We start from the raw sequence: 72,089 nt of genomic DNA on the forward strand, positions 1-72,089 counted from the left end.
CCCAAATTATAATATTATTTTCATATATATATATATTTACTTTAAAATACATTATATATAATATTTAACCTATGATTGCCGTTTTTCTTATCAACTTCCTATATTAAATCTTAACTTATTGTATGTTAACATTTAGGAAACTTAATTTTTTAAGAATTTATTTGTAATTTATTAAAAATCTACAAAAAGTTTTTGAACTTTTTATTGTTTAAGAGTAATTTAATCTAAAACTAATTCAAATCAAATTAAATTTTCGGTGTGAAAATTAGTCATATAAGTAAATCGAATTAATTCGAAATTTTAACACAAAATTTAAGCCCGAATTTAAAAGTAGAAGGACGGGTTGAGCTCAGGTTGAGTAATTAAGGTTAAGGATAGGGTTAGGGTTGGACTTGGGTTTAACATTTCATATAGTGTTTTGGGCTCAAGTTATACCTCAAACCTGGCCAACCTGCTCGAGTTGCAGCCCTACCCATGGCCCAAACACACTATATTCATTAAAGCACATAAAGTTAAGGGAGGGCGGCCGATGACTTGAGTCCAAAAGAAGCAACCCAAAAACAAATACGAACATCAAGCATTTAGTCTAATCCAACCAAAAAACCCAAGACTGGCCCAAACTAAATAATGTAACTACCAAATACCATAGCCCAAGGCAAGAAAACTATCATAAACGTACACGTGGAGTAGGACAAAGGTGAGAACCAAGTAAGGTTGATGATAGCAAGGGTTAGGATAGGGTATAAAAAAGGTTTGTGGGAGCGAGATCATAAAAGGAGTTTGGAATATTCCACTCGTTAGCAAACATTTACACGTCTTGATTCTTGACAGAGAACAACCGAAGGCGCACCGATTCAGTGATGGTATGCAATGTTTGGAGTGGAGGGAAAGATTTATTTTTGAACATTCTGTTTGTTTCTCTCCTTCCAAATATAATACATCTAGCTTGAGAAAGTCAGCTTCCAGGTTAGTACTCTGCTCGATTTAAATTTTTGTTTCCTGCTAGAAGATGCCCAAATTAGGAATACTTTCCATGAGTTTGAATTCGTATAGAATCCACACTTATTTTGCACACCATTAGTCCACAGAAGTTTTGAGTAAGTACACTGATGGAAGATGTGTTCCTGAGATTCTACCGCATTGAGGCGTAATGCAAACATATTTGGCTGCATTGTGTACAAGGAGCTGGTTTATCTTGTGTAAGGAGCTTTTCTTATATAAGTTACCCATAAGCAGAAACAGTGTTTAGGTATGGAATTATTGTGCCACACCAACTTGTGCCAATGAATGTTGGTTAAAGGCTGTGAGATGGCTTTGAGGGTATGTTTAAGTGAGTATGATTTTGTAGGTGATGGTAATAGGGATGGCAATAAGGCGGGGATCCCATTCCCCATCTCCATCCCCGCTGAATTTTTCAATCCCCATCCCCACCCCCATCTCCGTTTAAAATTTCACCACCACCACCATACCCGCCCCCACCCCCGACCTCTTATCCCCATCCCCGCCCCCGGCCCCGATTAACATATATTATTTTTTAAAAAAAAGCATAATTTTTCTTATTTTCATATATATAATAAATCTAATTTGGTAATAAATTATTAAATGTAAGGATATATTAGTAATTTAATACTTAATCGGGCACGAGGCGGGGCGGGTTTACCCCATCCCCGCTCCCATCCCCGGCGGGTTTTCAAAATTTACCCCTATTCCCATCCCCGTTTACATAAAAGGTCCCCATCCCCGTTATAAACGGGGCGGAGATTCGGCGGGGATGGGGAATTTGCCATCCCTAGATGGTAGCCACTGGATAATTAAGGTCTTTAACAATGAGGTTAGGCAGAGGTAAAGATGTAATATGATAGTAAGGTGTGACAAGGTTAGAGATGTATCTAGGCCATGACCACTAGCCATCTGGTAAAAGGTTTGACACTCTAATGTGTTTGTTGATAGTCCATCCCTGCCTATGAGAAAGGTTAGTAGTTAATACCTGATATAGAGGACCACATGGTAGCCAATTATCATACAAAACCATTGTATCAGCACCATTGTTGATCATGTGTTGGATTAGTGGTTAAGCTAGATGCCTGTTTTGCATTAACTTTCTCCAGAACTAGGACAATCATTGGGGATCTTCAAGTCCCAAATACTCTTCTGCTTAATCAAGTTCTTTGAAGTCCATTCTTTCCACAAAATGTTGGTTTCATTTGAGTATAAGAATCATATGTGTCTTAGGATGGATGCTTTGTTTCATAGTTGGATCTCTGGTATGCCAAGTCCCCCAGCATGTTTTGGGCAACACACTTGATCCCATTGTACCTTTGTGCACTATGTACCTTGTCATTACTTGTCCAGCCCATAAAAACCTTTAAAGAATCAAACTGATCTGGTCACACACTTTAAATAGAAGAATCAGTAAATTAGTCTAAAAAGTATGCATTTTGAAAGAGTGGCCTTAATTAATTATAGCCTCCCAGTAGTGGAAAATGATATTGTAGTCCAATTAGTCACTTTAGCCATCATACAATCAGTGAGTAATTTTACAATCCCCTACAGTCAGTCTTAAAGAGATAAGTGGTATTCCAAGATATTTGATTGGGATAGTGCCACACTGGTAGTTGAACGAGTTACAAATAGCATCTTTAGTGCTACAGGAACCCCACTAAAGAGCAGTTGACTCTTGCTAAGGTTAGGGTAAAGGTCAGATAGCATACTAAAGGTGTCAATGGACTTTTTGAGAACCTATGCAGGAGGGTAAGTTCACATGGTAGAACATAAGGATATCATTAGCAAATGAGATGTGGGATTTGTTTAGAGCTCTGCATCTCTAATGGTGGTGAAAAGAGGAATTGAGATGGTGAATTAGTTGGTAATATATGAGAAGACATCCATGACAATCACAAACAGATATGGGGATATAGGATCCCGTTGCCTAAGCCCTTTAATACCCTTGAAAAAATCACACAATTCCCCATTTATTGACATGGAAAAACTAGCAGTGGAGATGAAAATTTTGATCCATGAAATGGATGTGGGAGGGAAATGCAAAAGATACAACACATCACGAAAGAACTACCAGTCAATGTTGTTATAGGCTTTGTGCTAATCAATCTTGAGAGTACACCTACGAGAGTACAAGTCTCAAAAGTTCTTGTGCCAATAAAATGTTGTCCCTAATTTTCCTCCCCTTAACAAAGGTATTTTGTGTCTTACCAATGAGCATAGGTAATATAGGTGGGTTTGATTTTGTTTGCAATTAGTTTTGATATACATTTGTAGAGTACACTACAATAGGAAATAGGCCTATATTCATTCAGGGATATTGGGTTTGGAACTTTAGGAATCAAAGCCAAATAAGTAGCATTTACTTGAAAGAGTAACTTACTAGTTTGGAAAAATTATTTTATAGCCATAATCACTTCCTCGGCAACTATACTCCAATTTTTCTTTTTTTTGAAATTGATGGAAAATAAACACTGTAATGACCCAAACCCGAGGCTCCAGATCATTATCTGGGTCCTTACCTGAACCCAAGGTCATCTAAGGGTATTATGGTCATTTTTCATATTGAAATACAATTAATACATCATACTATGCTATGCAGTGCACCATAACATCATTGAATGAGTAGGGATATAAGGGCAAGAGGACTGGGTTGCATCGGCCGGCCGAAACAAGAGGGTCGATCGGCTAACAATGTTGGTCAGTCGACCGAAACAATTATTCTGAGAACCCAACTCTCTATCTGCGCCCAAATTGCACTATCGGTCGGCTAGCTTATATCACCAATCGGCCAACAGGCCCTGGTAGCTGTAGAAATGACTGATTTTTGGTATCTAAGTTCTTGGACACAGCCAGGGCTCCCTCGTGAGCTTAAGTATGATATGAACTTGTCCCAACAATATTCACAAAACCTGTATACAACGATATTGAAATGATCACATATTATAAAAGATATCAAAATACATTTCTATGCTACAATACATTCAAATATAGTCCATGAATACATTATATTACAAAATAATATAAGTCTAGCTCAAAGCATTACAAAAATACATCTACTACAAGGGATAGCAAAAGAAGGTTCTTTCTAGTCCCGTCTACGCTTGTGGGGAAACGTCGTCCACTAAAGTAGAAGAATGAGCACAAGGCCCAGTAAAGAATGCCTAAGTGGCATCTCCTTAAGTAAGGTAGGTAATCACATGCCTTACACGCAAATAATAAATGAATGGGAACGAAAACATGCATGGGATCTCATATATTGCACTTAACTCCTCAATAACCATCAATGTCAAAATAATGCAATGCAATGCATGAATTGAATCATGCACCCGCGTATCACCTACACACTCAACCAACACATGGACTGGCCAGCTCAGCACTAGCAGCCAGATGATAAGTCCATAAAGCAAACTTATAAACAGTCGTTTGATGGCCCAGAACCTCGATCCGACCAAGTCACAAACTATTGATCGATGGACCCAGAACCTCGATACGACCAAGTCACAAACTATCGATCAATTGGCCTAGATCAAACCACGAACTGTCAATCAATGGGCCTAGAACCTCGATCCAACCAAGCCACGAACTGTCAATCGATGGGCCTAGAACTTTTATTCGACCAAGCCACGAACTGTCGATCGATGGGCCTAGAGCCTCGATCCTACCAAGCCACGAAATGTCAATCGATGGGCCCAGAATCTCGATCCGACCAAGCCACGAAATGTTGATCGATGGGCCCAGAACCTTGATCCGTCCAAGCCACGAAATGTCTATCGATGGGCCAAAACCTCGATCCAACCAAGCCACAAAATATCAATCCATGAGCCTAGAACCTCGATCCAAGTTATGGCCTGTTGATTGACGGGCCCAGACCCTCGACATAACACGCTGAGCGAAGGAACTAACGACGAAGAGTTGTGGCAAGACTCTTTGAGACCATTGGGAATGCTGAAGGGATTTTAGAATGGAGAATTGGCTTTGAGTCCTGCCAAGGCAGACCCAATTCGAGGAGAAAAAGCGAAAAATAGGCTGGAGTAAGCATAAAAACCTTATAACCACCCTCTATTTAGGGCATTCAAGGAAGGTACGTACACCTGGCAGCATGTCTGGGAAAGTTGGGATTAGGGCATCATAATCTGTAAGGGACATGGGTCTTAGCTCACTTTATCCACAGACCCAACAGATAGAACCTAGATGACCTAAGGCTATAAAGAGATGGCTAAAAAAAAGGATAAGGGTAAAGAAATCGAGTTTTGTCATACTCCACACTTCGTTCTTCTCTATCATCGTTTTCGGTTTGTCAAATTTGGCTGATTTTCCCTCCCTCAATTCACTCTTTTGTATTCCTAATATTGTTTTAGTGATATTCCCAGATAATTTCATCTTTAGTTTTGACTCAAAAATCATGTGCATACACCAAACAAACCCATAATTTTTGTTTCTCTTCTTCAAATAAAATCAAAAGCAAAACTATGCCAAAAGTGTTTTTCATCCTGGTATACTACTAGGCTATATATTTAAATTAAACTACAGCCTTTGGAGATTTAGGCTTCCTTTGGATGGAAGGGTTTGGAGGGATTTAGAGTGAAAAGAAAATGAATGATAGAGAGATTTGTGTTTGGATTGTTTTTTATGAAGAGAAAAGAAATGATTGGGAGAGATTTAAAGGAATAGTTATCCCTCCAAATTTTTTATGTGTTATCCTCTAAAAATGAGAAAATTTGGAGGAAAAAGACGGTGAGTTAAGTAATATATTCATAATTTCAAAATTACCCTTACTAATAAATAAATAAAAAATTTGTTATGCAATTCATGTCCCATCTTAAACATTTTAGGGCATTTGATTGTTGACAAGAGGCTCTCTGTTCCTCCGTTTTCTTCTCCAGCTCCAGCACTCAAAACATGGCGTCATTTTGCTTGTCTGAGAATAATATCAGTACGGTATTGTCATCTTCATCGTTTTAGATTGGAACGTTGTTCTCTGTTTGGCCACTAATCTAATTCTTGTTATTCATATATGCCCACTGCAACATACTAATTCTATATATATATATATATATATATATATATATATATATATCACAAATAGCATATCTTATGTTGGAGAAAAGTTTGTCGGATCGCATTTGGGGGACTTCTGAATACCTAAGAGCAGATGGAAGTCCACCGAGTCTTGAATGGAGAACCATCTACTCCATATATTCATTTATTAACTTTGATTTGGTTCTTCGGCAACCCAATTCGAGTTGGGATTTGAACTATTACTATTTGGGATTTGTTTGTGATTTGGGAATTTTGATTTGGGACTTCGATTTCAAAGTTTTCTTCTATGTTAATAAAACAACTGTAGTTTAATAAAATGATAGGTACAAACCAGACATGATTGTGAACCATTAAACTGTGAACTAGACTGGTAAGTGTCCTTAGGAAAGGCTGTTTGCGCAAGGCTGAGATTTTAAATTTTTTACTGGAGATACAATTTGCTCATGTATTTGCAATTACAAATAAACTGCATGATTTGTAATTATGGTTTGGTTGGAACATTCTTGGTTGAAACCATATGCTTCAATGCAATAATACAGGACATCTGCAAACTTCTAAATGCACAAATTACCATAGTTAGTAAAATACGGTACGAAAAAAATATGATATATTTTTTAAAATACGTTTGAAAAATTCGGTAAAAAAATACGAATATAGATATGTACGTGTATAATACATTATATACTCTAAAAATTTGGGATTTCTTATATATATATATATATTTGTAAGGACAATAAAAAATATGTAACAAATAATAAAATAAATATAATACAATTGACAGTATCACAATAATCATTAAAAAACATTCTTAAGTATAAAATGTGATATTCTACTAAAATATCTACGGAGTGTGGTGATCTATAAACTTCTAAAATAATAATAATGATAAAGATATTAACAAAATTTAAACGATCTCACAACAAAACAAAAAATCTATAAATATCTACAAACATTAAAAACTTTAAGATTTTTCAAGATTGTAGTATTCCACAAATATATATATATATATATATATATATATATATATATATATATAGTGACAACAATAAGAGATTGCACAACAAATAACATTATTTTGATGGCTTGAAAGATAATGACTATACCAAACAAAAGAGGGTAGAAAAGATAATAGTTTACATAACAAATAACATTATTTTGATGGTTTCAAAAATAATAGTTTGTGTTTCAGAAAAATACGCTATTAGAAATGTAAAGTTCGTAAACAAACAAAAATAATAATTAGGTTAGGAATTAAACGGAGCAACCAAAACGAATAAACGCGTTGGATACGTGGTGATGATAGTTTGTGTTTCAGAAAAATACGCTATTAGAAATGTAAAGTTCGTAAACAAACAAAAATAATAATTAGGTTAGGAATTAAACGGAGCAACCAAAACGAATAAACGAATAAACGCGTTGGATACGTGGTGATGAAAAAAAAAAGTATTTTCTGTATGTATGCATTTAATTCGCGTATCACACGTGAATTAACTAACTAGGCAAATTACAGTTCATATCCCATGTGCCTTCTAGCCGAGGTAAAATAGAAGGGGCTAGGTAGCAAGTCATGGATACAATAGTAAATTAATTAAAATAATTTCTTTTCTTTTTCCTCCTCCAAGAATACTATTAATTTTTTTCTTTTCCTTTATAATTTATCCGAACATGTCTCATAACTAATAACTAATGTTATCGTTCGTAATACTTAATTGAATAGGAAACAAGGAGGATAAATTCACAGTGAACATTGCAGTATCTTCTACATTATTTTATAAGATCTAGAAAACTGAATCCATCTCTTATTGAAAGTTATGTTGCACCTTTTCCCTACCCCTTCAAAGATCTCAGTTTTCGCAGGTAAAATAATAATAACTTCCCAAAGCTTAAACCAAAATTTCTTTATAAACCAAATTTTAAAAACCAAGTTAGATTTCTAAATATAACTGTCTTAACTAATTTCTCAAACTAAAACAGTTTTGCCCAAATTCTCATTAAGCAGATGTCAGAAAACACAAAACCAACAGGGATGCAACAATGAAAGAAAAGCAACTTCTATAATCAAAACGCGCAACTTCTATAATCATATTAAGTACCACACACATCACACATCTGTAACAAGTCAAATTACAGACTCCATTGATCTATATCTTCATACAGCAGAAAGATTCAAAGCCATCCCCACCTGCTAAGCCTTCTCACACTAAAAGACCTAATAATATACTCCGATGATCTTTCAACCACTAGACGAACAATTAACCGGACTTGAATGATACAATGAGCTAATATATATACTCGAGACCTAACATGCAATGTCACGTTGAACCTACTGTATTCATCTTTTGTTGTCCCCTAAAAGAGCTCCATCAACTGCTGCGAGACATCTGCTTGAATCAATCAGATGCTGTTATAATTTAATTGAATCACAAAGAAACTATACAGGGAAAAAGTTATTGGATGATGAACAAGCTTTCAAACGGGAAAAAAAGAGTAATGATTAGGTATTCATCACAAACTTTAAATTCCAATCACAAATTTAATTTTGAAATGCAGAATATTAAAAAACACTGCCAAATTTTATATAGGGTATTAAATACCTTGAACTATAGACGGTGGAGTCTGAAACTCCTGCCAGATACTTTTGTGGGAAGTAATGTCCATATCTAAAAACTTGGCAGCAAGGAGTGCAGCTCCAGCAGCAATCTGATGTGGCTTGAACTGAAGCCACAGCGAACTCCGAAGCCTGTAAAATAATATCCAACTGTGAGAAAAACATTAAAAGAAACGGGAAACAAACATTGATAAAAATTAATTTGTCACACAAACCATCTGGAGCAACACCATGATAAACGTGCAAGATCAGAATTACAACAGTAACAATTGACATCAGCCTAAAGAATACTCAAAAAAACTTGGCTAGTACACAAGTACAACCATATAACTTCAAGAATACTTTGAATTAAATTCTAAAGAGAAGACAAATAGTAATAAAAGCAAGCCAAAGACAATTTTACCTTACCAACTACAAAGCAGCAACGCAGGTGAAATAAAATTCCAAGAATCTTCTGCAGAATTGTTGACAGAGTACCAAAACTATAGCAAACATGTATAACCATCTACAAAACACACCAACTTGCAGGCCAAGTTCTGCTGCAGAGAAATTTTGACTCCAGAAACATACACAATTTATATGAAAAAGAAAAAGAGAGCAAAGCAACACATGTTGCAAGCAAGCAAACCTCTCGAATCAAATGCCAGTGTCTTCTGCTCAATGATTAAATGTGAAAGGCTTCCCCAATAGGAATGTTTTCTTGCTAACGGACATGAAAATACAAAATCCAACATAGAATACACAGCCCAAGACCCTCTAGGTAACATTATTTATAGTGAAGCGGTATAAAAAATAAATAAATAAATAAAACTAGGTAGAATCTTAATGCTGCCTACATTAAACAATTTATATAAAAATCAAGTCATGTTATATAAACAAATAGTAAACAACATATACATATATATATATATATATATATATATATATATACATGGGTGTATATTGTTAAAAAGATCGTGTTGATCATCAACCCTACACGTGCTCTTTTTTTTTTTTTGAAGTAACCATATTTTTAAAAAGAGTTTCAGAATTAATTATTAGAACTTCTATTGCATGATTACCCTTCAAGAAAAGTGGCTAACAAGGGCTCTTTAGAAAAAATATAAAACTCCACCTCTTTAAAAGTGGCGAGGCAGTGTTGTTTTCAAATAATAGTAAAGGTGGTAAGGTGCCCACGACGTGGAACCTTCCAGGACGCAAAGCCCAGCTGTCAAACAGTAAACCAGTAACAAGTACTCAGAATAAGTACTTGTCATTTCCTTTGGAAAGCAAATATTATAATTTGGTTATATTCAGTAATACATAATGCCATTTCATTTCATGCATGCTTTATTTTAGCTCCATATTAGTAATGAATGAGATATGAAAACAAAAAATCAGGGGCCTATAAGCTCAAAAAAATGTTAACAAATAGCATATTTTACATGGGAATTATACAATCCTGGGAGGGTACAACATGCAATGGAAGTCAGAACAGACAACGTAATTTCCCAATGTAAGGATGAGGGTTGAATAAAATTAACAATAGATAGATGCTAATTTCATCATTTGAAGAAAAGAAAAAAAAGTGTATAAATTATTAATATATCCAAAAGATGTTTCTTATTCCTCTATTAATAGAAGATCAAAATAAATATAGATACATCTAAATAAGTGTGTGCAAGTGTATATAATTTGTACATGTAAACTATAATTTATATTTACAAAAAATATTATGCCAACTAAAAGTTTTCTTCAATAAAAGAGCCCAAAATACCAATAGTGGTCCCCATCTCCACTCTCCATTACTAAGAATGTTAGGAAGGGTGAACTGGATAAACTTTTGAAATATAGTACCAACACCACTTCCTCACCACAAAAAACTGCCAACTCTAAATTTAATGGCTCCAAAAATAATTTTACAAAATCTAATTGATACCACCACCCACCTCCACGCCAAGACAAACACTATCACACCAATTATAGAGAATTTAAAAGTACTCACACTTTTTGTTTTGGGTGTAATATGGCCTGGGGTTTAGGGGTATAGGTAAGATATGTACCAAGTTTTTCTTCTTTAACATCTACTAGATTTCAGAGATTATCAATGAGGCACAACACAGATTCAAGTAAACAAACTGAACTAGATTTGAAATTCCCTTTCCTCTCAGTCAAGGTCTAACCTCACGTTGCCAATGAAAGGGAAATGGGCGAGCACGGACGCCAAAGCACCATACCGTATTGAGATGCAAGATCTGGCAAGGGAAGCACGCTTATACTCAACTCGCCTCCCCTCTTATCTAGTCTACACTAGACCAGATCTGAAGAGAAGAGATGGTGGAAGTTGACACAGTACAAAAAATAGTAAATCATCTTACTCATTAGAAGGAGGAAGTCAAAGCTTAGAACTTGGGGACAACAAAAGAAAAGGAACAAATGAAGGCTTGATTGCATTTGTGTTTTCGGTTGTAGCGGATAAGCTCCCATGCTTGGGAAACTATCGCATTGCAACTGTATTCTCCATTGCCTTGGCACATGATTATCCCAACAAAACCTTCCCGTATTACATGGACTCTCCTATTTTCATCATAACATGCAAATGAGATATGTGTCCAACACATAAACCAAGATTGGCTGATCCTCTACATGTGATGATGGAAGAAGAAGAAGAAGAAAAAGCTTAAATTTTATACAGATAAGTATTTCCTACTTCCGAGCTAGATGAAAATAAACCCTAGATGAAAAAAAAACTTTTTTACCACGGCCCACTTAATACAAATTCTAGTTGTGTATATCCTCAAATGACAATATAATAAAATGAACTATTATATAGCATAATGTATTTAGATATGAAAAATGTGCAAACATACCTGATCTAACTTTTAGACACATTTCAAATCAAGTCCACAAATCCGAAGATTTGGAATTCATAGAGATCTGAAACTTTACAAGCACACACCTGATACATGTACCAATGAATTTAACATAGAAACCCACATCCAAGCAAAAAAACACAGACGTGAACAAAGCCGCACAAATGCACAGCAACGGCAACAAAAACTACAACCTTCTATTCTGACAGATTCTTAGCTCATCTCCTTAAAATTCTTGACCTTAACAAGTGCTGCTGCTTCTCAGGAGATCACACACTTCGACTATGCCGGAGTACATCCCAGAAATATTAGCGAAACTTGGATACTTAACAAGAACTCAAACAACAGAAAAGACAACCAAAGTTGAGTATACCTATCTAAGAACTTGATGTATACATTGATATATATTATTTTATACATAGCAAAATACCAAAACAAGTGCTGCTGCTCAGGAGATCACTTACTTCAAGTAAACCAGAGTTACGTCCCAGAAATATTGGCAAAACTTGGACACTGAACGTGAACGAGAACTCAAACAATAATAAGGACAACCAAAGCTGAGTATACCTATATAAGAACTTGATGTATATATGGATATATGTTATTTTATATATAACAAAATGCCAAAATATAATGACCAACAAAATTTAAAAGGATATATTGAGAAAAACAATGGCATCTATTCTGGTGTGGAGGCGTGGGAGAGAGGGAATTAGCAAATGAAAGAAAACTGAAATGAAAAGAGAAACATGAAAATGATTATTAGAAATAATTCAAGGGAATAGCTAAATAGTGGAAACTGGAAACTTTTAATACATTAAGGACCCATTTACTAACAGGAAGTAATTCCTACTTTTACTTTTCCCAAAAGCAAAATCATAATTTTGATTTCTTGGGTTGAAACAGAAAGTAAAATCAGGTTAATGCTGACTACTTTCATAAATTTAAAAGCAAAAAAGAGTGTGTTTAATAAAAAATGTGTTTTTGCTTTTATTTCTTGAATTGGGGGCATGGTCAAAATTTCTTAAGTTGTATTTAAAGACTTGAAATACTTAAATTTTATTTGTTAAATAATTAAAATTTCACGTATCAAACCTTATAATAAGAAGTTAAAAGTGCTATCAAAGTAGTGTTTGGATAATTTGAACTCTAATCAATTGGAGAAACCCTTATACCACAACCAAGTATTGGTATGATCATGTCAACACTAAGCCTAAAATTTTTGTAGACACAACTCCATTAATGAAAGAAGGGGATTGTAAGAACATATAAGGGGAAGACTAATTGAACAAATTGCAAGCTACCTAACAATCTTTTTATCAAAATGCTGATGTGCATCGTCCATTTGTCCAACCTTCCTATTCATACCCATCAGTTCATTCATCACATGAAGATTGTGTTCAAATCCCTAATGCAAAACATGAGTATTAACATTCCTGCAGATTTCAGATTCTCCCATCATTGCGCAAGCCTTTACAATGAAAGGAAAAGTAAACCCATCAGCCCCAACCCCAATTTCGCATCCGATGGTAAACACAGAGACTCTCTTCATACTCTCCATATGTGACATTAGCTCTCCAGATTGAATTCCACCAAATCAAATTCAAATTGCATTCAATTGGGGTGGTTTCAAATTCTTCCCACTTATCCTCAATTTGGGTGGTTTCAAATACTTCCCAAGTATCCACAATTTGGGTGGTCACAAATGGTAGTGCATTACCAAAGAACGTGATCAAAGATTTTGAAGATTCCACTATGGGTGTTACAGAAGTGGCTTGCCTTGATCTGGGTTCGATTATGGTGATTAGTAATAGAGACGCAAAGGCTTAAATTTGATGGGTAGAAGAGTTTGGGCAGATGGAGATATGGTGGGTTCGAAATGAGAAGCCTTGAAGAACAACCATAAGCCTTCGGTGGTGTCATCCATGGTGGATTCAGGGATGAGATATGGTTCGAAGAGAGTGTAGATAAGATAAGAGTGGCGAGCATAGAGAGAAGAGAGATGTTATAAACAAGACAGCAACTCACGCACAACTTATTTGGGATGAACAGTGGCCTGTGTGGTAACAGTGTAGGAATCAATTTCCCGCTACAGTGCAGAAAGTATAGAAAGCATCAAAAAGTCACTTTTCACGTTCTTCATTAAAACTGATTTCACTTTCTCTTTTTAGAAATCAGAATCAATTTTATTTACTTTTATTTCTGCTTTTTTAGAGTTGATAGTAGAAAACAGAAATTACTTCTTGTTAGTAAACAGGCCCTAAAAGGATGATATCATTTATGATCCCAACTACTACACTGACTTTAAAACATTCAAACTAATTAGGGGTCAAAACGAGAACCCACTAATAAGTTCTTATTCACCACCAATAGATGTAACCAACGGTCCACTACCTCACAACGTGGAGGTTGAGCATTCAATTCCCTTAGGGTCAAAGCGGGGTGTGTGAGTTATCAGCCATGAAATAAAATAATAATAATTTCAAATTCATAGTCTTAAGTATAGATAATTGGGCACTATAAAGGTCAACTGAAGTAGGGGGAATACACGGGTAAAACCAAATTTGCGCCCACCACGCAGGGACCATCACATGTTCGTTTGTCTGGGTGCAAAACTGTGATATTATATTATATATATATATATTGTGTGTGTGTGTGTGTGTGTAAGAGTTACACTTCAAGGTTCATTCTGAGCAATAATCGTGGGAAAACAAAAGGGATATCAAGACGTAAAAACTGATAAATTTTCCTTTTCATAACCAGTGAAAAGGATGAATATCAACATAAATATATATAAATATGTATATATATATATATATATAATGTACAAGGATTGACAGTGCTATTGTAGATGTGACTGGCCAAAACAAGAATGATGAAAAGGACTTGTGCAGTTTTTTTTTTCCCTCGCTTTTCCTCGCTTTTCTTCTTCTGAGGGGTCTTTTAAAATTTTGCATCCTATTTCTGCTAAAGCTAAACACAATATGACAATAATAAACCTTTTAGGTTTGCTTGTTCCATTTGCAGGTGCAAAAGGAATGCCTTTCTAAATATTAATCTCATTTGATAATGTTTTGGTGCTAATCAATATCAGCTGAAACATTTTCAAAATATTGACCCAAACCTGAAATTTTAAATTATACAAGGCATTAGTTTGGAAACATTCTGACAATACAATTTGAAAAACAAAAATTCAAAGACAACCTGAAAACCAATCCCTCTTCACAAAATTTTGGTGAAGGGAAAAAAAAAAAAAAAGATCAACGCCTTTTTTTTTCTAGATTCATTTGCCTACTCATTAGTATCTAGATCTATGTTACATGGACTCTTCAAAAGTAGGTGAAGTATCAGTGTCAGACACAAAAGACTCAACATGAGTATGGGATGTGTCTTGACTCTTTTGTGGGTGGATATGCAACTAAAAATCATATCTAATAAGTTAATTATTATATTATTACTTCAAAATGAGTGAAATGCCTATATTAAACACTAAGTTAAATAAAGATATTATTTTACTTTTCAAAATAAATTAAAAATATTGAATAATATAAATATTTAGCAGTGTCCCTGAGATAGCAACACTGGCTGGTCCTGGAGCGTCTGTGCCCATCTTCTATAACCAATGACCAAGTTAATAATGTATATTCATGGAAAGGCATCCACAACACGTTGCTAGTTCAACTTCAGAAGTAAAACAAAACTTTCCATGAACACCATATCAATCCGCCAGCTAAGAATATCATACAGGCGCATGCTAATCTTGTACACACCCTGCAATTATATGCCAATCCAAAACAATCAATATCCCATGCCAAAACGACGTGCAATTACTCAAGAGAAAGAAGGAAAACATTCACAGAAGTAACGAACATTCCAAACTCAAAAAGGCACAAAAAGGGAGCGTAGAAAGCTTCTCCACTTAATTAACAGCCTCCAAACCTCAACAAGTCCGCAAATTGATTGAAATTGAAACACCCGCCAGTCAAAATCCACCAAAATAGATTGAAGTTGATAGCCACTAGAGCATTTCCTAGTTTCTAATTCCTACACAATGTTGCCAGCAAGCCTTTGTATGGATATAATATATTAGTAAAAGCAGAGTAGATGATTATATATAACGTTTGATATTCTGTCAAACTAAATTAAACAGATTCTTAGTGTACACAATCAGAAGAACTCTGGAATGCACTAGATTTTGCTATTTAGTACTGTCTGTAAATACAACTAAAGTAACCAACAAAACCCATACTGCACCTGCAACTCATGGAATCCACTAAAATACTATAAACATCTTCTTCTTTTTTATAAGTTCAAATACTATAACATCTTGAAATCAATTGAAGAAACTTACCCTTCACTGATCAAGCTCAGTGCCAGATTCACCAAAACTGATTGTGAGAGGCCAAACTTGTTAAGAATGGATGTAAGGGGCACATATGGATGTTGCACATTAAGGTCAAAATTTAGAGTTGTCAATATCATTTGCTCAGCCTCGATCACCCGTTCTCGATACTGTTCAAACCAGTCCTGTTCAACATGCAAGCCATGTTAGGAAAGAATATAATAGACATAAATTAACTGTAATCTTTAAAATAAATCTCCCAATTAGGAAGTGTGGCCACACTCAACCATTACAAATGGATATCCTCAAGTAGTTGTGCCTAACAAAAATACAATTTCAACCTGAATAATATAATGAAAATATCAGTACTGTTATTTTATATTGTAAACTTGGCTTTTTTCGATTCCAGAAGATGACCCAGAATTGGTTCAATCATGTTTATTAGAAGTGGACAATAGAGTGGTTTTACCAGTCAAAACTCATCTACGTATTATTGTAACATCTGAAGATGTACCTCATAGTTGGGCTCAGGAAGTAGTCCGTATTGGTATCAGATCTATTCTCATGTTCCGATCTTTCCATTTTTGTTTTACCCATTTCTTGGGTAAAGTCCCACAACTATATTTGAAAATGGATTGGCTATCCATAAAGATAAAGAAAGCTTCTGTAGTTCCGCTTCTTGCTCTAAACGCTTGACAGTAAGGAATAGGAGTAGTTTGCACTATAGAGCCAAAGAAGGATATAAAGCCTAAGCATAATTGGTAGCATTATCAGATGTAAAGTTTAAGGTAGCATCTACAGAATATGGATCAAAGCTCAGACAGCATAAGATCAGCAGAAGTGGGAGAAGGGGGCTTTTTTTTTTTTTTTTTTTTTTTTGAAGAAATGATACAAACAATACATTTCTCTCCTCCATCTCATATTCTCCGAGATTTGACAAAGTTTCTTGGTGGTTCTAACTTTACCAAATGGAGCTGAATAGGCAGCAGGAGGAAGTCAACAACAACAAACATCTATTTTCTGCTTCCACTTGTCAAATCTACAATCCTCGGCCATCTTTCCCTTCCCACTATGTGAATTAAACTCAGTGCTTCCAATTGTTTTATTTCATTTTTCCCTATGTCAGGAATGGCTGGATGAATTAAAGCAAGAAATTACAGAGGACAAGGACATTAGCAAGCATGTCCAAACAATCCCACATCTTTTTGTTACCATAAAACCAGCACAAACCCTTTAACAATAAACTTAATGGGTTCACGGATAATCCTCTGTACGAGTGGACTTTGCTTTCTTCTTGATTTGCAATGTGCCTGGGAAGTCACATTTGATTTCATTGTATTTAGTTTTACTCGTTTCGTAGATGAACTTAGGATTTTACCATTTTAAGCTGAATAATTAAAAGTTGACTTCTACAATGTGGTTTGGCCAAGTCAGAGATCTGCATTAAGGCAGGAAACAAAGCTTTAGGAATGAATGAAAATAACATTTCCTCAAAAAACTAAAGCTTTAGGATTATGAATTCATCTTGGTCCATTGCATCATTACTTGGGAGTGCGTGTGGATGGGTGAGTAGGGTTGTTGGAGGTGTAACTTCCAAAATTACTTACAACAGGGAGCGGATAGGAGAGAAAAGTAAGATCCCGTTTGTGGAAAGTTTCACATGATGCTCTCAATACATTGTTCAGAGGGCGGGGTGTCTCTTCATACTTTGCAGCAAGGAAAAGCGCAGCAGTAGCAATCAACTGCAACAGAATTGAATTAGCAATGATTAACTTTTTCCACTCTAAGCGAGTAAAACATACAAAAGCAGATAAGCACGGTCCAACAAGTAATATACCAAAGTTAGCATCAAAATAACTGTCATCCGAAATTTATGGGTAATAAATGCGCACTCTCGTGGCATCAAATTGTTAGTCACAACAAATACATAGATAATAAAGATCTATTTAATATCATAAATGTGTTACATTAATGCTGTGTTTGGTGTACAGGAATGGAATGGAATGGAATAGAATGACCATTCTCATTCTATTGTGTGGTTGTAAATATGAAATGTGTAGGAATGGAATTGATAATAATCATTCTAGTGTTTGGTTAGACCAATTTAAAATTTAGAATGGAATAAAATTCAAATTGAGTTCTCCAAAATATCCCTCTTAGTAACAAATAAATTAAATTAACAAAAAGACATTCGTCTACAATTTTTTTTAAATAAATGGTGGCAGTGGCGGTGGTGGATGGTGGTGACGATGGTGGTGAAGGTAGAAAGCGATAGTTGTTAAGGTGGTGGTGGAAGGCGATGGCGGCGGTGGTGGTGGTGGAAGGTGGTGGCAGTGGTGGAAGACGATGGCGGTGGTGGTAGTGGATGGTAGTGGCAGCGGTGTTGGAAGGCAATGGCAGTGGTGGGGGTGGTGGAAGGTGGTGGCAGTGGTGGAAGACGGTGGCGGTGGTGGTAGTGGATGGTAGTGGCAGCGGTGGTGGAAGGCAATGGCGGTGGTGGTGGTTGTAGTGGTGGTGGAAGGCGGTAGTGGCGGAAGACGGTGGCGGCGGTGGTGAAAGGCGGTGGTGGTGATGGAAGGTGGTGGCGGTGGAAGGCAGTAGTGGTGGTGAAAGGCGGTGGTGGTGGAAGGTAGTGGTGGTGAAAAGTTGTGGCGGCAGTGGTGGTGGAAAGTGGTTGCGGTGGTGGTGGTGGTGGTGGTTGCGGCAAAGGATGGCAGTGTCGGTGGTGGTGGTGGTGGGAAGCGGTGGGCGGTGGTGAAAGTCGGTGGCGGTGGTGGTGACTGGTGGTGGAAGACGGTGGTAGTGGTGGAAGTTGGTGGTGGTGAAAGGCGGAGGTGGTGGAAGGTAGTGATGGTTTTTGGACTTGGAACATGAGGGTTTTTTGGGAAGTTAATTTTTTTTTAAATTTACTTGGGAATTGTGGAATGGATTTTCATTTCAATGGAATGGTCATTCCCACTTTAAATTGCATACCAAACAAATGAATCGTTAGAATGGGCATTCCATTCCATTCCATTCCATTCTACAAAACCAAGAAAGAGCATGTAGCCTTTGCAAGATTGGTCACATCCTCCAGCTCAAAATAAAAAATAATTAACAGAAAGAAAGTATTTTAGTCTCAGAAAAAACTCATGGCTTTAAGAACAAAGCAATCTGATGCAAATCAACAACTTGAACATGTCTGACTACAAACATAATATTATTTTGTAAAAAAAAATCTCACGAGTATGCTGGGTGGGAATTTCACAAAGATTATGAAAATTTGAAGTATGACAGATAGGGAACTCACAAATCTATCATGACAAGCATGAGACCTTCGAACAAAAAAGCGGTGGCAAAGAACCATGGCAGTGCCTATAGTGGTTTGTGGCCTGCAAGTAAGTCCAAAAAACGGGGAAAATCAGATAATTTTTTATTTTATTTTTTAACATTTTTTTATCTTTAGTCAAGTTATAACAAAGCTCCTAATCTCATGCTTTATTATTATAAATTAATGTTACTAGTTATTGTTATATAACATATATAGGTCTAAATATGTATTTTTCTATTGTAATAATTGAGACTGTAAAAGGATTTTTAAAAGATTACTAGTTAAGAAATAATATAATTATTAAATATTCACCACACAACAAAGTTGCTTCCTCAAAAGATTATAGATATTATTGAATTTTAAAAAAATTAAATATTAGAGGTCAACTATTTATAAAGCCAGGCTTGAGAATGTAGACAACAGAAATATATAAACACAATATAATGAGCTTACAACTCCAGCTGTGATCCCAAATTCTGAAGGAAAGAGCAATAGGAGTATCGCAAATGTGTTTCACGCAGAGCGTCAATACCATCTTTCCTCGATGGGGAGCATCTTTCAATTTCATCCCTTGACATAAAAACAACAACATCATCCTCAAATGTTGAGCGGTCACGTTTACAAGTTGTACGTGTGTAGACATCAGCGTTGGATCTTGTAGGAGCAGGAACAACTAAACTGTTGTAGCAGTTTGAAAGGTCACTTTCATAAGTTTTGGGTTGTTTATATTGTCTCCTACCATCTTCCCATGAAGAAGCCGTAAACTTTCTCCGTTTCAAAGAAGGCGCCACATCAAGCTTAACATAATTAATGTTATAGTTATTCTCCCTAAAACTCCAAGAGAAGTCATTGAAATTGGCAAGGTTCCTTAACCAATGGTTGCTATTGTTGGTGGTTGTGATGGAGGAGGAAGAATGAGTCCTACTGAAAGAAGACCTGTAGTCACGACCGGATGTGCCACCCTGTGAACGATAATTCCGTGCAGAAGACATGGTTCCTCCTAAATTGCCGAAGTAAAAAAATAAAAAATAAAAAATAGTTTAAAAATACAAAGCAACAACGATGTATTTGCTTTAGCAAGTTAATATTGGTATCGACTAGAGAGAACCACACAATGATCTTGTTATAATAATAATAACAACAACAACAACAACAAGTATAATTTTCAGTAACAACATTATTCTAGAAGTATGGATAATTTTGCAGAATACATGTACAGGAAGGCTCCATCATGTGGTGATTGGAAGCGGGATCATAATAAACCAGATTATGAGGGCAGAATAACAGTAAAGACAAATGTTTGTCGGGCAGATTCCTAAAATGTAAACAAAGATATCAAATTCCAATACAGTGCAAACCTAAAAGAGCATTCTACCCTGCATTTCTATCCCAATACCAGTACTAGGTCTACTAATTTTCATGTTGCCTAATCATTGTTGACTACCTGCAAATAGTCACACATTAAACCTAATACAGAAAAATTTTCCAATTCAGCAGCTAGAATTAGGAATTCAACATGATGGCCAAATATGTCAAGATACAAAGCAGCAACAAAAGCACAAAAACACTAGTTCAGAGAAATTCTACACACCCATTTTGGGGGGAATTTCTACAGACCCATTTAAATAAAACAGACTACAGACAAATACAATCTTTGGATCTGCATCCTGAAAACCCATTGTACTCTTAATGAAAAACCCTAATAAGAAAACAAACACTGAAGACCAAAAAGAGGGGTCAATTGAGCAAATCCAAGAGATCAAAAAATCGATAATTGTAACAATAATTACCTGATTAGCAAAGGTAATAGATCTGGTGACTCCGTATTCGATTGTCAAAGAAACTGTGTCGGTATATTCAAGGAGATTATACGTCGATGTGTGATTGAGATGTGGGATTTTAATCTTGACGAACCGTTTCCGCAAAAGGGCGTCGATGAAGAAAAATAGTAAGAGAGAATCGGACCTCAACTCAGAAAAGGGTTGAATAATCTGGAGAGATTAAAATCGAAGGCGTATATGGACATCTATCACTTTCTGTCTCTAGCTATTATCAAAAATAAATAAATAAATATAAACAAAAATAAATTAACCCGTTTAATAATTATTTATATAGACATATTTGGAAGAAAAACATGTTAATATCATTTATGATTATGAATTATATAAATTCACTTATATAATTATTGTTTTACAGCTAATTTTATAAGCGTCAAAACCACGTGTATGATTATGTGTGAGATTATGATTTTTTTTTTTTTTCTTTTTTATTGGCATGAAGAAAACAGAGTATTAAGAAGCAAAACAAATATCAGCCTTGTCTGGATTGTATTTATGAAAACAATTCTCAAGAACAGTTTTTAGAGTATCAGAATATAAAACAGTTTTTAGTTTTTTGCAGATTTGAAACCAACTTGGTTAAGAAAATTTACAAAACAATTTCGGAAAAACAAAAACTCATACAACTGCTTGACTGTATTTATTGAAAATAGTTTTCTAAACTAAGAAAATAAATAAAAATATTATTGTACCTCACACTTTTATTTCTTTAATTTATGATATTAACTATTAATGTATTTTTTTTTTTTTTAAATAAGTGTTGGAGGTGAATTCATTTTAGCTAATATTCTTAATTTAATAAAAATTACACAAATATAATATATCAAGTTTAATTAATACTCGACTAAATTTAAATATAATAAAAAAGTTACATGAATTACTTCAGTATCATGTGCACTTTTAGTTATACAAGTATTAAGTTTAGTGATACATAACCAAAACAACACCAAAACAAAACATTAAAAAATTATAGAATTAGCTAATCAAGACAAACCATGGAGAATTTTAAAAGTAACTTCATCTAGAATTGCCTCCAAATGATGCCCACATTTGATTCGTCAGATGAATTCTAAAGGCTCCCATTTGTGTTGCACCATCATCAGAAAAATTAAGTGCATTCAGTACACTAGCATTACTACTGCTACCATTGCCCCAATCAACGACATCAACATCTTCTTCCCCATACTCCATAAAAAAATGATCATCTAATATATTTTGACGAATGAAATTGTGAATCGTGCAACAAGCAGTTATTATAAGTCGTTGTCTAACCAACTTATAACAAGGCATAAGCTTTAAAATGGGAAAACGAGCCTTTAGTACTCCAAAACGTTCAATGACATTGCGAAGTGATCAATGCCGATAGTTAAACAATTCCTTTACACCACGCGGTTGTCGATTGTTACCCCTATAATCTTATAGATGATATCTTTGACCACGATACGGAGACAGAAATCATTTTGTGCATGAGTAATCAGAATCAACTACATAGTATTTCCTTGCAAAATATTATTTAAATTTTATTACGGTTAGTAGCATGCTATTATTAATATTAAAAAGACAAAAGTAATTTCATCAGCCGGTATCGGGAATCGTGCAACGGCTCTAGTAATAGCATCAATAAAAACTCTCGAGTCATTTGCCATACCCTCCCAACCCGCATAAATGAAAGTAAATAGCATATCAAATGAACAAGCACATATAACATTTTGTCACTATAGACTTTCTTTCTCTATAAAGAGTTTGTTTGCTGGCAGGTGCAAAAGCACTTATATGTGTTCCATCAATTACTTTAATGCAATTCTTAAACCAAGAATAGTATTTGGGATTATGAAGTATATGAGAAGGCACATCACTGCTTTGTGGTGGACGTATGAGGAATTTCCCAATGTGACATATTGCTCTCAATACGAGCTTAAAATGTCTAGAAACTGTTTCACCAGAATGTTGAAATCATTCAGCTACCACTATATGATGAATATTATGTCCTATAATGAACAAAAACATTGCCACTGACTCCTCAATTGAAATTGTATACTTGTCTTCCAACAATTTATGTTCTCTCAATATTCGACATAATTTCAGAAAGACTTCTCTATCTATTCGTGATAAATCAAAACATCGATCGGCATGGTTATTCAGCAATTCCTGAACATACTCATGACCTGTTAACCTTGAAGTTCTCTTTGGTACCTTCGATTTAAAGGATTCTTCACACTCTTGCAGCAAATTCAAACACATACAATCTACAAGGTCATCAAAATCTTCATCTGAATCACTAGACGATGAAGACAATGTGTCACTCCAATCTGTGTTTTCCATCTTGATTTTTCAAGAACCTAGACAAATTTTCAATAACCATTATAAATTAAATATAGTAAAAGGTATATCAAAACAAAGTTTTCATAACATAAAATATAATAAATTGTCCCCCAAACAAATATAACATAAAGTCACATGCATAGGGAAAAAAAAAAAAGGCATAAGGAAATTGTTCAATTAGACATAAAACCAAATATGTGTTTCAAGTCAGATGCATCCAAAAACTAAACCTTGCATTCAGTAATCACCCAAGTCAGTCCAAGCTCTTCAACCAAGCAAACTTCATGGAAATACTCATCTTAATGAACAATTCTCTATAATGCAGTTCCTTGAACTTTTCAGTTACCTTCAAATATGTGTCATCATCTATCTCATCAAGACCTTCAAGGCATTCAATACAATTACTTAGAGAGTATGGATCAAGGCTAGTTGCCTCTTGAGTATGTCTCATTTTCTTATACCTCTCCGCCTTAGCTAATGAAGCTTCAGTCCTTGCTTTGGAAACTTTAGCAATGCAAGCAAGAGTGTCACTAATGGAATCTTTTTTAGTCTCATTTTTTGCACGATGATCAGAGGATGTGGATTTACGACAACGAGGATTATTGTCTTCAAATAAAATATTATCTGATCTTAACCATTAGCAGTTGAACTAACATGGACACCTATATTCATAAATTGATTCTCATGCTCTCGTTCTTCATCTGTATTAGGTGGATCTTGAGTGGATGTATAGTGAAGTTACCCAGTAACAGTCGACGTATTGAAAAGAACTCCCAAAAGTTTGTAATTTTCACAACCTTTTTTTGCAAAAACACTTAGCATTGGGATGAGCCTGTTAAAAAAAAAAAAAAAAAAAAAAAAAACAACAACAAAAGATTGTTAGGAATAACCATGTTTAAAAAGTAAACTAACTATAGTAAAATAATTAATTAAATACATGTTTTACCAGCAAATATGGTTGCCAAGTTTCTTCATCAGCAGTCACAGTGTTTGTTTCCGCATCCCAACCAAACTCAGTTGTCTTGCTTAGAAGAGTTGAAAAATCACAATACTTTATACGTAGTCGATTAAATTTTTGCTCTAGTTGCTCCACATTATAAGCGTGGTTAGTCCTTTTTTGGAACTCCTCTCTAATCTTTTTCCAACACTTAAAAGTAAATGTCCCTAATGGCATGTTCCCCTTGTTAACCTCGTCAACCATTATATCAACAAAACATTTCTCTAAATGTGTAGACCATAGAGCTGACTCCTCAACATGAGCAATTTGAGATGCCATATTTTATTTGTGCATTAGACAAAGAATTACAAGCAATAAAGTGGATTTTCACAAACCTTAAATATATATCACACCCATAAAGTATTAAATAGCAAGCCAATATGATATGAGAAGGAAAAAAAAAAAATAGATGAACATCCTTTGCATCACAAAATTCCAAAAAAATAAAAAAATCAATCTACTATCATTTGTTTTTAACTCAATCAGATTTTAGCTGAAAAGATTATGAAGCCATGGGATCTCCCAAAGCAAAAGTACAGTGTTGTGCTTCAAGAGATATTGGAAGATGAAACTGGAGTATAATGTTGTGCTTCAATCATAAATGGAAGGAAAAGGGATCAGTTGTCCAAGGATAGCCTAATTTATCTATGAAAGTATAACCTTGAAAGATGAAACTGGAGGCTGTTGCAAAATTCATCTTTCTAATTTGCATTGCCAGCATGATAAAGCAATATTATGTTGTTTTTTGGAGATGTGACCAGCAAAAGTCTTTATTGTTGACTGTGGAAGATGCATGCTGTGAAGAACAAACAGGGGATGCTATTGACAACATGCTTTTGCAAGTCCACATGCAAGATGATGTAATCATTGGCCAAACTGTTTTTGCTAGGTGGAACCAGTTAATGCAAGCTCACTGTAGAGGGAAAAACCAAAAAATAAAAAAATCAATTTACTATCATTTGTTTTTAACTCAATCAGATTTTAGCTGAAAAAGATTTGAAGCCATAGGATTGCCCCAAAGATGAGCCCTACAATCTGATAATAGGTGTAGTTAAAGCAGCCTCCAAGCTTGGCTCAAAACAATAGAGCAACCACACTGGTCATCCTACCCAAAGGGTCCTTCATATATATATATATATATATATATATATATATATATTACATAGTTAGGGATGGAAAAGCTAAACAAGTTTGGCTACCATGCCAATACAGAGAAGGTGGAGGTGGGGTGGTCTCAAAAGGACACTACTAAAGTTTTCAAGGGTCATTACTCCAGCAAGGTTACAACATTAAGCTATGGCATGCATAGGGTACTTGAGTTAAAGGGCATCCTATCCTACCCGACTTCACTGTCGGTGGGGTTTCAATGTTTTAAATAATGTCCTTAAAGTACACAACAAAACTAAAAAATAACAACCACCTATTTAGCATAATTGGAATTTAGATCATCACAACCATATTCAATAAAATTAAGACTGGTGGAAAAATATATAACAAACAAATTGAAAATACCCATTAAATTTGTAGTATTTTTATCTAGAGAAAGCTAATCCAGATTGAAATTTTTTAGCTAATCCAAATTGAAATTTTTTGAAGCAATAAAATAAGAGAGTCAAAATAGAAGGCATGACGGATGGGTAGTGAAAGCTGTACAAACATAGATAGTATCATCAGAGAACTAACTAGATTGAAGACAAGCTTGAAGAATACGCCTGAATGGATGATGCTGAAACTGAGATTGAAGAGTTGTAGAGAGAGAATTGGAGCCTTGAATGGGCAAAATAGAATAAGGAAGATGGTGCTGGATGAACATTCAATTTCGACTCTGGATGTTCTAATGAACAAATTACCAAAACTGTGTAATTTCTTCCGTCAATATTTCCCAAAACAAATTAGAAATAAAATTAAACCACAAGCTTCTCAATAATCACAAAAGCAATTAATATAATGGATAAAAACTGAAAGAAGGTTTTAGAAATTTTAATCCACAAAATATCAAAACAAATGCAAAAAGAGATTGAGAGAGAGAGAGTGTGTGAAGGATTACCTGAATAAAAAATATTTTTGGAAGCAGCAGATCTTTAAGCCACGTATATGAGTAAAAAATCTGAAGAAAATCAACCAAATTAAACACAATCAACCCTTAACCCAAGCCAGAACTGTAAGAAACCTCATAAAACCATGTGAATCGTGAGGAAGGAAGATAGTGTGTGTTGTACTTGAATAAAGAGTGTTATTGTGTTTACCTAAAGAAAGAGAGCTTGAAGAACCAGATCCACCCTTCTCTTTGTGTAAATAATGATCTTCAAGAACCAGATCTACCTTCTCTTAGTTGCAGAGAGGTTGACAAGAGAGAAGATGCGTTGTAGAGAGGTTGAAGAGAGAGAAGATAGATGCATTGTAGAGTTTGTGTTATAAACGAGATCAGGCAGAGAGTTGAAAAGAGAGAAAATGCGTTGCAGAGAGGTTGAAGAGAGAAAAGATGAATGTTGCGCCGCTTGTGTTATAAACGATACGAGGGTTATCGTCATTTTTTAACTGGCGATAGTGTTCTCCGTGTTTTCAAAAGAGTCCCTCAACAGTTCTGGAAATTCTGAAAACAGGTTTAAGTTGTTCTTTAGAAACTCACACTATGAAAACTCAGTTTTATAAAAACTATTTCTCAAAAATAGACCCAAGCAAAAAAAAAAAAAAAAAAAAAAAAAAAAACAACACCTCTTTTCAGTTTTGTGTAACTCCCAAAACAGAAAACTGTTTTGGGAGTTGCATTCCAAGCACAACCATCATTTCTCTATAGCTTTAAATAACCAAGCTTTAAATAACCAAGAGGGCCACATTCCACTTAAGATCAATAGTTTTTACAAGCACCTCATTTGCTAAGGTTGTGAGTAACTTTGTTAGAGGAAAATTGGACACTTTTATCATTTATTTAAAACTGGTGTTAAATTTTTTAAAAACAATTTAAGGTTAACAAATACGTTTTTATGTTTATTGTTTTAAAATAAGACAATTTTTTTTACGTTATCAAACAATGTATGTGTTTATATAAAAAAAAGTCAAATTTTTTAATGTTATAAAATAAGACAAATTTTACACACAAACTCTCCATTATGTTTAAGTTTAAATGATAAACAATAAGCAAAAATGGTTACCAATCAAGAAAATTACAGCTGCTTTGATTCAATTTTCTAAAACCAAAACCCTCCTCAAAGAAACCCATAATGCTACATTTGGTGTGCAGGAATGGAATGGAATGGGATGCCCATTTCAACCATTCATTTATTTGGTATGCAATTTAAAGTAAGAATCGTCATTCTATTAGAATGAAAATCCATTCCACAACTAATAATGGTCATTCCATTCCCAAGTATTGTTTTAAAAAAAAATCAAGTTCCCAAAACACCCTTATATTCCAAGTCCAAAAACTACCACCACTACCATCTTCCACCACAACCACCGCTGACTTTCACCATCACTACCACTTCTTTTACCTTCCACCACCGTCACTGCAACCGCCACCATTGTTGCCACCTTCAACCACTACACCATCCCCACCTCCACTGCTTTTAGCCACCGCCATTGCCACCTCCACCGTGGCCACCACCACCACCGACTTCCACCAATGCCACCGTTTTCTACCGCCACCACCTTTGACCACCGCCACCACTATAGCTATTTGATGAGTGCTCAAATGTGACGCATTTTAGCACCTAAGTTAGGGTATTTTAGTCCATAGTATCTATCTTACTTTCATGTCTTAGATACTTATTTGTGTTTCTGCCTATTTCAGGTTAATAAAGTTCAAATAGGCTAACATGAGCCATTTAGCACAGTTTCGGAGCTAAGGAGCAAAGTTGGAAAGAAGCCAAGAAAAATGCACTAGGGGAACTTCGATCAATCGAAGGGGAATCCCGATCGATTGAAGAGATCTTCAATCGATCGAAATGAGGTGGTGCCAACTCAGCTAATCAGATAAGGCCAAAGAAGATATTTTCAAGCCACGTCAGCTTTGATCGATCGAAGCTAAGTGTTTAATCAATCGAAAATCTTCAATCGATCGAAATGCCTACTGGCAATGAGCTGTTTAATTCCCGAGCGCCGATTTCTACCTAACTTGTGCAGTGGCGAATTTCTTCCAATCAGAGGCTGTAATTCTGACTTGGTCCTTACTCAAAGGAGTGTGTAATTGATTTATTGAACAATTATTGTATCATAGAAGATAGATAGAGATATTACCAATTATAGAAATTTTCCTCTCTTTAGAACTAGGGTTTTGGAGAAGAAAGCAAAGATGAAGATGATGATGCCAACCTCCAAGCTAGCCCTTGAGGGTTCCATGTCCACTACAATTGTAATGACCCGGTCATTTTCCTTCCTTTCATTTTTCTCAGATTTTTATGGATATTTTTTTTCCTTTGATCTTTTCTTTCTGAGTTTGGTTTCTCGTCACTTAGTGTCGTCTCGAGTGCTCGGGAATGATTTCCGAGACTCTTTACTTTGGATTGATTACTTTCTTTAAGGACCGAGTTATTTTCACATTTTCACTTTTGTGACACTATTCACTTTTCATCTTGTCCCGTTTGTCACTTTCTTGGCACAACCTCACTTTTCGTGTTCGGATTTGATTCCGGTTTTGCATGAATCCCCAATATTTAAATTCTATGCCATATGTATTTTTACTTTTGTAGAAAAAGCATGCTAGTTGCTTACTTTTACGTAAAGGGGTATGGATGCATACTTCTTTGCTTTTTTTCTTTCTTTTAAGGATATTTGTGTAATTACTATAAGTAATTATTTTTCATCTTAAGGACCATTTTGTAATTTAATTTGGAAGATATTTTCAAAAAGGACCTTTTTATAATTTTTGAAAAGTGTGACAAGTGTCACACTCTCATGGGGCCACTTATTGGCATTGGGGTTGAGTCACTTGGAAGCATAATCTTGCGACATGTGGAGGGTGGAATTCACCCACTTGTCGACTTAGGATAGGTACACTTGTTGGCTTGGATGGTTGACAAGTGTAGGTTTAAGATTAAGCCTAAAAAGGAGCCATGGATTGGTGACAAGTGTAGGCACCAAATTTAGTCTTGCAATTATTTTGGGCTACTTTGTTAAAGAGGGGTTTTTGTGCAATTGACCATAGATATGTGTGTTGACCATGGTGTAGGATCACATAGTGAGTGGAGGATTTCTATTTCCTCCACTCACACTTCTTCACATTATGTCATTATCTTCCTCACCACAAATCTTAGCCACCATTAGAAAAGCTTGATGCTTAGGCCTTGACTTTGATTTTTGAGGGCCTTCCACTCACCTTAGACCATAAAGCTTGGAATACAAAAGCTCTGCCTTACCTTCCTCTACATAACCCTTGAAGGGTTTGCCATTTTGTGTTGATTTGCCTTGGATTCTAGAGAGACTCTTCTCTAGTGAGGTAGGGGGTGTTATAGTTTATTATTTAAGAGTTTTTACTTGCTTTTGTAATGAAATATAAGTTGTATGCATGTCTTATGTTAATTTGATAAATTAATGATTTATTGTAGTTTGCATATAACTCACTTTAGACTTGATAAATGGCATAGCCATGATTTGATCTTTGTTGTATATTAATTTGGGATGATTTAAATGATTTTTCAAATTTAGAGATTTTATGAATCTAAATTGATTTAAATTCTACTTAATTATACCTTACTTGTATTCCATTTTTGACTTGATATATGGCATGACCATGACTTAGTCCTTGTTATATATTAATTTGGGATCATTTGAACAACTTTTGAAAATTAGAGATTTAATTAATTTAAATTAATTAAATTCTACATGATGATGTCTTGCTCATTTTGCACTTTTAATGGGATATATGTAATGACCATGCTATGTTGTTTAACATATATTAATTTGAGATTATTTGGAAGTGATTTGAAAACTAGAGAATTTAATTATTTTTGTTTAATTAAATTCTATCTAATTGCTCCATGGATTTAATTGTGTTCCGGAAGTTGTTTCTATGTTTAAATCATGGACTTGGACTTGTTATACATTCACTTGGTTACATTTTGAGTATTGGATAACATTGTTGTTATATTTAGATTCATGAGTTTATGTCTTTAATATTGAGTAACATTGTTATTGTGTGTAACGAATCATACACTGAAGATTCGACATTTGTCATACCATAGTAGTTGTGGGCTTAGAGCATGTATTGTATGTGTTTCCAAATTTGGTTGTGCGTGGTAGATAGTTGATTATCTTGTATATACATGTTGATATATACGTTGTTGCACAACTTGTTGATTTTGGAAACTTGGGGATGTCGTTGTCTGATTACGGCTAGGACATGGTTCTAGTACGGGGGATTGTCCCTCTATAGTCTAGTGCGCATATAGGGAGGTTACCCATGGGCTAGTAACCCTAAAGTAACTACGTTGTCGGTCTGATCCGGCATGATGTCCAAGTATCCACCTTGATTGATTTCGCATTTTATTTCAAGTTGATGACTAGCTGATGTTGTAACTTATTGTTCCTTACTTGATTTCCCGTTATAGGTTTCAAGATGTTAACTTTGAGAAATTGTGCTCTATGCGTTGTATAGGAAGTTCCAATGTTGGTTAAATTGCATTGATATTGTGATTTGTGTTTTATTGTTCTAATGTAACCTAGGATGATTTCTTAGACTCATTTGGAACATAGACGTTAGGTGACATGAACCATTTTAGTTGATTTCGCATTTCAGATTTCAAGTTGATGACTTCGATGATCTGTATGTTGTTGCATTGTATATTATGCTTCTATATTGTTTAATTGCATAAATATTGTAATTTATGTGATGGCCCTGGTTTTTAGGCCAGCGCGTCCTGTGATGAATCGAACATAAATTCGATAACGAATCTAGAATACGGAAGCAAGAAATAAGACAACGGTCTCCCAAGGCACAACACACCTCTAAGACACTTTGATGACCTTCCATGAGGTCGTGGAACTCAATGAGAACTGACGCAGAAGCAAAAGATCAGAAAATAACAATTAAGTCCCAATGGGCAAAATAGTCATTTTACATGGAAATGACGTCCCTAGAATGTATATTATTCCCAAAACACATCCGTTACTTCTCATGAAATCACGGAACTCAAAAGAAAGTAGCGGAAACGGAAAACAAGAAAAATCGGACAAAAATGGCCCCAAGGGCAAAATAGTCATTTTTAAAACTATGAATTCGGGTGCCACCGAGCACACTGCTGGAAAGACACCGAAAAACTAATCAAGATGGACTCAAGAATCACATAAGTCAGAGTCTGGACGAAGGAGAAACGACAAGACGAAGAAAAACGAGCACTTAAGGCTAAAAGGGTAAATTAGTAATTATCCATGAATATCTGGGTGCAACCGAGCACACCGTTGGATAGAGGACAAAAAAAATAGTCAAGTTCAAAATTTTTTTTTACTCGATTTGGAGTCTGGACGAGGGAGAAAGGTCAAAAACAAAAAGAGGGTCATGACAGCTACGGTGCTACCGACCCACTGCTGCTACAACTGAGAGTAAAAACGGGCATCTAAACGGACTTTTTTTTGGAAAAACTTAAAGAAGAAACCCCCCCTAAAATCAAGGTTTCTACCCAGCAACGTGGACGGAAAAAAAAATGTATTACAAAATATCCAGAATGCCCCCAAGAAAATCAGGTTAAGAGGGTAAAAATCATTCCTAGCTACTGCCCAAGGAAAGGAAATGGGGCTTCGGGAGGTTTTTAAATTGCCTAAATTGAAAATACAATCTTAAAATACACCCACAAGACCCCCGAAAGTTTCGGATCGGTCGTCACACTTTTCAAAAAAAAGTCGATGAATAGTACTAAGTACATTTGTATTGAAAATCAGTAAAAAACCTGGCAACAAGGATTTTTCAAAAAAAAAATGGGTTTTTGAGGGCGAAGATGACATTTTCTGGAAAAACACAAAGAAGAAACCCCCTCTGAAATTGAGTTTTCTACCCAACTGCGTAGGCAAAAATGAAAAAAATATATTGTGAAATACCTGAAATGCCCCTGGAACAGAATAAGGTAAAAACTAAAAAAAATGCAACCTTAAGTTTTTGTTCCATCAAGAAGGGTATTGTTTGCCAAAGTGAACATGTAAGTATATGTGATATTATAAGGTAGATATACTACAATGTCCTACAGCCTCATGGCATGTTGTATGTAAGATATGACCCTTCAATGCATGAAATCTCCTAACTTCCATAAGCAACAATGAAGTTAAAAATTTGCATACATATCACATAAGTGTCTTTGGCCCTTGGCCTCATTACATACAAGTCAAATTCATTGCATAGAGTATACTCATGTACATATTACATAAATAGAATCAAATATACACATTTTTGACATATAAGGCTACAAGTGGCATTTCAAGCCAACCTTTACAAAAATTAAAACCTTCAAGTCAACAAATCATCCAAGCATAATGAGAATCTCGAACCTTGATTCCTGTACCTGAAAAATGTCCCCACTACATGGGTGAGTAACATAAAGCTACTCGTAGGAAACGAGCATGCATCGACCTATAATTTTACAATTATATCACCTTAAGGTGAAACATGTTAAAGGGTCTCATGCCACCTAACGTCTATATCAAGTAAAATTCAGGGAGCATCCTAAGCTACTCATGCAATTCAAAGCGAACCACAGCATACAAGTATACATGCTCAAATATACTAAACAATGTTAAAACATGTTATGCGACATATAAACATACATCTCTAAGTATACTAAACCATATTAAGACAAGTCATGCAATATCTAAGCATATCTACACAAGTATACATTAATATGGAAATCTCATGAATCAAATACACAACCACATGTATACTAAGCGAAAAGGATTGCGCATGAGACAAGTATACACGTCACAAGTATACTAAATGAAATTTAAACTCATGGAACAAGTATACAAGTTTAAGTATACTACATAGTATTCAATTGCCCAAAACAAGCATCAATTCTCAAGCTACAAGTAATCCATGATTAACAACTTAAAATTAAATGCAAAAACAACAAATAGTGGAAAGACTAGAACATGTGGTCACTAGACCAAGCAAGTATTTTCGGGTAATTACGACCCACAAGGTACCACCTAGTGCACACTTATGACTTAGAAGACTCTTGTCTCCGTACTAGAGCCAAACTCTAGCCATCACATAATTTATGTCCTCACAAGCTTTCCAAAACCAATAAGTTCAAAACTTATACAAAATCAAATGCAAGTTACCACATTCCATGCACAAGTAAGGTTGATTCCACACAAATCATGTCCTAGAATTCAAGTCTAAATAGCATATGAAATGTCAAGTCTCTAATATGCAATTTATATAGAAAGTAAGAATATTTAACAACAATTGAGTCACATTACCATCCTAAGCCATAAGTACTAAATACGCTTCAATTTAGTAACAAGGTTTCAAGGTAAACAATTGTAATATTTTAACGAGTCATATACCTACACAAGATATATTTAAACAAGTTATGCAAGTCAATGATATTTTATATCATGCTAAGTCCAATTACCATTTCAAGAGCCCACAAGTACTAATTCTATATTTAATTAGTAATATGCTCACAAGGTAATTAATTTCACTACATTTCAAAGGATTTTCAACCTAACATGAAGAGTCTCTAGATTTCAAATCAATCCCTAATAACCTCAAATTAATATATGTTAAATAACACAGCATGCTCAATACATATATCAAATCAAAAGAGCAAAATGAGCAAGACAACATCATGTAGATTTTAATTAATTTAAATTAATTAAATCTCTAATTTTTCAAAAGTTGTTCAAATGATCCCAAATAAATATATAACAAGGACTAAGTCATGGCCATGCCATATATCAAGTCAAAAATAGAACACAAGCAAGGTACAATTTAGTAGAATTTAAATCAATTTAAATTCATTAAATCTCTAGATTTGAAAACTCATTTAAATCACCCCAAATTAATATACAACAAAGATCAAGTCATGGTCATGCCGTATGTCAAGTCTAAAGTGAGTTATATGCAAGTTACAATAAATCATTTATTTCTCAAATTAACATAAGACATGCATACAACTTATATTTCATACAAAAGCAAGTAAAAACACTTAGATAATAACCTATAACACCCCTACCTCACAAGAGGATTGTTCCTCTTGAATCCAAGGCAAATCAACAAAAAATGGCAAATCCTTCAAGGGTTATGTAGAGGAGGATGAGGAGAACAAAAAGTATTCCCAAGGTTAAGCTTAGAAATCAATGAAAGGCTTTCAAAATTCAAGGTCAAAGCTTAAGGCTTTAAGTTTCTTCCATGGAGGCTAGGGTTTATGGTGAGGAAGATAATGATAGAATGTGAAAAAGTGTGAGTGGAGGAAATCCTCCACTCACTAGGTGATCTGACACTATGGTCAATACACACATCTATGGTCAATTGCACAAAAATCCTTCTTTAACAACATAATTCCAAAGTAGCCCAAAAATAATTGTGAGACTTAATTTGAAGCATACACTTGTCACTCATCCATGGCTCCCTCCTAGGCTTAATCCTAAGCCTACACTTGTCAACCATCCAAGCCAACAAGTGCTCCAATCCTAGGCCAACAAGTGGGTGAATCTCCACCCTCCATGTGTCATCATCCAAGGCATCAAAGTGTCTCCACACAAATGTCAACAAGTGGACCAATGAGAGTGTGACACTTGTCGCACTTTTCAAAAATTACAAAAAGGTCCTTTTTGAAAATATCTTCCAAATTAAATTACAAAATGGTTCCTAAGATGAAAAATAATTACTTTACATAATTATACTAAATCCCCAAAAGTTAAGAAAATTACCAAAAGGTTATGCATCCATGCCTTTTACAAGAAAAATAAACACTTAGCATGCTTTTCTAAGAAAGTAAAAATACACATAGCATGGAATTTAAATATTATGGATGCATACAAAATCGGAATCAAATCTGAACACGAAAAGTGAGGTTGTGCCAACAAAATGACAAAGGGGAAAAAGACGAAAAGTGAATAGTGTCAAAAAATGAAAAATGTGGAAATGACTCGGTCCTTAAAGGAAGTTGTCAATCCAAGGGCAAGAGTCTCAGAAACCATTTTCGAGTACCTGAGACGACACTAAGTGACAAGAAATAGAACCCAGAAAAGAAATTTCAACGAAAAAAATTCATCCGTAAAATTGAGGAAAAAAGGAAAGGAATGAAAATGACAGGGTCATTACAATTTATGCTTGGAACGTTTTGAAGTAGCTTAGGATGATTTTTGAATTTCACTTATAATATAAACGTTAGGTGGCATGAACCACTCTAGTTGTTTTTGTGTTTTAGATTTCACGTTGATGGCTTTGAGAATCTATATTATGTTGTTTCGTATAACATTCTTCTATGTTGTCTGAATTGCATGAATGATGTGATTTATGCTGGGAATGATCTAAGGTAGCTTAGGATGCTCCTTGAGTCACACTTTCAACTTAGACGTTAAGTGGCATGATCCTTTCGAATTGTTTCACCTTAAGGTGATAATATTGTAAAATGATAGGTCTATGTATGCTTATCTCCTACGCGTAGCTTTATGTTACCACCCCAAAGTTACCGGGGCATTTTTCTGGTACGAAGAGTTGGTTCATGATGCTCATCATTCCTTGGATGACTTGTAGCTTTTAAGTTTCCATTTCATGCAAATGTTAACATGTAATGTCATTTTGTAACTTTTTATGTCAAAACTTGTATATTTGATTTCATATATGTAATGTGTATATAAGTACACCTTTTGTAATGTATTTGACATGTATGAGATGAGGCCGAAGGCCAATGACAATTCTTTGTATCCTATGTAGCTTTCGACTTCATGAAATATTATGAAAATATTGAAAAATGTCAAGTTATTGTTTCACCATGGTTGCATCGGGTGTGGGAATTCCATTTTTATTCTTTCATAGGGTATCATTAATCATGTATGAAGTGTGGCCAAGGGCCAAACTGTCATTTGACTCTATTTTATAATTTTGGTTTTCAAAATTTCCATTTTAAGTTCATTTTCGCCTTTTTGGCCATCGGGGGGTCAGATTTTGCATCGGCGGTATTTTTAAGCCATGGATCATTGTAGCGCGTCCTAATAGGTAAGTTACGTCTGCGTGCATGGTCGTTTCCGGGAAAAACTCTTTCATTGGTGAAATGAGCCTCTTATGGACACATTTCACACTTTTCTTGCATAAATTTAGCTTAAGGGCATTTTGAGGATTTCCTTTGGGAAATAAATACCAGTCTTAACTTTGTCACATAGAAAATATGATTTTAGGGGGAGTTTCTTCATAGCATTTTTCCAAAAAATGTCATCTTGGTGTCGAAAACCGCGTTTCAAACTCATTTTTCTGGTTTTTCTGCAATTTCACTGTTTAGGTTCAACTCTGGGTGGATTGAACCGGTTCATAGGGGCTGAACTGATTCAAGGTGTGTTTTTGGTCTAACATGAACACCGGTTCAAGAAGGTTAAACCAGTTCAAGTTTTCCAGAACCTGTTTATAGGTTCAGCTTTGGCCTTCTAACTTCGATCTGACGTAACTTCTTTGTTTCAACTTTAATTTGGTCCGTTCTTTAGTCTAAACTGACCGTGTCGAAGCAAGCTTTCCAATGGTACCAATTTCAGTTTCAGATTATTCTCCTAGCTCGAGATATCCTTGTTTTAGTGAGAGGGTGTCAGATTTGATTCGAACCGGGATAGGGTTCATTTGGGATTTCTCTTCCTTTGGCCTTGGGACTTCATGTGGTAACTTCTTCATTTCAATTATAATTTGGTCCATTCTTGAGTTTAAACTGACCGTGTTGAAGCAAGCTTTCCAATGATACCAATTTCAGTTTCAGATTATTCTCCTAGCTCGAGATATCCTTGTTTTAGTGAGAGGGTGTCAGATTTGATTCAAACCGGGATAGGGTTCATTTGGGATTTCTCTTCCTTTGGCCTTGGGACTTCATGTGAAGTTACTAAAGGATGTTTTTGATCTTATTTGACTTGTTGGAAGTCAAACTCCTTCCTCTTAGGGTAAATTGATCATTTTACCGTTGATCCTTCTTTTGGTAGGGTTTTGATACCCTTGTCTTTGTTTTGCTTCCATTAAGCCTTGAAATTCCTCGAAGGGCCATTCTTGTGTCTTAGGGATGACGTACATCTCTAAGGACTTGTTTTAGTTTTGCTTCCACATTTTTAGGTCCATTTCGGGTCATCACAGGACACACTGGGTTAAAAAATCCAGGGTCATCACAACAATGAGTGGCTAAATCCTTCTCTTGGGGCTAGAGATAGCCCCTAGGCTTGCTTCTCAAACCTAGCTTTTGTGTATTTTTGGGGATTTTAATTGTAATAGATGTTTTGACCATGAATTAATATAGATCTTGTAATTTCTACTTGATTTATATAGATTAATGCTTTCAATTGATCATTTGGCTTTAGTCATATGCCTATGTATGCTAGAATTGATGTTTATATTTTTATCTCTAGATTTAATGAAGTTGATGCATGTCTACGTGTGTTGATGATGTTGATCTAGTGATGGTCAAGGCATGGTGCTTAATGGAACACTTTTGTGATTTATTTGATGGTTCACACTTGTTTCTTGATGGATTGTATCATATCTCTAGTTTAATTTCATGTCTCTAGCATAGTTGTAGTGTAATTACTTTAATTTCTTAAGCAGGTGAACAATTCATTCTTGTTTCTTGATGTTCCATACTTGTGAATGCAAAGAGTGCATGTTTCTAAATATTTGTGTGTGCATTAATTGTGGTTTAATTGAATGGATATTGCTCTCATTTAATAGGTTGCGTTATTCATTAAAATTGGCTAGACAATCTATACTTATTTGCCATCCATGCTTAGTTTCAATTTATTTCACACACACACAAGTTACAATTTAAATTTCCCCATTAATGTATAATTGCTAGTGTTTGATGAAGTGAAGCTTAATAGTGACTCTAAGCCCCAAGACCTCTCTCCTATATCTTTTCCCTACTTTCTAGATTGCTATTTACTTGCATTAGTTGTAATTGCATTGTAGTTTAATTAAATAATCACCAACCATCTTTGATCATTCGACCTACTAATCCGACATTAGTTTCCATCACAAATACATCTCCTTTCCCTTGGGACGATCCCTACTCACTCTAGCTATATTTTTAGTTGGAAGTGGTAGTGGTATTTTCTAAATTTAAACTTGGTCACACTACACACTTTTGCATGCAATTTGGTTTGAGAGACGAGACCACACTATGTTTTGGCGTCGTTGCCGTGGATTGGCACTGTCGTATTTAGAAATTAATTAGGAATTAGTACTCTTTTGATCTTGTTTTTATTTTTATTTTATTTTGGTTACTTATTGTGTTTGTTCTTCATTGGCTAGGTGAGTTAAGTAAAAAGGGGTGAAGCAAAAGAACTCTAGAGTAAAGAAGCAAAGGAAGCCAAGCAAAGATAAGGAAGAGCATAAAAAGCTCAAAAATAATAAAAATTGCAAAACAAAGTAAGGCAAAGAAAAAAATTGAAAAATCATTTGAAGTTGCTTAAGAACCTTTTGTGAGCTTCTCTAAACTCTATCTCTAGTTAAATCGTGAGCCCGTATGGAGCTAAGTCTTTACTTTCATAGATAAATCGTGAGCCCGCGTGGAGGCAATTTAATTTTTCTTGCATATTGTTCAAAGCATGGGAGTATGGGATCATCGTATGTGGAGGATTGTTGATTATTGATTTATTACGGAGGAGAAGTGATTGCTACTTGCTTGTTGCTTGTTTGTGTTTTGTTTGTGCATGCATGGTCATAAGTCGTTAAATCCTACTCTTATCCTACTTAATTTGAATCTTTGAATCCATTGTTCATAATTCTAAGGGAAGGGGTAATTCTAGTCATTCCATTTCATCAATGGAAGACATCAATGAGGATCGTGTGGAGGACCTTGGTCACATAGACCAAGAAGACATCCTTCATCCTAATGTGCATCATGACAACATCCAAGTACCATGAGGCATGCCAAGACCATTCATACCACCACAACAACAAGGCCAAGTTTCATTGGGAATGCCTCGGCCAATTTTTGCTCCACAACCTCCCATTATTCAAGGCCATCAAGGTGCTTATGTAGCATCACCGGTTGTGAATCATCCTCTTGCTTTGCGTGATCATTATGTGCCAAATGAATATAATGCACCCACATGCATTCAATTGCCCCCATTTAGAGCACATCACTATGAAATTAAACCGCAAACTATTTAAATGCTTCCTAACTATCATGGACTTCCAAGTGAAAAACCTTACAAGCATTTGGATGAGTTTCTTGAAGTGTGTTCCCCTATGAAATACATGGACATTCCGGAAGAGGTTTTGAGATTAAAACTTTTTCCTTTTACCCTTAAAGATAAGGCAAAATATTGGTTTAATAATCTTAGGCCTTTTTCGATAACTTCTTGGGCAGAAATGCAACAAGAGTTCTTGAAGAAGTACTATCCGGTTTCAAAGACCAATGCAATAAGAACTTCAATTAGAGAATTTTCTCAAGGGGAAGGGGAATTGTTTCATGAGGCATGGGAGCGCCTTAATGACTTGCTTAGGAAGTGTCCACATCATGACATTCCTAAATGGCAATTGGTGCAATTTTTCTTTGAAAGTTTGTTGGATAATTTTAAGGGTATGGTTGATACATCTATGGGTAGTTCATATCTTGATAGGCATGAGGATGATGTATGGCGTCTTTATGAAAGCATGAGTGAGAATTCAATGCATCAATCCTTGTCTTCCAAAAATGGTTGAAATTTAGATGGAAGGAAGAATGTCAGCTTATATTAAGTTGACAATTCCAATGACATAGCCGCCGAAGTCAAATCTTTATCTTAAAGGTTTGATCAATTTTTGATCAACCAAAATTCGGTGAATCAAGTGTCTTCCTCCCCTAATCATATTCATTATCATAATTCTAATGAATCAAGCATGACTTGTTCTAGTGTTTTACATTTTACTTCCAATTGTCCCCATGGACATGTGCAAAGTGAGAACCATGAACAAGTTGATGCCACATTTGTTAACCAAGGGAATAATCTCTATGGCTCACATTACAATCCGAGTGGAGAAACCATCCAAACTTCTCTTGGAAAAGACAAGGGGAAGGCTCAAACCTTCCCCAAGGTGGTTTTTAAGGCAAGTATGTTCCACCCCCAATGCAAAACCAATGTTATAGATCATCTTTTCAATCATCACATGGAAATCAATTTTATAACTCTCATTTTCCTAATCAATCATCTTATTCTCAAGGAAATTCTAGAAGTCCCGCTTTTAAGGAAAAAGTGTTGACTGCTTTGGGTACTTTGGAGGCAAATACCCAATTGTTTCATTCTCATTCCCAATCCATTGCAAAGCTAGAAACCCAAGTCGGGCAAATAGTTAGCACATTGAATGCTGGGGAAAAAGGGAAAATGCCTTTGAATCCACCAAAACAATAATTTGTTGTGGAGACAAATTACTTATTGGAAAGTCCCACAATTGAGCATGTCATTGTGGTGACGACCTTGAGAAGTGGAAAAATTGTTGACAATCAAGTTGGAGTTCACAATGAAGAAAATGAACCAGTGCAACCAAAAGTTGACACCCGTCCTATTTCATATCCTATTCCTCCTTCATTACATGTGCATGAACCTTTTGTTGAAAAAGTTTTGAAAAATGATTTGAGAACTTCTTGTGTTAAAAGTGATTTTGAGAAAGATTTTAAAAAAGATTTTGAGCCAAAAGCTCTATTTCTGGATGCCTTAAAAGGGTCCATTTCTCTTGAAAAACAAAAGACCAAGGCTAATGAAATAATTGAAATGTTTAGGCAAGTGAAGATAAATCTTCCCCTCTTGGATGCAATTAAACAAATTCCGGCTTATGCCAAATTTTTGAAAGATCTTTGCACCCAAAAGAGGAAGAACAAAAGCCAATCACCAAAGAAAGTGGTCTTGACCAAGCAAGCAAGCTCCATTTTGCAATATAATTCCAAAATTTAAAGACCTCGGTTCACCTATTACTTCTTACATCATTGGTGACCATGTCATTAACCAGGCTCTTCTTGATTTAGGAGCAAGTGTTAACCTTCTTCCATATTCAGTGTATGTTCAATTGGGCTTAGGAGATTTGAAACCAACGTCAGTAGATTTGCAACTAGCCAACCGATCCATCAAAAAGCCCCAGGGTATTATTGAGGATGTGTTGATTAAAATTGATAAATTCTTTTTCCCGGTCAATTTCATTGTCATTGACATGGAACCGATCCTAAATCCCAAGAGCTAAATTCCCGTTATCCTTGGCTGTCCCTTCTTGGCAACCGTAAATGCCAACATCAATTGTAGGACAGGGATAATGAAAATTTCATTTGGGCATATGAAGGTGAAATTAAACATATTTAATCCAACCCTGAGTTCAATGGACAAGCATGAAGAAGTGTGTGTTGTGGAAAAATGTATTGACAATGAAATTGAAAAATTTGAGTCTTTGCTTGAGGTTAAAAACTTCAAAGGTTTGTCTTACAAAATGATTTCAAGGAAGAAAGTTTTAAAGCCAAGTGTTGAAAGGGCATGGAAGCCCAAGAGTTACATTGACAAAGGACCATTAATCTCCTTTCAATCAAATCCAACAAGTTCTTTAGGGAATAATTTGTTGGGTGGGATTCAAAAGGCCATTCACCCTGTCATGGAGGGGATGCACAACAAGATTTTTGATCTGGGCTAAAAGAGCCCGACGTCTTACTAGAGACGTTAAAGACTAGTTCATTTCGTAGGGTTTGACAACCTTATTCCTCCCTCATTTCTATTTTTACATGTTCTTGCATCGTCTAGATATGAGTTGCATTAAAAAATCTGGCTCGAGAGCCATTTTTTGCATTTTGAGTACTGCCAGTGAGGTTTCAATTGATCGAACTCTAGTTCGATTGATCGAAGTCCCACTTCGATCTATCGAATCACCTGGGTTGAGGACCTTTCAAATTCCATTTTGATCGATCAAAGTTAAGTTCAATCGATCGAAATCCATTTTGGATCGATCAAAGTTAAGGGTTTAATCGATCGAAGTACTTCGATCGATCGAAAATGTGTCATTTGAAATCTTTCGGAAATCCCTTTGGCCATTCAGTTCCAAATTTTTATTTTTATTATTTTGTTTTTGTTTTTCTCCCTTTTTCCTTTTATTTATTTTTTCTTTTTTTTTCTTCCTCCCTATTCATCTTCTCTTTCGCACCAAACCCTAACCCTCTCTCCCCGAATCCATCTCTATCTCTCACCACCACAATCTCTCTCCCTCAACCTCATCGCCATCACCGAACCATCCCACTCTTTTCTCCAAGGTCAGCAACCTAAGGAAAGCCAACACAAGCCACCGCCGACTCTATTGAAAGCGACAAAAAGCTTTTAGCGACGACCAAGCTTCTTCTCTTTCTTCTCTCTCCATTTCACTCTATTTCCTGTCTTTTCTTCATCTTCGGCCGATTTAGGCCAAGGAGATCCTTTCCAAGCTAGCTTCTGAAAATTCCGGCGAGGCTTCGGTGACCTCCGGTCATCTTCTCCAACGTAAGCGAGGTTAAAAAACCTCCGTTTTTGTTCCAAATCTCTTCCTCTACTCTTCTCTACTCTCTAAGTTGTTGGGTGAGTTCCACATTTTTAATTTTTTATTTTTGCATCATTTTATTTTTATTTTTATTTTTATCTTGTTTATTGATTTCTTTCTATTTTTGCATTTTAGTTTTGCATGTTAATTGCCATCTTGTATATATTCTTGTGTACATATGCAAATTGAAAACAAATAAAAATTGAAAAGCAACCAAAACAAATAAAAATTCAAAATTCAAAATTCAAAAAAATAAAAAAAAAAATAAAAAAAAATTGCAAAATAACAAAATAAAATAAAATTTTTGTTGACAATAGTTTCTAAAAAATTTGGACACAATTGATTTGAATTGAATTATGATGTTTGTTGAAAGTTGATAGGAACAAAATAAAAATGAATGATGGACTTTGGTTGGTATAGTTTTTAAAAGGAGAATGGGCAAAAATTGAATTAGTTTTGTGGATTGATTGTGGGTGGTGTCCCTTGTTGGATGTTGAGATTGATTAATTGATTGTGTTGAATGTTATACATGGATGTTTATTATGTTTAAAATTTTTTTAGGATGTCCATTTTTAAGGGAAGCCATGCTGGATTTTTGAAAATTTTCTACACTTTGATTTTAAAATCTAAAACGGCATGTGGTTTGATTCTTGGACTTTGAGATGGAATTTGGAAAGAATTTTAAAATTGATTTTGGATTAAAAAGAAAGAAGTGTTTGACTTTTTTTCAAAGAAGAAATGTTGATATTGATTTTGAAATGGCTTTGAAAGTTTGAATTGTTGTTAGCATAGTTCCACCTTGTCGCATTAGTGTTGAAAATGAAAAGTATTGTTTTCAATGCATTAAACAAAAAAAAAAAAAAAAAAAAAAAAAATGTTTCAAATGAACCTCTTTGAAAAGTGTTGATTGGATTAAGTGTATTATTTTGGTAAAATGAGTTTTCATTGTTAAAATGCTTTGTGATCACACTTGATGGATTTTAAACATTTAAAAAGGGAAATTTTTGAACTTTGTTTGAAAAATGTGAAGTTGAGTTGCATGATTCCTTCATTTGGTTTTCATTCATTGCATGATTCTTGTCATGAAGTTTTTCTACAATGCAATTGAATGTCTTGACCCCAAAGTTTTCAAAAATTCCAATTTTGCCCCAAAAGTGTTGAGAAATTCCAAAGTTGACCAAAATGCTTTTCTTTAAATTAAAGCTTGTTCCATTTGATTCCTTTGCATCCATTTGAAAATGCTAAGTGCCTTTGAACTTGTTTGTGATATAATTCTTGACTCTTGCCATGCTAGGGCACAGTTTGATGTCTTTTCACCTTCTTTATTATGTTTTTGATCTTCTTGTGCTTTATGACTTTGAAACTTGTCAAATATGATTTCTTTTGATTAACTGTGTGCCCTTTGGAATAATTACAACCTGTTGCTTGTATATATACCATTTTGCACACACTTATATCATATTGACAGTTTTTAAGATTTCTTGTGCATCCTTTGACCCTATCTTCTTGGAAATGATTTTTGACTAAGTTTGGAGGTGTCTTATGGATTCTTAGAAGTTTAAAATGCATGATTTGGATGTTATTTCTGTTCTTTGGCCTTAGTATCAATTCTTGAGCTTAATTTGAATTCTGACATGCACATTGAACCAAGTTTAGGAATATGTTTGCTTGATCTTGATATTTATCTATTGAATACCATTTGCTTGTGATCTATTCTTAATGACCGAGGTTCTTTCCGGTCTATATTCTGACTTTCCAATGGTAAGCTTCTTGTATTATCAGAATTTAACCATTCTCTGCTTCATTTAAGCATTAGAGGAGGTCACGAGCCAAGAGTGATCATAGGACTTTGATTTTGTTGCCTTGTAGTACATGATATTTCTTTATTTGGAGTTGTTGTTCTATATGCATCATTCTGATACATGCCATCTAGTTGCATACCATGTCCTGGATTCATTGTTGAACTTGCTTGTCATAACATGCCTTGGATTGTAGTGTTTTGCAACTATGTATTTCGCTTAGTCTTTATTACATGACATGCTTGTTTCTCGGGTCTTAGGTTGATAGTTGCCATACCTATATGCTCCATGTTATCCTGTTTACTGTATTTGATCTTCACTATTGCACTTGTAGACATTCTTGCTAGGAATTGATACGATGTCATCCTAGGGTCTACTTGTCCTATCCTTGTAGCATCTACTTAAGTTTTAGGTTTGTGAATGCACGTTGTATTATTTATGCACATCACAGCCTATATTTGTTCTGTTGATCATATTTCTGCTCCAACTGTTCCATATGTGACTTTTCTGCCCTCTATGCCATTATTGCCTATTTGCTTTGTTTTGTTAATTGACGTATGTAGAATGACGATTTTGAAGCTTTCCTAATCACTTCTTGCACAAGCATGATCTTATTTGTCTATTTGCCATTTCTATCTGTTTCAGGCATGTTTTGTGTTTCCTTATCAGTTACTTGCCATATTTTTTACCTGTGCACTAATTCATATTTGTGTTTTGCAGATACAGCGTAGAAGAAAGACTCTTGCCAGGAAGTGAGTTCACCGAGTTCCACAGCTTCCAGCTCCAGTTCCAGAGTGTTTATCTCTTCATCTTCTTCATCTTCGGCCTCAGTCCAGTCCGAGACATCTGTCATGGACGCCGACCATGCTTTTATCCAAGAGGTTCCCGCTGAGTCTTACGCCAGTAAAACTTGGGAGACCGAGTACATATTTGATACAGAGCTATTCACTACACTGGACCAGACTAGGTGGTCTTATGATGAGCTTGTGAGGCGGGGCATTGCTGCTATTATGACTCTAGCAGACACAGTCGTCTACCCCTAGTTGGTTGCTCTGTTCTATCAGTACCTCCAGATGGATGAGGATGATAGACTTTTTCTACACACTACTATTGACGGTCAGGAGATTGATATTTCTCTCCCGGCCATAGCTGCTACCAGTTGATGCCCCCATACTTCTCTATTGGTAGATGATACCCAAGAGCCTCTGTTCCCTACACATCCACCATTTCCCATTGAGTTGACCATGGTAGCTACATTATCTCCACAGGTAACATATGAGGGGCACACATTTGCAGACTAGGTTGAGATTAATCCCCGGTACTGGTACTTCAATTCCATGCTGTACCTCAATGCATTCCCTACTGGTCATGGCACTCAGAGGTGGGAGGGGATATTTCAGGCTTTATACTGTTTACACCAGGGGTATTGGATCTCCATTCCTGTGCTTATTTGGGAGCTCATGACAAGTTCTAGAAGAACTTGCATCACATGCACAACAGTAGAGCAAAGACTTGGCCTTTACCATTTGGCCATTTGATTACACAGCTGCTTCTAGACCAGGGATATCAGTTTGACCCTAAGGAGATTCCAGAGCCTGATGTAGAGCGAGCCAAGAGAGCCTATGATCTTACCTGCTGGAATAAAACTTTTAATTTATGCTGCAAGAATAGAGCAAACAGAGACTTTAAGAGACTTCAGGCATAACAGTAGAGGCAGCCGAAGTAGGCGATGCTTTAGAGGATGATACAGTAGATAGATCTCTCCCCAGGCAGAGACGTCGCATTACCACTTCAGGTTCTACCTCCAGCCAAATGTACCCGGTGCATCTCAGTAGACTGGCCCTTCATATGCCCCTCTTAGTGAGCCGATAGCCCATACCAGCACTGATTCTAGCTACAGATCAGAGGTAGCTCAGTTGCATATAGATTTCATATCTTTCAGAGTTAATATGACTGGGCGACACGAGGATATCACGAGGAGGCATGATGATCTGGTGAGGAGACATGACGACTTGGTGGGGAGACACAATGATTTAGTTCACCGATCAGATGCGCTGTAAGATGAGGTAGCTGAGGTGAGACATGAGCTAGGCGCACTGCGCACTGACCTTACCACTTCACTCACTCGCCACAGCACCGAGATGTCTACTATGCTACAGCATATTGTGGACATGCTTACTCTTGACCCTACTGTCTGATGCCACCATTCTCTCTCTTTCCTGCTCATTACCTATCTTATATCTGTACTGCTATGACTACGATATTTCTACATTATTTAGAAACTTGCATTGGTTTTGGATATTGTTTCATACTATTATTTGGATATTTATTTGGATATTTATTTTGGATATTATGTTGGATATTACTGCTTACATCACACTGGTACATTGATTTGTCTATATTTGATCTTATATTTATATACTATATATCGGGATTTTTGGATCTTTGATATCAGTTTTGGATGTTATGAGCTTTACATTACTAGATGCCATGATTTTTGCCCAGTTCTCAGTTTCACTTCTCATTTATATCATTGATGCCTATGCTTTGACAGTTGTTAGTGTGACCATTTTCAGACAGGTTTTCGGATTCTAAGTTTGGGGGTGCACCTTCCGAAGATGAGCTTCCGTTGCCGGGTCCTTTGTGCTTCACCCATTTGGTATACTCTTTCCATTATCTGTTGTTTCTTTGTACATTGAGGATAATGCACAGATTAAGTTTGGGGGTGTATTTGCATACTTTACATGTCACATTTACTTTCTATGCATGTGATTTGAGTTGAGAGTCTTGGGCTATGATTTTGATTTTTTGAGGACCATGATACTTAGAATTTAAAAATTACTTGACTTGAGAGTCTAATACTCCTTGTATGCCTTGTGGATGCCATTTAGGAGTAATTTTTTTTTGAAAGATTGATGTCTTGGTTGCATTTGTGGTCCACATCATCCTGATTTTGTGATTGTTTTGAGATTCACTCTAAGATTCTATATTAGCACAGGCACACACTAGCATTCATTTGTGGGGTATATGCTTTGTTGATTATTGAATTGGTTATATCCTAATTGGGCTAGTAGTGCATTGAAAGGTTTCATTTTGACAAAAGTGGATAATAATCCCTTTTCATTGAGTAGCCGGGATTCTAGCCTCATCAAACACTGAATTTCTCGCGTCGAAAGGTAGAGGGCCCAAACTCTAGATTAATAATTGAACAAAAAAAAAAAAAAAAGTTGCAAAAGCAATAAAAAAGTGAGGACTTCTCCCAAAAGGTGAGAAGTAGGAAATGATTAGATAGAGGTTGTTTTGATTTGTAGCCTACTTGATTTGAGTTTGTAAGTCCTTAGGGGTGTTTAAACACCAAATGCCCTAAAGTCGTCCGATTTGGGAGTCATTGACCTAACGCTCGACCTCATGGATCGCTAAAAAGCTTAATATATCAACACATTGCACCATGCTTCCATCTTTGATCCTTAGGATAAAAAAAAAAAAAAATCGAGTGAAAAGAATAAGCGCACCTAGATGAATAAAGTTTTAATAAAAGGTCCACTCTTTGCTTTGATAATCAGGACTAGATTTGTGTGCTAGTTTGACGGTAAGGATGTGATCATTTCTTTAGTTGGCTTACATAGCAACATATTTGATGCCGGTTCACTTAAAAGAATTCTAGAGTTATTTTGATTTGCATGATCATTTTCTTGATGTGTAGAGGACCATACTTGCTTGCTTGATGTTGAGATTTTGGGAGATTGCTTGGAACTGGTTGAAAAATTGCATACTTGAGGTAGTTTTCTCCTAATGCTTGTTTTGTATATTGGTTTCCCTCTCTTATGAGAAAGAGCTCAATGTTTGTGGATATCATTTTTGGAAACCCTCACGAGACTTCACTCATCCACTAGGGGTAACCTAGGGGTTTAAAAGGCTTGTTGCATATGCTAAATGCAATCGTGTTCCCTACGAAAGTGGCGCTATCATTTTATTGCTTTCTAGTTCATAATTGTATAGTTGTTTATTTCTTTCCTTTCCTTTTAGTTCATTGCTAGGGACTAGCAATATTCTAAGTTTGGGAGTGTGATGAATGCTCAAATGTGACGCATTTTAGCACCTAAGCTAGAGTATTTTAGTTCATTTATCTATCTTACTTTCATGTCTTAGATACTTATTTGTGTTTCTGCCTATTTCAGGTTAATAAAGTTCAAACAGGCTAACAAGAGTCATTTAGCACAGTTTCGGAGCTAAGAAGCAAAGTTGGAAAGAAGCTAAGAAAAATACACCAGGGGAACTTCGATCGATTGAAGGGGAATCCCGATCGATCGAAGAGATCTTCAATCGATCGAAATGAGGCGGTGCCAACTCAGCCAATCGGATAAGGCTAAAGAAGATATTTTCAAGCCATGTCAGCTTCGATTGATCGAAGCTAAGTGTTTGATCGATTGAAAATCTTTAATCGATCGAAATGCCTGCTGGCAGTGAGCTGTTTAATTCCCGAGTGCGCCGATTTCTACCTAACTTGTGCAGTGGCGAATTTATTTTAATCAGAGGCTGTAATTCTGAATTGGTCCTTACTCAAAGGAGTATGTAATTGATTTATTGAACAATTATTGTATCATGAAGATAGATAGAGATATTACTAATTATAAAAATTTTCCTCTCTCTAGAACTAGGGTTTTGGAGATGAAAGCAAGGATGAAGATGATGATGCCAACCTCCAAGCTAGCCCTTGAAGGTTCCATGTCCACTACAATGAGTAGCTAAATTCTTCTCTTGGGGCTAGAGATAACCCCTAGGCTTGCTTCCTAAACTTAGCTTTTGTGTATTTTTGGGGATTTTAATTGTAATAGATGTTTTGACCATGAATTAATTGTAATTTCTACTTGATTTGTATAGATTAATGCTTTTAATTGATCATTTGGCTCTAGTTATATGTCTATGTATGCTAGAATTGATGTTCATGTTTTTGTCTCTAGATTTAATGAAGTTAATGCATGTCTATGTGTGTTAATGATGTTAATCTAGTGGTGGCCAAGGCATGGTGCTTAATGGAACACTTTTGTGATTTATTTGATGGTTCACACTTGTTTCTTGATGGATTGTATCACATCTCTAGTTTAATTAGTTTAATTTTATGTCTTTAGCCTAGTTGTAGTGTAATTGCTTTGATTTCTTAGGTAGGTGAATAATCTATTCTTGTTTCTTGATGTTTCATAGTTGTGAATGCAAAGGGTGCATGTCTCTAGATATTTGTGTGTACATTAATTGTGGTTTAATTGAATGGATATTGGTTTCATTTGATAGGTTGTACTATTTATTAAAATTGGCTAGACATTCTATACTTATTTGCCATCCATGCTTAGTTTCAATTTTTGTCACATACACACAAGTTATAATTTAAATTTCCCCATTAATGTACAATTACTAGTGTTTGATGAAGTGAAGCTTAGTGGTGACTCTAAGGCCCAAGACCTCTCTCCTATATCTTTTCCCTACTTTCTAGATTGCTATTTACTTGCATTAGTTTTAATTGCATTGTAGTTTAATTAAACAATCACCAACCATCTTTGATCATTCGACTTACTAATCCGACATTAGTTTCTATAAAAAATACACCTTTTTTCCTTTGGGACGATCCCTACTCACTCTAGCTATATTTTTAATTAGAAGTGGTAGTGGCATTTTCTAAATTTAAACTTGGCCATACTACACACTTTTGCATGTAATTTGGTTTGAGGGATGAGACCACACCACTGTCTTCCACCACCATCACACCACCGCTGCCTCCACTGCCTTCCACCCCCATCGATTTCCACCACCACCATCGTCACCACCACATCCACCTCCACTTCCACCACCACCGCCACTGTCACCAACTTCTATCACCACCATCGCCACCATCACCTCTACCTCCACCACCATCGCCACCGACTTCCATCACCACCACCACTGCCATCACCTCTACATCCACCACTACCAGCACTTTTACCACCATCACCACCTTCCACCACCGTCGCCATCACCTCCACCTCCACTGCCACCTACTTCCACCACTGCCACCGCCACTGCCACCGCCTTCCACCACCGTCACCTCCACCGCCTTCCACCACTATCGTCTTCCACCACCATCACACCATTGCCCCCGCTACTTCCTTCCACCATTATCACCTACACCACTAGCATCTTCCACCATTGCCACCATCGCCACTACTACTGCCTTCTACCAACACCCTGTTGCCTTTCACCATCGCCACTACTACTGCCTTCTACCAACACCATGTTGCCTTTCACCACCGCCACTGTCACCTCCCAACACTACCACCTACAGCATTAGCACTTTCCACTTCCACCACCATCAGCCACTGCTACCATTTCTTTTAAAAAATTATAGAACAATGTTATTTTATCAATTTAAATTATTTATCACTTATAGGGGTATTTTGGATAATTTAATTTGAAATTCATTTTTTTTCTAAATTTTATATTAGTCTATTCCTATAGATTTCATAGTTGCAACCAAACAATAGAATGAGAATGACCATTCCATTTCATTTCCATTCTCATTCCATTTTCACTTACATTCCATTTCATTCATACACACCAAACATAACATAAAACAGAAGATTAGTCATAACTAATCTTTTGTTTTCGAGGAGGGTCAAGAAACCATAAATTGTAGTTGCCTCGATAGCATGAATCTTGGAGTGCCAGGCTTCAACTTTTTGCATCTACAAATCTAACATCTTACACTTCTTACCTTGGAAAAAAAGAGGAACTATAAATTGATTTTCCTTTTTGCGAAAAATAAATAAATAAATAATAATAATAAAATCAATAAACATTAATTTACTCTATATTTTGTGACATGATGCACTGTCTTGGGTCTAATGACCCTTAAGTAGAAAGTTGAATATTCCTTCCGTCCCAAATTAAATGTTTACCTTTTCATTTTTGGATGTCTAAAAATAAATGTCCCATTTGAAAAGTCAAAGTACTATTTTTTTTATTTATTTTTTGATTTGATTTGATTTGATTTTTTTTTTTTTTTTTTTTTTTTTTTTTTTTTGTGACATTACCAATTTAACTTTCTTGCATTGGACTTACAAAAAGTAAATCATCACATCATGTGGACCCATTATAGACATATTTGATAATTCATTTACTACTAATTTGTAATACCCCTAATTTTAAAAGGATAGTCTCGGTATTAATTTTTTTGTTTTAATTGCATTTTTAATTAATTATTTGATTACTTGGCTAATTGCTTAATTATTTAAATTAATTGTGTGCTTAAATGATTTGTCTTAATTAATTTAGTAATTAACTTGCTTGCTTTGATAAGGTGTAATTTGTTTGTATGATTTTACTTGCTTAGATGATGTGTTGCTTAATTGTAATTTTGTGTTAGGATTGAATGATTTTAATTGTTTTATTATATTTTATATTTTAAGAAGTATGGAGATGGATAGTAGTAATGGACAAAACAACTGGGTCACATGGACTAGTTAGATAGGAGGTGTAATGGGTACGGATATTACCCATGGATGGTTGTACACATATATATGGGTATATATGTATATGAGAATAATTTATTAGTATTATCATTATTGTTAAATAATTAATATTAATGATAATATTTTAATAGTCATTAAATATATATATATATATATATATATATATAAAAGCTACAGAACTAACGTGATTTATACATATGTGTATAATACAAGCTATACAGAACTAACGTGATTTATACATATGTGTATAATACAAGCTATATATATATATATATATATATATATATATATGTATTATTTATTTTATTTTATTATTTATTTTCCTTATATGCAGACTTAGGGTATGACTAGGATTAGGGTTTTGTGTATCCTATATGTATACTATTATATGTCTGTAGAGGGGCTGAGATATTATGTATATATTATTAGAGAGTTTTAGAGGAGAAACTAAGAGGAAGAAAGCTAGGGTTTGGCCAAGAGAGCTGAACCAAGGAGGAAGAGGAAGAGGGGCTGGCTCGTGGGTTAAACCAAAAGCAACAGAGGAGGTTCAACGACAATTAAAGTCACCAGAAAATTTAGGAAGAAGACGGTTAAAGGTTTCAAACCGTAACCTTAAGAGGCAAGTTTTCTCTTACTCCTTCCCTTAGACTTCGTGTTCCTATACAGGCCTAGGTTAATTCTAGGAATTAATCAGACTTTAAATTAATTTTATTCATGCTTATTCTAATCTAAAACAAGGTTATGTGAATTTATTTACAGTTGATTGATCTTGAAGTATATGGTATGATTTAATTGTTTTATTGTTGTTATTAATGCATAATTGATTTATATAAATTACATGAATGATTCAAGACATGGTTCAGACTCTTAGGACCATTATCAATGGAGAACAGAAGGGTTGAAACTCGCCAGAGACGAGGAAGAAGGTGCAGAGCAGGTCGAGAGCCGGCTCCTAAGGGGTGAGAGCCGGCTCCCTACTGATATTTTGACGACTCTCAAGGAGAAAGACGGCTCCATGGAGTTGAGAGCCTGCTTCCTCAGGTCGAAAGCTTGCTTGCTCTCAAGAGGACAGAGCTTGCCCCTGATTTAAGAGAACGCTCCATCGTTGCTACTTTACATATTTTGGGATTTTTGGCTACTGTTTTGAGGTTTGGGATGTTCCAAGGTTGTATATGTTATTGTGGGTAATTTAAATGACTACAATGAGAATTTTAAATACCTAGAATGCATAATTAATAATTATATGCTATGAAATGATGAATAATGTGAAATTTTAATTAAATTTACATGTTGTTAATCGATATGGAGTATTTAATTGCTTAATATTATTTTAGCAATTTAAATGATTGTGATATGATTTTTAAATCGTGTATTAGATGCATAATATGATCATGTACCTATCTGATTTCTATTATACTTATTTCTGGATTTTTTATATATTTAAATTATTGCATCAACTGTGAATTTATTTGATGTATTACTTTATCTGTTACATCATTTATGGATCATATGCATTATATGCACTGGTATGGGACGGTGGCATTCTAGGGACGGATTAACCAAAGAAGTTAAGTCCTACCTAATATTGTATAAAGGAATAGATCAACTAAAATGTTAAATCCTCCTTATATTCAAGTCAGATCAGTTGAACAAGTTGAATGACTTGTAGATGATTAAATGTAGAGGATTAATTATAAATGATTACTTTATACTGGATTATATATATATAATTATGGTGCCATGATATGAGCTTGAGTCTCAGGATCATGGTTAGGGTGCGTATATTGCTTGGGATGGATAACTGATTATAGTAAACATCTGTGTGCCCTAGTAGGTCTAAGTACTTATGTCCACTTTATGTGCGATTTACATGTTACCTTCCATTTAGGTTGAGGCAGACCTATAGTCCAGTGAACGTCCTATAGTGTGTGTGTGTGTGTGTGTGTGTGTGTATATATATATATATACAAACTGTATTAGTTATTGTTGGATTTACTATGATGTATACATGTATCGGGTTTCTGCTTGGAGTATAGTAGAGTAAAACTTATTTGTGGGCCTGACCCACCATTATTTTACCGGTGTTCGTCAGGAGTAGGGATTGTTTATGCTGAGTAGAGATCATCTACTTCATTCTTCTGGATTATTTTACATAGGAGTTTCCTTTATGTTTCGGTATCTAGTTGTAGACCGTTGATTATTCAGTTTTGGTTTTCTAGGGGTCCACATAGTATGGATTCCAGAGTTGTATAAATTGAAGGATCATTTGTATTAGAAAAATTAATTGATGGAAATTTATTCTGAGGAATTATTAGATTATCATTTTAATTTCTTTTCAGCATTTTATTTGTTCTTATTTATCATATTTGTATTCTGTATTCGATTATTACCAATTTGTTTTTGATATCCTTAGATATTCGGGCGTGGGCCTGGCCAACCCGTATTCGGAAATCCAGGGGTGTCACCATTGGTATTAGAGCACTCCAGGTTCATCATATGACTTCTGCGTTGCGTCTCTTGAAACTTAGAGCCCATATTAGGATTCGTTGTACTCTATTTATGGTTCGTTAGGAGGAACTGATGTTAATTATATTCTGTATCATAGAATAGTTGGCACTAGGAAGAGGATGGGGTCTAAGGTGAAAGTGATAAAGACCCAAAGAAGTAAAGGAGTACGTTATCGATTCTTTGCTAGAAGGCAGATTTAAGGATCAAAGGTTTAGTTTTGGTTGGCGCTACTTTAAGGTATAAGCCACGGAAGGATTTAGGTGTACGTGATAGGTCACCGCATATCGGGACCAACAGGGCTTCAATTATTCTCATAAAGGAGACAAGCAAAGAGGAGGAGTCCGAAGAGGATCCTAATGGAGGAGATTTCAGAGTGTCCAAGAAAGAGGGTACTAAATTTTGAAAATGAATGATCACTCGAGGGTGATCTTATTTGCTAGTTGTATAGCGAATGTTATTTGTAGAATTGGTGTTGATCAATCTACATATAGTAGAACTTTCTTATCCTCTCTAAAAAGAGATATATAAGAAGTACTCTTCAGGAGTTTGGGGATTGGATGGAGTTCTTATCAGAACGAAACAATAATTTTATATCACATTTAGGAAAGTATTGGTATTATGTTGTGACGTTCTAATTCACTTTATAAAGCCAAGTTAGACAGTTTACATTCTGCGTATAAGGAAGATGAGGGTTAAGCCTTTAGTATTTGCTTAGGCAAATATATGTTACTTTTAAGCTATGTTTTAAAGGATATTTTTTGAGGTTGGATGATTACCTACGAAACTTGTAATGACCCAGGTTTTATTCAACGTGGTGCGTCAATGGTGACCCGAAAGTTGACCCGGTAACGGATCCCGATGTGGAAGCAAGTAACAAGAAAATGGTCTCCCAAGGCACAACACACCTCTAAGACGCTAAGATGACCTTCCATGAGGTCATGGAACTCAAAGAAAACTGATGCGGAAGTAAAAGATCGGAAATATGACAAATAAGCCCCCAGGGGCAAAATAGTCATTTCTAAAAACTGTGAATTCGAGTGCCACCGAGCACACCACTGGAAAGACAGCAAAAAAATAATCAAGATGGACTCAAGAATCGCATGATTCGGAGTCCGGATAAAGGAGAAATGACATGATGAAGAAAAACGAGCACTTAAGGCTAAAAGGGTAAACTGGTAATTATCTAGGAAGAACCGGGTGCAACTGAGCACACCGTTGGAAAGATAGCAAAAAATTAGTCAAGTACAAAAAAAAGTTCACTCGATTTGGAGTCCGGACGAGGGAGAAACGAGTATTTGAAGTTGTGACGTCGCGGCGGCCCGACGAAGGCCATGGCGTGCCCCATGCGCGCCCGGCGCCCCATTCGGTGTCTAATGGCATGCACCATGATATTATGCTAGGAAAGAGAAAAATTCAGTCAGAACTGAGAGCCGAAACAAGGTCCGAAACGGGTTTTTCTGGAAAAACACGAAGAAGAAACCACCCTTAAAATTGAGTTTTCTACCCTACATCGAGGAAGGAAACGAAAAAAACTCACAGTAAAATCCCCAAAATGCCCCTAGATCAGAACTGGACAAGAGGGCAAAAAGCTGCTACAGGATCTAAGATTGAAAACGGGCTACCAAACGAATTTTTCTGGAAAAACACAAAGAAGAAACCCCTCCCGAAATCAAATTTCATGTAGGAGAAAATGAAAAAAACACACTGTAAAATCCCCAAAATGCCCTCCCAAGAAATCTGGTCAAGAGAGCTAAAAGGCTGCTAAAATGAAAACTAGAAGCTGAAAATTCATGAGGGATTTCCGGTACCAAGATGATATTTTCTAGAAAAACACGAAGAAGAAACCCCCCCTAAAATCACGTTTTCTAAGTGACTATATGAAGACTGGAATTTATTTCCTGAAGGAAAACCCCAGAATGCCCTAAAATCATATTATGTAAGAAAATTGAAAAATGATTCCATAGGAGGCTCAAATCACAAAGGAAAGGGTTTTTCCTGGAAACGATATGCACACAGACGTAAATGGTGATTTTGAGTGCGCGGGAATGGTCCGTGGCTCCCGGAAATGGCCAAGTCAAAATCCGACCCCCCAACGGCCAAAAAGGCGGAAATGAACTTGAAATGGAAAATATGGAAACCAAAATTAGGAAATGGTTTCAAATGACCGTTTGGCCCTTGGCCACACTTCATACAACATAAATGAGACCTAGTGGAGATGCCGAAACACACTTTACATCACCCGATTTGAAAATGAACCCTTAAAGGCTCGGTTTCTACTATTTAGCCCAAAAATGCAATATGTGAACTAAAATGCAAAAATGAACACTAAATGGTGTTTGGCCCCTGGCCACACCTCACACATGGCAAATGAATGCTAAAGGATGAATTACATACACGATGCACATACCGGTGCGAAAATGACATATTAAAACCCAAGTTTTCATGTTTTTCTCATTAAAGGCAAAATTCTACATTTTTCAATATACATGGATTACAAATGAAGTTTGGTCCTTGGCCACATATCATATACATAGAATGAATATCAAAAAGTGTGCTTAAGCACATAATACAAGTTTGGAATCAAATATACACATTTGACAAAATGGCTACAAATGGCATTTCAAGCCAACCTTCACAAGAAAGGAAATCTTCAAGTCCACAAGTCATCCAAGCATAATGAGAATCTCAACATTGATTCCTGTACCTGAAAAATGTCCCCACTATGTGGGTGAGTAACATAAAGCTACTCATAGGAGATGAGCATGCATCGACCTAGTATTTTACAATTTTATCACCTTATGGTGAAACATGTTAAAGGGGTTCATGCCACCTAACGTCTATATCAAAATGAGACTCAGGAAGCATCCTAAGCTACCTTAGAGTGTTTCTAGCATAAATCACATCTTTCATGCATTTCAACAACATAGAAACATACTATACAAAGCAACAAGATATAGATTCTCAAAGTCATCAACTAGAAACCTAAAATACGAAAACAACAAGAGTGGGTCATGCCACCTAACGTCTATGTTCAAAATGAATCTATAGGATCATTCCTAAATTACATTTGAACATCAAAACACAAATCATGATATCGATATAATTTAACCAATATTGGAACTTCCAATACAATGCATAAAGCATGATTCCTCAAAGTTAACATCTTGCAACTTAAAATGGTAAATCAAACAAAGAATAGCAAGTTACGATATCATCTAGTTATCAACTTGAAAAGAAATGCGAAATCAACCAAAGTGGATACTTGGACGTTATGCCGGATCAGACCGACACCATAGTTACTTTAGGGTTACTAGCCCACGGGTAACCTCTCTATGTGCGCACTAGACTATATAGAGGGACAATCCCCCGTACTAGAACCAAGTCTTAGCTGTAGCTAAACAACAACATCCCCAAGTTTCCAAAATCAACAAATTGTGCAACAACGTATATATCAATATGTATATCCAAGATATCAACTATCTACCAAGCACAACTAAATTTGGAAACACATACAATACATGTACTAAGTCCACAACTACTATGGCATGACAAATGTCGAATCTTCAGTGTGCGATTCGTTACACGCTATAACAGTATCTTTCAACATTGAAAACATAAGCTCATGAATTTAAATATAACAGCAATGTTATCAAATGCTCAAATGTAACCAAGTGAATACATAAGAAGTCCAAGTCCATGATTTAAACATAGAAACAACTTCCAAGACGCAATTAAATCCATGGAGCAATTAGATAGAATTTAATTAAATAAACACAATTAAATTATCTAGATTCCAATTCAATTCCAAATAACCTTAAATTAATACATACTAAAGGACATAGCATGGTCATCACTTCTATCCATTCTAAAACTCAATTAGGTTGTTGGAGCAATAAAGTGGAATTTTAATTAAATCATGCTAATTTAAATCCCAAGGTTCTAAAGTAACTTCAAATGGTCCCAAATTACTATATGCTAGTAAACAAGTCATGGTCATTACAAATATCAAGTTAAAAACTTAATTAAGCCAAGGGAACCATTAAATAGATTTTAATTAATCATTTTAATTAAAATCTCTAGATTTTCAAACTCATCTAAATGTTCTCAAATTAACATATGTTAGGGAACATGCCAAGGCCTATTGTAATATCATATTACAAGCTTCATGTAAGTTACATCTATGTAAATTTAATTTTCACCAAAGATAAATATTAAACAAAAGTTGCAATTCTCATTCAAATGATTCCAATTTAATATATGTTAACAAGTATACCAAGGCCTAAATTACTAGCATGTCACACTTTAATTCCAAATTGTATATCATCATGAGGATTAAATCTCAAACAAAGAAATTAATTAAATGAAAGGTTTCAAAACCTAATAAAATATTCTAGATTTAATATATGTGAAAGTATATGGCATGCACATCAAGAATATCAAGTCGGAATTTCAAAGAAATGAATAGTGCACTTGGAGCAAATTAATTAATCAAATTAATTAATAATTACTAGATTTCAAAACATCTCCGATTACTTTCAATTTCACATATGTTGAAGAGTGTATTAAAGCCTAACATAATATGCTAATACATATTGATTTCAAGCTAGATAAGGCCACATAAATTAAATATTTACTCAAGAAAAATATTAAATAAAATCTTCATTACTTGTCCAAAAATTCTCAATTTAATATATGTCAATGACCATATTAAGGGGTAATAAAATTCCATGCCACATGTTTAAACAAAGCTATAATCAACCGGGAAAATCAAATCCTTCATAAGAAAAATAAATAATAAAATCTTTAGATTTATTACCAAAGCATGTAAATAAGTTGCATAAACATCACTAGCATGCAATATAACAAGAATAATAACCTATAACACCCCCTACCTCAATTTGAGATGAAAATCTCAAATCCCCACCGAAAGAAAAGTGCTCCGAATCAGACGATACCGAAGGGTTTTGTCGGGGACAACACGATAAACAAGAATACCCAAGAAGCCCCATGAAAATCACAACATGACTTCAAACCCGAACTCAAAATTTGGCTAAAAACGGGTTCTAATAAGGGGGAAAGGTGCGCGGCGTCAAGACGAACAATAAACGTTAAGGCCGAAGGGTTTTCACTAAGGAAATCAAGTGGAGGAGAAGAAAGAGTGAAGGCAGCCCCTTGGGCTCCCATGGCTGCCGGCCAAGAAGAGGAAGAAGGTCTAAAAATCTGATTTTTAAAATTAGGGCAACCTATTTATAGAAATCTCAAAAAGTGCCCCGAAAGGGCCCCACCTGGTCCGGAAAAGTGGAATTTGAGCAGACGCGCTCAAACGGAAAAACTCGGTGAATGAAAAAGATTTAAAATGAGAAAATATGAACAATGGAAGAAATAGCGTCAAAAATCGAGTCCCGAGCAGAGAGATATGCCCCGAACAAATTAGGCAGCAACCGGGGTCAGAAACTTTGAAACTGGAGAAAAACGACCAAAATGGAATTCTAAAAGTACACAACTCAACGAAATGTGAAAATAAATTCCATACGAGAATCCAGGCTCCAGACGAGGTATTTTGCAATAACTTTCGTTAATTGCACAGTGGCCCCTACAAAAAGGGTTAACTACGAAACTGCCTCAGAATGAAAATATCTTTCAAAAGATATTTTCTTAAATGCCCCTGAAATAAAATATCTTCAAAAGATATTTATAAAAAATACCCCAAGAAAAGAAAATAATTCCATAGAACTATGCATCCATACCCCTATGGACACCGGGAGCAACCAGAGTACTTTCTTGCAAAAGTAAAGATACGTTTTTCGAGGAAACCACTCAAGATGAAGGCACATGAAGTCAAAAACTAACTCCGAGCATGAAAAGTGAGGTTGTGCCAAAAACTGACAAACGAAGATAAGACAGAATAGGGAAAAGGACGAAATAATGCATAGTGTCCGAAAAGTGAAAATGCAGAAATGATTCGGTCCTCAAAGGAAGTTGTCAATGCAATTGAAAGAGTCTCAGAAACCATTTCTGGGCACTCGAGACGACACTATGTGACAAGAAACAGAACTCAGAAAAGAAAATTTAAACGGAAAAAATTTATCCGTAAAATTTCAGAAAAAAAGGGAAAGGGAGGAAATGACCGGGTCATTACAAAACTATAAAAGGAGATTTTGTGAAACAATTTTGTAAGTTAATTTCAGAGGAGACTTTCTTTTCTAGAAAGAATGATGTCTTAAGTACAAGTATATTTTGTGTTATTGTGTTTGTCATACGTGTTTTATTTTCATTAATTATTCGGGATTTGGTATGTGGTTTAGTTGGGGATACAAGTATGTGATCAACCAACTACTGTTTTTACACCAAGAAGTAATAGCTTTATTTATGCTAGGATTGTGAGCATGTGGTCATAGGATTTGGTAGAAATACATAATTCTAGCCAATCTATTGGACCAGGACATGCGTCATTATGGTATGTTATTTGGGATGGTATAGTTAAACCATCACTACGAGTCAAATAATCTAGTACGATTAGTTTGATATACTTTTCGTTAGATATGAATTCGTATCATATTACAACGTCATGATAATAGTGGTTGTTAATATTTCGGTATTCATGAAGTTATGGTAAATAAAGACCACTATAATGCCACAATGGTTTATCAGAGGTGTCGGAGTTACAGAACATCTTCTTGGAAATTCTAGAAGTTGTTACCAAGTCGGAAGGAGGATTTAGACCGGTTTAGGTAGTTATTGGAATGACACCGATTGAGGATAACAGACTGAATAAATCTTCATCAATCTATTCTTAATCAAGAATCTATTCACGAGGGTGTTATTTGGAGGAGTTTCCGGTGTTGCACATGGAGGAGGAAACAAAAGTCTCTACACTGTATAAATAATATGGAGATTTTTTTTTTTTTTATGTCACAATTCGCAACAAATAGTTGTTGCTAGGAAATTGATGACTATTTGGAGGATGAAAATGTTCCATATTCTTTTGAAGTTAGACAGGAAGTCTAATAGACACTTACTTGTGTTAAAGAAGCAGGGTGTGTCAAAGACATAAAGGTGAGACCGAACACCTAAATAAAGAAGAGGTGCACGGTGTGTATGGGAAAATTATTGATAGTTGACTTTCGATAAATAGAATCACTAATTGATTTTCATTATCGGTAAGTTTATCACAGATCAGTGGTGCATGGATTTAATTGTAGAGATAGCTTTTGAAGATGTTCCAATTTAAACAATGGGTGCAGATGAAAGTTAGTGGTACCAGACTAACAGTACTTTCTGTAGACAAATTGGAAGGAGGATGCAAGGACTGAGGTTCACAACTTTTAGTTCTTTATTCATCCTGGTGGAAACATGATGTTTCACGGTATGAAACAGATGTTTGTGGACAGGTAGGATGAGGGACATAGTGATTTTGTCTCCAAGTCTAATATTTATTAGATAATTGAGATAGAACATCAGAGATTATTAGATCCTTGCAGCCATTTCCTATACTGAAGTGGAAATGAGAGAACATTTTCCATGCCTTTTTGGTGTGGGCTGGGCCGGTGCACAAAACAATGCACAAAACTTTGAGTTTCGAAATTAGTGTCAAGTGGGCACCATAATTTAAATTTATAAACCGCTTAACACATATACTATGTAGTATGAGTGAGAAGGGATTGTCCCAAGGGATTGAGTTGTCGTACTAGCTTGATGAATCAAAATTAGGGTTAGTAGGTCGAGTGATCAAAATAGTGGTTGGTTGGTTGAATTAAACTAGATGCAAATTAAATTAAAGTAAGCAATAATGCAATAGAGAGAATAAAAGATAGAGATCTTGGGGTTTAGAGATCACCACTAAGCATAGCTTTTCTACACCTTTAATGAATGATTAATGAGGGGAAGAACATGTATTGCAATATAGTGTGTGTGTGTGGTTGTTCATCAAACATGGATGACAAATTAAGCATATATTGTCTAAACAACATGGTGGATAGCACAATATATCAAATTAAGCCATTAATCATTTCTTTAAGCTCATAATCCAAACACATCACAAGGTTAGAGATACATGTTACTTGCTTTTCACAAGTATGGAACATCAACAACAAGCATGGATTATCCTCCCATTTAACAACTACACTACAACTAAGCTAATTATATGAAATTAAACTAAGAGAGAGGCATAATCCATCAAGAAATGAGTATGAACCATCAAATAAACCACAAGAATATGACATTAAGCACTAAGTCTTGACAATCTCTAGATCTATAACTTCAACACACATAAACATACATCAATAACACAAGAAATAGAGACAAACACATGAACATCCATTCTAGCATACATAGACATATGGATAGAATGAAATGATCAATTGGAAGCATTAAACCACAAAAATCATTGAATAAACAAGATCTATATATATAAAAGTGTCAAGACATGAATCACAATACAAATCCCCTCAAAAATACATAAATCAAGAAGTAGGAAGCATGCTTAGGGCTAAATCTAGCCCCAAAAGGATGTCTAGCCACTCATGGATGATGTCCTCCAACCCTCAATGGTAAGCTCCATGAAATAAATCTGCTCCTTGGTTGATGAAGAGTCTCCAATGATGTCTCTAGCCTTCTCCTCTTCTTTGCTTCCTCCCTAAGAGTTCTCTAAGTATGATATGATATGAGATACAATATGATCCTCTATGTTATCTCTATATTCCTCTATGTTATAATACAAAAAGTAATCCTTATTTTTATATAGGTAGGTCAAATGACACCCAAAATGAGCTGGGGTTGTGCAACAAATATTCCCCAATGATTGGATAAAGGACAACTTTTGTGAGCTAGAAATTAAACTTTTTTGCATTGGAGGAAGTTCGATCAATCGAACCTTGGACTTGGATCGATCGAACATGGCTGAGATCTATCAAACTGAAGTTGGATCGATCCTCAATGGCGGCGCCTTTTTGGATAAAAACAAATCTGAAATATTTTGAAGATATTTTTGGGAAAAGGACAAAAGTGGTTGGTAGGGTGGTACAACTGGATAAGATCAATTATTTGGATATGGACAAGATGTTCGATCGATCAGAGAAGGTAGTTGGATCGATCAAACTTTTGAGATCTTTGAACAGGGACAAATATGGCTCAGATCTATCTTGAAGTGCTGAGATCGATGAAAGTTGGATCGATCGAACTTTTCTTGAGATTGATCGAAGTTGCTGAAATTCCACCATTTGCTTCTTTTTGCTCTACTTTGCTCATTTCTTTGATTCATCCCAGAATTGCTTCAATTATGCTCTTATTTGGCTAAGTTAGCTTATTTTGGGGATGAGTACCTGAAAATGGAAATAACACGAAATCAATACAAGACGGTAAAATAAGATAGATAAAGGTTTTAGAATAACTAAGCTTAAGGGGTTTAAATATGCACTTTTCAATGCTCATCACTTTTGTTAAGGGATTGCTAACTTTGCACAAGGATCATGATTCTGGTTGAGATATTGGTTGACTGATAAATTAAATCAGCGTAATTTTGTCTATTTTGAATTGGTAGGATATAAGTTCATGTGAATAGAACGGATCACGAGACGGTTTAGATGGATAGAAGTGGTGTTTTACACTTTGCATTAAATTCTGTCTGGTGGAAGTAAATATGGAAGTGGATGCTCTTAACAACTGATATGGTAATTAAACCTTTGGGTAGTTATTGAAAAATCAGTTGAACTTATAACATGTGTAATAATAACACTTGTTATTACCAAGGTAATTAAGAAGGTCAACTTAGAATATCAGAGTTGACTCCGGAGGAGGTGTTACCTTACTTAGATAGAGTTTAAGGTACTGGAGGAGGTTTAGTCAATTCTATAACTGATGTTACGAAGGTCAGAGTGATTGAAATGTAAAATTCATAATTTTATAGTGCACTTAAATGGTTATAAGTAACATCAAGACATCCAATATTAGTTTTGGTGAGCCGGTACGGATAGGGACATGTACATAACTATCTCTAAGTGTAACACCTGTGATGAGTGCTCAAATGTGACGCATTTTAGCACCTAAGCGAGGGTATTTTAGTCCATTCATCTGTTTTTATTTTCCCGTTTTAGTACTTATTTATGTTTTTGTCTATTTCAGGTCAATAAGGTTCAAACGGGCTAAAAATGGTCTATTACAGCCTTTTTGGAGTCAAACAAAAGTTCCTAGAAGATTTCAGAAAAATCCGAAAAAAAGGTCAAAAATGATGAAAATTTGGATGGATCGATGATTTCTTCGATCGATCAAAAATATGCTGGCAGCGAGCTATTTTATTCTCACACACCCGAACTCCACCTACCACATAGTTGCGCGATTATATATTTTAAGGGCTTATTTTCTGACTTGTTCACTACTCCAAGGACCTTTTATAAGGGGGGAATTGAACCATTTTGTACTATATCTTTTTGTCTTCAATTTTGTTAGATTGTAATTTTATTTTTCTCTCTAGTAGGGTTAGAAGAAAAGAGAAGAGTGGAAGCACCAAGAACACATCTCTAGATCTACACACACACTCTCTCTAGAATTCAACAAAGAAGAAGAGGAAGAAGATAGAGCCATGTCTGGGGATTACCCTTAAGGGTTCTAAGATCACATCCACCTCCTCCATGATTGGCTAGGCTTCTCCTTGGCGTTTAGATGAACCCCAAGCTTGTAAATTAAACCCTTTCTCTTGACTTTTTAGGGAATTTATCTTGTGATTAGTGCTATAACCTTGTGAATAAAATGAATCTTGGTATATTTCTATGATTTTTATGATTTAATTCTTCCTATTAATTCTCTAGTTTATTTACATGTCTATATGTGATTAAATTGGGAATTATGTCTTACATGATTCATATGGTTTAATTCTTTCTATCGATTCTCTTTGTGATTACATGTTATCTTATGTGTGATTATTTGGGAATTGATCTTTACACTAGTTTCTCTATGTTGGTTGCATGTCTATGTGTGACTAATTAAGGATCTAGTGATGGCTATGCATGGTATTTATTGAATGGGGTTGTCAATTAATTTGATAGATTATTCTTATGCTTGATGGGTTATTCTACAATTTAATTCATGCTTGTAGGTAGGTAGACAATCTTTACTTGATTTAATATTCCATGGCTTATTATTACAAATTCTATGATTCTCTAGATTGATGTGTGCTATAATTGTGACTAGTTTGATGGGTCATGCTTAGAATTGATGGGTTGTGCTACACTTAGTTTATTTGTCGGTTAGGTAGACGATTCATTCTTTAATTTGATGGTCCATGCTTAATATTGCAATTGGTAGTCGCATTTTGTTCACAATAAGGTTTTCCCCAAATTAGTTGAAAGTGTGTGGTTTGGTGAACGAACTTGGTGGCGATTCCAATACACCCGAAGACCTCACTTCTTATATCTTAAATCCCTAACTCAACTTAGTTTATTTTAATTGCATTTTAATTAATTGAATTTTAGTGTAATCAAACAATTAATCTCTCCTTTGCAATCTTGTGATCCACTAGTGTTGAAGTTAAATTCCAACACGTATAATCCCTTGGGACAATCCCTACTCACTCTTGCTATGTTAGTAGTAGTGGTTTTTATAAATTTAAACTTGACCTAAAAGGCTTTTCTTGAACCGCATATTCACTACATTATTTTGGCGTATACAAGCGGCCTCGTCAAATTTTGGCGTCGTTGCCGGGGATTAACGGTTTTGTTGGAATTAAACTAGACAATAGTGTTCATTTGATTGCTTCTATTTTTATTTTATTTTCCATTGTATATTCTTTTCTTACTCTTGATATTATTTGTCAATGAGGTACTTGACTACATGAAAGGCAAACTTTGGAACTTCAAGCAATCATTAGAGCTTAAAGCTAACATAAAAATTTAAAGTTGCTTAAGGACCTTTGAAAGCAATTCTTGGAACTCTTGTATAATAATTGTGCACTTCTTTGCATGCTTGTGATAGCCCTTGTTGAGGCTCATTATATTGCTTAAATTCTTGTCCAAGCATCGGCCTGTATGGAGGCCATTATTTGTTGCATTTGGATTTTGAGTGTGGATGGAGCCATTGTTTGATCTAAGTTTTTTTTAGGGGGGGGGGGGGGGGGAGAATTTCTTCCCTTCTTCTTATGCTCCTCTATCATATTTTAATTCTTATGAGATTAAGTCCAATTCATTTCATGCATCATTTTATTATGGACTTAATCACTCTTTTAATCCTCCTTGTGACTATTACCCTCCCCCACTATTTTATGAAGAACCACCTCCATTACCTTATTCACCCGAGTTTCAAGAAAAAGTGTTAGCTCTACTTGATGGGCTTAATTCACAAACTCAAGATATTAATTCTCATTCTTAAATCTTAGCCGAAGTTGAAGCTCAAGTTGAGCAAATTGTAAGTACTCTTTCTCATCAAGAGGAGGAGGAAGAGGCAAATGAAAAAATGGCAAGAACTTCAATTTATATAGATGAGGATGATGAGAGTGAAGAGGAAGAAGTAGCAAGTGAGCAATTTGAGGAGTTGATGAGTCCACCAATAGCTAATCCAATAGAGCATAACATGATTAATGAGGACTTTTCTTGTTTTGATCATGATTTGATTATGACCTTTAATACTTTAGAGAGTGAGGTGATGTTGACCACTATAGAGATAGGAGGAGAGGAGGAGGAACTTGTTGAAAATAACCTTCCTTCTATTATCTCTAAAGACCCTTTTGAGACATGCCTTTTTGAAATGTATAAAAATTATGGTTTTGACTTTGAAAGCTCCAAAAATGAAGTGAACTCTTTAATGGACTCCTTAGCTAACTCAGACGGTAAGGAAATGGTGATTATTGAGGAAGATAAAAGGGATGAACAAAGTGCAATTCCTATTAATCCAATTGAGTCTTTGAAAGACTTTGCCTTGCCAGGTGCAAGGCCGCTCATTATTGATTTTATTTTCAAGACCGTAGATGAAAGGAATGAAATCATCTCTTTCATTTCTTTTCAAGTCATTCTTTTAGAGGATGATTTCATTGTTATAAGTGAGACATTAAATGAGAAAATGGAAAAGAGGGTCAATAATGATGTTTCTTATCCGGTCTTTGATACTTTCGACTAGTAAGTCGATCCAACATCTTGCTAGAGACGTTAAACACTAGCATTCATAGAGTTTCACAACTCTATTATTTCCCTATTTCTTTTTATTTTTTACTTCTTGCGGCGTTTAGATATGTTCCATTGCACTTCATTGTCAAAATTCAAGTTTTTAGACCATATTCACACATTGGGGCCTTCGATGTTGTTTTCTAGTTCATAGTTTTTTTTTTTTTCATAAATGGTGTGGTATTGAGCTTAAGAAATCAGCATGAATACAGGAGCACAGAGGGCATACCATTAGAAAAAGAAAGGAAAAAGAAAAAGCAATACTAAAACGGCAAGTCCTAATGAAAAAACCCATTTCCAGTACAAAAACAAAAAATCAAACTCAACTCGAAGTAATAACATCATTAAGAGTAATCTTTTGAACATCACAAACTTCCATTAGGGCAGAGCGAGCCACTGCTTCCTGAGATAAACTATTAGAACCATGGAGCCTATTATTCCTTTCTCTCCAAATAAACCATACCCCTGCAGCAAAAAGACTTTGAAGTGTTTTGGAAATCTGATTATCCATCCAAGTGAACAGATCCCACACTGAAATAAGCTCTTGCAACTGTTGCATCTCCCATCCTAAGACACCCCCTAATTACTTAGATATTTATTTCTTTCCTTTCCTTGTAGTTCATTGCTAGGGACTAGTAATTTCTAAGTTTGGGGGTGTGATGAGTGCTCAAATGTGACGCATTTAAGTACCTAAACGAGGGTATTTTAGTCCATTCATCTATCTTTATTTTCCAATTTTAGTAATTATTTATGTTTTTATCTATTTCAGGTCAATAAGGTTCAAACTGGCTAAAAATGGTTTATTACAGCTTTTTTGGAGACAAACAAAAGTTCATAGAAGATTTCAGAAAAATCCGAAAAAAGGTAAAAAATGCTGAAAATTTGGATGGATCGAAGATTTCTTCGATCGATCGAAGATATTTTGGATCGATCCAAGTTTCGATTAATCGAAAATGTGCTGGCAGCGAGCTGTTTATTCCCGCGCGCCTGATCTCCACCTACCACATAGTTACGGGATTAGATATTTGGTGTAAATCTGGGTTGTCACTCCCGAATCCACACGGTTTGTGCACACCTCCAAAAGATATAGCGGTGTAGAGCTATGATGAATGTGGTCAAGTTTTACATTTAGAATTGCCATTACTACCTTTTACTAAAAATATAGTTAGGGCAAGTAGGGATCGTCCCAAGGGATTGTGGGTCGTACTAGGTTGAGGAATCAAGATTACGGTTAGTAGGTCGAGTGATCAAAATAGTGGTTGGTGGTTGAATTACACTAAGATGCAATTTAAACTAAAGTAAACAAAAATGCAATAAGGAGAATAAAAGAGAGAGAGAGATCTTAGGGTTTAGAGATCACCATTAAGCATACTTTTCTACACCCTTAATGAATGATTAATGAAAGAAAAAACATGTATTGCAACAAAGTGTGTGTGTGTGGTTGTTTCAATAAGCATGGATGACAAATTAAGCATATATTGTCTAAGCAACATGGTGGATAGCACAACATATCAAATTAAGCCATTAATCCCTTCTTTAAGCTCACAACCAAACACATCACAAGGTTAGAGATATATGTTACTTGCTTTCGTAAGTATGAAACATCAAACAACAAGCATGGATTGTCTTCCCATTCAACATCTAAACTACAACTACACTACAATTAAGCTAATGACATGAAATTAAACTAATTAAACTAAGGGAGAGGTACAATCCATCAAGAAATGAGTATGAACCATTAAATAAACCACAAGAACATTTCATTAAGCACTATGTCTTGACAACCTCTAGATCTATAGCATTAATACACATAGACATGTATCAACAACACAAGAAATAGAGACAAACACATGAACATCTATTCTAGCATACATAGACATATGGATAGAATGAAATAATCAATTGGAAGCATTAAACCATATAAATCATTGAATAAACAAGATCTATGTATATAAAAGTGTCAAAACATGTGTCACAATACAAATCCCCTAAAAAATACATAAATTAAGAAGTAGAAAACATGCTTAGGGCTAACTCTAGCCCCAAGAGGATGTCTAGCCACTCATGGATGGTGTCCTCCAACCCTCAAGGGCAAGAAATCTGCTCCTTGTTTGATGAAGAGCCTCCAATGGTGTCTCTAGCCTCCTCCTCTCCTTTGCTTCCTCTCTAAGTATAAAAGTATAAAGTCTCCAAGTCTCCCTCAAAAAATGGTTCATATTCCTTTTATAGGTAGGTCAAAAATCACCCTAAAAGAGCTAGGCTCGTACACCAATAATCCTCTAATGATTGGATATGAGACAACTTTTAATGAGCTGGAATTTAGAATTTTCTAGGGATTTGGGAAGTTCAATCGATCGAACTTGTGGTGAGATCGATCGAACATGGCTGAGATCTATCGAATTGAAGCTGGATCAATCCTCAATGGCGGTGCTTTTTTGGATAAAAACAAATCTGAGATATTTTGAAGATATTTTTAGGAAAAGGACAAAAGTGGTTGGTAGGGTGGTACAGCTAGATAAGATTGGCATGTGGATAAGGACAAGAAAGTTTGATCGATTAGAGAATAATGTTGGATCGATCGAAGTTTTGGGATCTCTGAAAATGACATCATGGCTTGGATCTATCTTGAAGTGTTGAGATGATGAAAGTTGGATCGATCGAACTTTTCTTGAGATCGATCGAAGTTGCTGAAATTCCACCTTTTGCTTCCTTTTACTTTACTTTGCTCATTTCTTTGATTCATCCTAGAATTGCTTCAATTATGCTCTTATTTGGCTGAGTTAGCTTATTATAGGGATAAGTACCTGAAAATGGAAATAACATGAAATCAATATAAAGCGGGAAAATAAGATAGATAAAGGTTTTAGAATACCTAAGCTTAAGGGGTTTAAATACGCACTTTTAAGCGCTCATCACACACCCAAACTTAAATATTGCTAGTCCCTAGCAATGAACTAGAAAGTAAAGAAATGAAATGAATAACTATACAACTATGAACTAGAAAGCAATAAATGGATAACACCACTTTCGTAGGGAACACAATTACATTTAGTATATGCAACCAGCCTTTTAAACCCCTAGGTTACCCCTAGTGGACGAGTGAAGTCTCGTAAGGGTTTCCAGAAATGATACCCACAAACATTAAACTCATTCTTTATAATGAGGCACCAATATTGTAAACAAGCATTGGGAGAAAACTACCTTAAGTATGCAATTTTTCAAACATTTTTAAGCAATCTCCCAAAATTTCAACACCAAGCAAGCAAGTATGGTCCTCCACACATCAAGAAAATAATCATGAAAATCAAAACAACTCTAGAATCCTTTTTGAGTGGACTGGCATCAAACATGTTGCTATCTTAGCCAACTAAAGAAATGATCACATCTTTACCCTCAAACTAACACACAAATCTAGTATCAATCATCAAAATAAAAAGTGGACCTTTTATTAAAGCTTTATTATTCTAGGTGCGCTTATTCTTTTCACTCGATTTTTTTTTTTTTAAGGATCAAAGATGAAAGCATGGTGCAATGTAATGATCTATTAAGCTTTCTAGCGATCCATGAGGTCGAGCGTTAGGTCAATGACTCCCAAACCAGACGGCTTTAGGGCACTTGGTGGTCAAACACCCCTAAGGACTTACAAGCTCAAATCAACTAGGCTACAAATCCAAACAACCTCCATCTAATCATTTCCCACTTCTCACCTTTTGGGAGAAGTCCTCAATTTTTTTATTACTTTTGCAATTTTATTTTATTTTATTTTATTTTTATTTATTTATTTATTTTTTTAACCTAGAGTTTGGGCCCTCCACCTTTCGGCACGAGAAGTTTAGTCCTTGATGAGGCTAGAATCCCGGCTACTTAGTGAAAAGGGGTTGTTATCCACCTTATCAAGAATGAAAGTTTTTAATGCACTACTAGCTCAATTGGGATATAACCAATTCAATAACCAACAAAGCATGTACCCCACAAATGAATGCTAGTGTGCGCCTGTGCTAGTGTAGAATACTAGAGTGAATCTCAAAACAATCGCAAAATCAGAATGATGTGGACCACAAGTGCAAACATGATATCAATCTTTTAAAAAATTTACTCCCAAATGGCTATCCACAAGGCATACAAGAAGTATTAGACTCTCAAGTTAAGCAATTTTTAAATTTTAAGCAATATAGTCCTCAAAAGATCAA

General features: G+C 35.4%; 1 protein-coding gene, 1 long non-coding RNA gene and 1 pseudogene across 7 annotated transcripts; all 3 read right to left on the reverse strand.

Annotated features, from left to right (window-relative positions):
- Window positions 1–8,092: 8,092 nt before the first annotated feature.
- LOC132295618 (cyclin-T1-4-like) lies at window positions 8,093–21,183 on the reverse strand. Of its 3 annotated transcripts, XM_059793928.1 has the most exons (8): window positions 20,945–21,178; window positions 19,608–20,154; window positions 19,134–19,215; window positions 17,452–17,586; window positions 17,223–17,282; window positions 15,854–16,029; window positions 8,637–8,782; window positions 8,093–8,423 (listed from the first exon to the last, which is right to left on the reverse strand). In XM_059793928.1, exons 2-8 carry the CDS (start codon window positions 20,144–20,146, stop codon window positions 8,392–8,394), a joined length of 1,170 nt encoding a protein of 389 aa, XP_059649911.1. In that variant the 5' UTR covers window positions 20,147–20,154; window positions 20,945–21,178; the 3' UTR covers window positions 8,093–8,391. The 3 variants fall into 3 exon arrangements, with proteins under 3 accessions (XP_059649911.1, XP_059649916.1, XP_059649920.1); XM_059793933.1 differs by lacking the exon at window positions 17,223–17,282 and having other exon boundaries at window positions 20,945–21,176; XM_059793937.1 differs by lacking the exons at window positions 8,093–8,423; window positions 8,637–8,782 and adding an exon at window positions 11,933–15,273 and having other exon boundaries at window positions 20,945–21,183.
- A 1,822-nt stretch (window positions 21,184–23,005) lies between these two features.
- LOC132295631 (uncharacterized) lies at window positions 23,006–27,119 on the reverse strand. Of its 4 annotated transcripts, none has more exons than XR_009478558.1 (4): window positions 26,558–26,958; window positions 26,359–26,418; window positions 23,545–24,146; window positions 23,006–23,331 (listed from the first exon to the last, which is right to left on the reverse strand). It is a non-coding gene; the product is annotated as an uncharacterized LOC132295631 (long non-coding RNA). The 4 variants fall into 4 exon arrangements; XR_009478556.1 differs by lacking the exon at window positions 23,006–23,331 and adding an exon at window positions 24,261–25,224 and having other exon boundaries at window positions 23,380–24,146; window positions 26,558–27,119; XR_009478557.1 differs by lacking the exon at window positions 23,006–23,331 and adding an exon at window positions 24,261–24,478 and having other exon boundaries at window positions 23,380–24,146; window positions 26,558–27,106.
- Window positions 27,120–39,854: 12,735 nt separating this feature from the next.
- LOC132284051 (small nucleolar RNA R71) lies at window positions 39,855–39,953 on the reverse strand (annotated as a pseudogene).
- Between the last annotated feature and the right edge of the window lie 32,136 nt (window positions 39,954–72,089).

This window comes from Cornus florida, unplaced genomic scaffold, assembly GCF_030987335.1.
Source record: "Cornus florida cultivar Cherokee Brave unplaced genomic scaffold, ASM3098733v1 CherokeeBrave_3.0.0_Hap2_Chr01, whole genome shotgun sequence".
Classification (NCBI taxonomy): Eukaryota; Viridiplantae; Streptophyta; class Magnoliopsida; order Cornales; family Cornaceae; genus Cornus; species Cornus florida.

What these genes read in the sequence shown, in the direction of transcription:
- LOC132295618 (XM_059793928.1), bottom strand. Translation starts at nt 20,146, where the DNA reads ATGTCTTCTGCACGGAATTATCGTTCACAGGGTGGCACATCCGGTCGT. An exon ending in TCTCCTATCCGCTCCCTGTT is followed by an intron (nt 17,283 to 17,451) that starts GTAAGTAATTTT and finishes GCCTTAATGCAG; the next exon opens with ATCTCTGACTTGGCCAAACC. An exon ending in TAATTATTCAGCTTAAAATG is followed by an intron (nt 16,030 to 17,222) that starts GTAAAATCCTAA and finishes CATGTTGAACAG; the next exon opens with GACTGGTTTGAACAGTATCG.